This window comes from Carassius carassius, chromosome 1 (genome assembly GCF_963082965.1).
Source record: "Carassius carassius chromosome 1, fCarCar2.1, whole genome shotgun sequence".
NCBI classification, from domain to species: domain Eukaryota; kingdom Metazoa; phylum Chordata; class Actinopteri; order Cypriniformes; family Cyprinidae; genus Carassius; species Carassius carassius.
Genome location: NC_081755.1, coordinates 44,631,066 through 44,692,013, shown reverse-complemented (window position 1 = coordinate 44,692,013; position 60,948 = coordinate 44,631,066). Strand labels below are relative to the sequence as shown.

The 60,948-nt window shown below is 37.2% G+C and overlaps 3 protein-coding genes and 1 long non-coding RNA gene across 5 annotated transcripts in view; 2 read left to right on the top strand and 2 right to left on the bottom strand.

The window, feature by feature from the left end:
* The first annotated feature begins 5,472 nt into the window (after window positions 1-5,472).
* Window positions 5,473-8,961, top strand: LOC132152198 (nuclear factor interleukin-3-regulated protein-like). Its single transcript, XM_059560991.1, has 2 exons — window positions 5,473-5,770; window positions 6,633-8,961. The coding sequence occupies exon 2, from the start codon at window positions 6,749-6,751 to the stop codon at window positions 7,865-7,867; it is 1,119 nt and encodes a 372-aa protein (XP_059416974.1). The 5' UTR covers window positions 5,473-5,770; window positions 6,633-6,748; the 3' UTR covers window positions 7,868-8,961.
* A 2,438-nt stretch (window positions 8,962-11,399) lies between these two features.
* Window positions 11,400-20,011, top strand: LOC132152190 (uncharacterized). The gene is made up of 2 exons (XM_059560978.1): window positions 11,400-11,625; window positions 16,730-20,011. The coding sequence occupies exon 2, from the start codon at window positions 17,355-17,357 to the stop codon at window positions 18,924-18,926; it is 1,572 nt and encodes a 523-aa protein (XP_059416961.1). The 5' UTR covers window positions 11,400-11,625; window positions 16,730-17,354; the 3' UTR covers window positions 18,927-20,011.
* A 28,326-nt stretch (window positions 20,012-48,337) lies between these two features.
* LOC132125220 (uncharacterized) lies at window positions 48,338-49,915 on the bottom strand. Of its 2 annotated transcripts, none has more exons than XR_009426878.1 (2): window positions 49,259-49,915; window positions 48,338-48,968 (listed from the first exon to the last, which is right to left on the bottom strand). It is a non-coding gene; the product is annotated as an uncharacterized LOC132125220 (long non-coding RNA). The 2 variants fall into 2 exon arrangements; XR_009426881.1 differs by having other exon boundaries at window positions 49,263-49,915.
* An 838-nt stretch (window positions 49,916-50,753) lies between these two features.
* The window catches only part of LOC132152184 (ral guanine nucleotide dissociation stimulator-like 1), a 12,983-nt gene continuing 2,788 nt past the window's right edge, over window positions 50,754-60,948 (bottom strand). Inside the window, exons 2-17 of the mRNA XM_059560966.1 lie at window positions 58,351-58,625; window positions 57,545-57,589; window positions 57,116-57,285; window positions 56,882-57,024; window positions 56,597-56,803; window positions 56,339-56,442; window positions 56,075-56,162; window positions 55,233-55,304; window positions 55,049-55,135; window positions 54,510-54,542; window positions 54,005-54,126; window positions 53,603-53,695; window positions 53,457-53,510; window positions 52,157-52,448; window positions 51,186-51,300; window positions 50,754-51,028 (exon numbers count right to left, since the gene is read on the bottom strand). Of these exons, the coding sequence (XP_059416949.1) occupies window positions 50,883-51,028; window positions 51,186-51,300; window positions 52,157-52,448; window positions 53,457-53,510; window positions 53,603-53,695; window positions 54,005-54,126; window positions 54,510-54,542; window positions 55,049-55,135; window positions 55,233-55,304; window positions 56,075-56,162; window positions 56,339-56,442; window positions 56,597-56,803; window positions 56,882-57,024; window positions 57,116-57,285; window positions 57,545-57,589; window positions 58,351-58,625 (2,046 nt within the window). The 3' untranslated portion in view covers window positions 50,754-50,882. The remainder of the gene's footprint in view (window positions 51,029-51,185; window positions 51,301-52,156; window positions 52,449-53,456; window positions 53,511-53,602; window positions 53,696-54,004; window positions 54,127-54,509; window positions 54,543-55,048; window positions 55,136-55,232; window positions 55,305-56,074; window positions 56,163-56,338; window positions 56,443-56,596; window positions 56,804-56,881; window positions 57,025-57,115; window positions 57,286-57,544; window positions 57,590-58,350; window positions 58,626-60,948) is intronic.

The window sequence follows — 60,948 nt, the reverse complement described above, 5'->3', positions numbered from 1 at the left end:
TGCCAGTTTCTTTATAAAGTGACTTTAGGGGAAGTCGTGGCCTAGTGGTTAGAGTTTGACTCCTAACCCTAGGGTTGTGGGTTCGAATCTTGGGCCGGCAATAACATGACTTAGGTGTCCTTGAGCAAAGCACTGAACCCCCAACTGCTCCCTGGGCGCCTCAGCATAAATGGCTGCCCACTGCTCTGGGTGTGTGTTCAAAGTGTGTGTGTGTGTGTGTGTTCACTGCTCTGTGTGTGTGTGTGTGTGCACTTTGGATGGGTTAAATGCAGAGCATGAATTCTGAGTATGGGTCACCATAATTGACTGAATGTCACGTCACATCTACTTGCAAGCTCTGTGTCAACATGGATTGCTTTGACAATGTTTTCTGTATGTACGCAAAACATTTGTGTGTTTAGTACATTGTTGTCATTAAAAATGATGTATTCCACTTACATATGCACTCTTCAAAAACATGCAAGTATGCAATACATGACCAAATAAGCTACATTCTCTGGCAGAAACTCAGGTGTTGGAGCATTTTCTCTGCATGTCTTTAAATAGCATTCATATATACATTTCAGAATGCAGCATGGATAAAAAAAATTGAATAAATAAATAAATTGTATATTGCACGGTTATTTCTTCTTACATGATTGATTGAAGCTTTTTGGCTCATATCAAAGTTTATAAGTTGTTATTCATCTTAGATTTGACTGGTTCAAGGCCTAGAACTCTTTTAAAACCTTAGGACAAAATTAATGGATAAAATAGTTGTAGAACCAATGCTGCTGAAAATGCCAGCCATTCATCTCATATTCTTTTTGTTAAATTCACTTAAATTATCAAATTAATTTCTTAACATTAACATCTTAGTCTATTGGCACTTTATTTATTTTTCACAGTCTTTTGCCATACCAATTTGCATGCTTTCTTCCCCATTAAAAAAACAAAAACAAAAACTGAGAAACACAGTGTTACGATCTCTTCTGAGTCGCAACAAAATAAGGGAGTCACCACACACCACAGCTAATTTAATAAAATGATTTATTAATCCGTATAACAAAACACCATTAAGAATGAGTGTAAATGATAATCAGTGTGTCTGTAGATGGGTGCAAATGTATATGGAAATCAGTAGTCCAACCATCACCGAGGAGATGGATCAAAGGGCGGCGGTGGTCTCCCAAATCCCTCACATCTCATGAGTTCTCCAAGCCGACAAGAGTCCAACAAACAGCACAAACAGGACCAGCCCAAGATCTGCCCAAGCTCAGGCCTCACCACTTTTGCTCTCCTCTCTGTCCCAGTCTCTTATAGAGAGTCCTAATTACATTCAGGTGTACAACAATCACTCACTTCAGCCAATCACCTGCAACTCAGAGATAATGAGTTAATCTCTAAAACCGTCACACACAGAGAGGAGGGGTTTGCATTTAATCCTTGTATGAACTAGAAAACACATGCAAGGGATTAGATGAGAATGCTTTGTTGTGATTTTCACAGATTTAGACATTTTATACTCTGAGATAGAGTCACACTGATTATTGAAAATGTTCTGGTGTGGCATCTCATAGACAATACTCAATCAACACCAATAGGCATCCTTATTATTTTCATATAAACGTCTCAGGTTACTTATGTAACCATAGTTCCCTGAGTGGGGAACAAGACACTGCGTCCTCTAGGGGTGGCAAGCACCTTCAGTGTGACCGGTGTCTGAAGCATATATCTAAAAACAACAATAACATTGGCCGGCGACAGCCCATGACATCACTACTGGTGCGACTATAGTATAAATAGACGCCAAGAGAACACGTCATCCGCTTCTATGTCTGAAGGAGGATGCAGTGTCTCATTCCCCACTCAGGGAACCATGGATACATAAGTAACCTGAGACATTCCCTTTCAAGGGGACTTAAAACTGCGTCCTCTAGGGGTTGGTATGGGGAACAGTGTACCCACATCACCATGCTGAAGGGAGTGCATGCCAGAAAACCGTGGCGAGCACTAAGTACCAACTTTACCATAGCCATGGGAGTTGCCCCTGGGACTTTAGACAGCTGTCAGTGACATTATCCCCTATGGCCAATGGCCTTGGCTACATACCCCAAAAACATACCTGTTTAATCAGCACTAGATTGAAACGGGTAACCCAGCAGCCAAATAAGAGACAGTCCACTGGTGAAGCTGGACGCGGTCTCATGCTCTCTATCTCGATAGAGAGTGTGGGTCCCATATAACCAGACCCTATAGAATCTAAAGAAATACCGGGACTCAATAACGATTCATGCATATAGAGCATATTTTACACAGAAACACAAATCCCTCTTACATCAGGGAATGCAGTGTAATCCAGCCCACTCCACAGAGGGGTTTTTATTGATTCAACCTCTTAGGGTGAGAAATGAGTAGTTCGGACATTCCTGCATTGCCATATACAAGCCCTTTTCTTTATATATGAAGAGTTAATGTATAACCAGCCCGGAATGTTATGTGAAATGCAGTCGCTACATCTGGACCAGTTACTGCCTTGACCTGGATCAATGTGAATGCCTTGAGCGTTCAGCACACCTCTTTCACCACAGTGATAGCACTGTCCGTGTGTTTACCCGGTTTGTTTAAAGAGCAGACTGAAGTTAAGCAGCTAAGTGTGTCAATGTGTTAAAGCCTGAGCTGGCCTGGATTAACTCCGCGCACCTGCTACAGCTCAAACACACACTCACACACACACATAAACACAGAGGAATTTACAGCGCATCCAGTTTCTACTTAAACTGACTGTTCTTTTTAGAATTAAACATTTTCAAGAAAATCAATGAATGAACAAGCACTTTTGTAGAGCATTTGAAGGTCAAACCTTGATTGTGCCATAGAGAGCAGGCCCACGGTTAAATAGAAAAACGTAATAAGGTTAAAGGTTATAATACTGTAACTCATTTACTGGTGTTAATGTACGGTAGTGTAAGATAAGTAACCTTTCACCCAGTTTTTCTGCTTGAACTGGGCTGTTGTTAGTCGGACCAATGACAATCAGCCATAGCCACAGCAAAACAAAGTTCATCATAACATCTGAACCATCAATAGTACAAAATGTACGTTTTAGCGATGAGCATTAATACTGAAGTTTTTTTAGGAATTCAATCACGAGTGTACTGTATAATACTGCTTAGAAACTAACTTTGTAACTTACAAAATCTTACTTGCAATAAGTATAAAAATCTAAATAAATAAATAAAATAAATCTGTGTCTAATCCAATGAATAATATTTACACAATGAATCAATATAAAGTGTATATAAGTGTAAATATAAAGGTTTCAAAGCAGCTCTAAAGAGATTAATGATGTTAAATCTTAATATCTTTAAACCTTAAAGTCGGATTTAGCAGATTAGAGCAAGAGTTATAGTTTACTTTTACTAGTTTACAGTATTTTTCTTTACATCATTGTTGAGATATGCTATATAATCACCCTATCTGTCACCATATAAAGATTGCCATATATTTGTAAATCCAACTTTATATAGAGAGGTAGGTGATTATATAGATAAATGGAGCAGTTTTATGGTTTGTGTTTTTGCCATTTTTGTAGCTTGACACACCCAAAAACTATTCACTTTCATTTCCCTGGACATTCTGCTAAACATCTTCTTTTGTGTTAAAAATAAAAGTATAGAGGTTTGGAATGATATGAGGGTGAGAAAATGGCAGAATTACATTTTTTGGATTTAAATTCTTCATTTTTATTTTTAAGGATTTATAATTCATTTGTCACTAAAATTTGAGATTGTATTGTAAAATCCCATGTTACTCTCTGATAGCCAAAAGCTCATATGGGGTCGTTGTGTTTTAGTGATACCATGAGTTAAGTGCTAATCTGTTTCTTGTAATAATGCACAGTTTGGTTAAAAAAAATAAATAAATAAAAAAAAAAAACCCTATTGCATTTCCTATCTTAAGTCATCTCAAGCACAAAACTACTATAATAATCATGTAAAAATCTCTCATCTGCCTCATATAGTGTCACAGTTGCTGCAGCAGATGGCCCAGAGCTGATCTGATCACTCTAATGCAGTGTAAAAACACTCGTGTGGCTTTTGAAGATCAAGAGCAGGAGGTTACACACTGCTTAGAAGACAAGGCCATGTTATAATCAGTGGGATTGTTTGTTTGTTTTAACGAGAAGAACATTCTGCTGTTCCTCATGGCATGCAACACAAACATGCATGCTGTCAGTTTTGTTTTCTCTCCAGTTTCTCTGTGCTAGGAGAGCTGTTGTGTAAGCAAACACTGTCTGTCAGTGCAGATATTATGCAGGGTCAATGAGATTTGCACAAAAAAGAAAGAAATTTTTTTTTTTTGAAAGACAAAGCACAAAAAAGATTTAGGTGTATTGCAGATATTCTTGGCTACAGTAGCCAAGTGATAATTTGACCTACATTTATTCTTTAAAAGGCACAGTTCACCCAAAAATTTAATTCTCTCCACTTGTTCCAGACCTCCGTGTCACTGACTATTGTCAACTATTTGGTCATCAACATTCTTCAAAAGATCTTCTTTTGCATTCAACCGAAGAAATAAAATGTTTTTATTTTTGGGTACATATCTCTACAATGTAGAATTGTAGGTTGTCGTTTTAGGCATTAGTTGTCTAAAAATAAATAGGACTTTAGGAACTCAATTTGACTAATTTTACATAGGTAAACAGTCTACATGTAAAAAATCAATCAGATTATAATCTTCCCAGAATAAATACTTTGTGTAATCATCAATAAAAGAATGCATATTATGAAACAGACTCTTATTCAATAATGTCGTCGCCTTTCATTTAATATTTTAACATATAACTGTCTTTAGTTGATGATGCGCCTCTGTAATTATCCATTAATACACTTTTATGGATTGATTATAATGAATGAATGTATTCGGCCTACTGCAATAAGAAAAAATTACCAACGTTTTTTCTCTCATCATCACATACCTTTATAAATACCTTTGATTATTAAAATTTGTTATAGTAACATATAATCATGCTTTTTCTGCAATGGCTACATTTCGGTGTGCTTTACAAACCAGAAATAGATCAATCATTAGATGGCACCTGATAGGCCTATGTCACTGAATGTTTACGCATCACTGTTTTCCATTGCATAACGTTATGTTAAAGCAGTTCACGCAGTTCTTGTCCTTTTTTTTTTTTTTTTTTTTTAATCAAAGCAACATTATAATCTGAGTGTTTTAGAGCTTGTTGTAGCATTTACTTCAGTGGTATCTCGAAAAAAGGCAATGCTGGTCCCGCTTCACTAGTCTAAATATATTTCCTGAACATTTTTTGAGGACAACAGTCGGTTTTCAGGACACACGAGGAAAGAGGAGAGGGCGGGGGAGATTGAGCAATATTACTTAATGCTTTCGAAAAGATTATTCTAACGAAAACTGTAACGAGGGAGAGATTAGAGAGGAGAGAGGAGGGTCCTGCGTGCGTGCGTACGGAGGGGGCGGTCCGTTCATGCACTGACACACATGTGGTTCAGACGGGGTGATGGAGCGTCCTCGACTGAACCTCATGGAGCAAACACACAAATAGGAGCCGAGCGCGTTGGAGACGCAACAGACACGGAACGACTGAACGGAGCTAACAGTCCGTTTGACTTTAACCGGCGAAAAGCGAAATCGAACACCGTTTGATTTCTTTTGGGAAAGAACAAGATTGACCTCGGAACGAAAGTCACTGAAAACGATTTGAACTGAAGACTTTCTGAACAGAATTACGCGACGATTTATAATGGTAATATGCTTTTTATTTTTCTGTTAAAGTTTATCTTATATACCTGTGTCTATTTGTGCATGTATCCGACAGGTGCAAGTTGTATGACTTGTGCTGAACTATTTTTAATAGGCTTATGTACATTAAGACTTTGTTTCATTTGGACAAAATGTAGCCTAGATGTTGGAATATTATCCCTGTTAGAAAATCCCTTAGTTTTGGGACATGTATTAAAAGATGCATCACTGGTCCACATCTGACTTGGAACATTCAGACCAACTAAAAGCAAGTAGCCTACTATGTTCCAAAAAAGCTACCAACTTGAAAATAAAGAATACACTAATAAAAATTAAATTAGTATATATGTATTGTTCTTTATTTTTGTTTGAGGAAAGGTTCTTAACATGTAGCTTTCTGTGTCTTAGATAAAGCATTGTTTAAATCTGCACTGATGCAACAGAACACAGTGTGTTGAGTAAGGCGGCATTCCAGGATGAAAGTGACTCACTGGGACAGGAAGAAGATAAGACTCGCTCGCGCAGAAGCTGTTCCGCAAATAGGTCAGCACGGGAATTCTTAGAGAAGGCATTTCTAGTTTACATGAAGTAGCGGTTTACTGTTGTTAAAAACTAGTCTATGTGATGATATTCAAGTAATGTAGGTTTTATCTAACTCAGTGAGAACGTTCATTTGTTGATGTTCATTGTTGTTGACTTTGAGTAAGGTAGGTAAGCTATATAACTGTACACTCCTTAACCTGATATTATGCGGTGTAGCAAGAACGTACTGTGCTTTGCCACTGAGAGGTAATAAAGTTACATAACATCGTGTTGTAACTGAGCTTACGTAACTGACGGGATATCTTTGTTCTTTCTGCCACCAGGTGGAGCCACAGGTGCGTCAGTAACATCTGATATTGACCTGAAACCACATTCAAACACAACACAGACCAACCACAACTCCTAACATCACACCTAAGAAAAATACATCAACCTCAAGATGTATGAAGAGTCGTCTGAGGAGATGAGGGTGTTGAATGCGACTGCTCCCAGTAGCACAGTGTCTTTCACCGATGAGGCTGTGTCCATCCTGACTTCTAGTAGTTTGCTTGCACGCTCACTACTGGGTCGAACATCGGCACTTAAACGCAAAGACACCAGTTCATCCAACAGCTCTGTGAGACGTAAGCGGGAGTTTATTCCTCACGAGAAGAAGGATGATGGCTACTGGGACAAGCGCAAGAAAAACAATGAAGCCGCAAAGCGCTCTCGCGAAAAACGGCGAGTAAATGACATGGTCCTGGAAAACCGCGTGCTGGCGCTGCTCGAGGAGAACGCTAGGTTACGAGCCGAACTGCTAGCACTGAAATTTCGCTTCGGCCTCATTAAAGATCCCTCGAATGCTTCTATACTTCCGCTCACAACAGGAACCTGCATCCCACAACCTTCGGCGCCACATTACTACCTTCCACATGGGGATGGCCCTCCCCAAGCTGGTCCGATGTTGATAAATCAGTCCCAAAGTGGACCGCAATCTGGGCGAAGTATCAGAGAAGCCAACAGTATGTCAGAAGACTCAGGTTTCTCCACGCCTGGAGGCTCCAGTGTTGGAAGTCCAGTCTTCTTTGAAGACAGACTAAGCGAGCATGGAACGTTGTCTCCACATCAAACAGATGAGCTGGTTTACGAGTCCCATCACTCCCCAACTGATGTTTTAGCAATGGGACACGTCCCCATGCCATCCACCCGGATGGAGCCGGTGGACAGTATGAAGAGTCTTCCGCACAAGCTGAGGTTCAAGTCTCCAGGTGGCAGCGAATGTGACAATTCTGGAGACCAACAAAGTCCTGTGCTGCCCACTGTTAGCCCAAGAGTTCACAGCCTTTCAGGGACAACCGAAGGAGTGGGTTACTGGACACCGCAAGATGGAGAAGATGCCCGAAAAGTCATGCCACCACAGCAGCAGCAGTACAGGAATTACAGCCACAATGTGAAGCCAAACGAATCACAATACCAAGCCGAGAACAGCATGCTCAAGTCTCAGCTCAGCTCTCTCAGCGAGGAAGTGGCTCAGCTCAAAAAGCTCTTCTCCGAGCAGTTGCTCACCAAAACAAATTAAGACTTTGTAAAGAGTGCACGGGAACACTGCAAATATTCACAGTTGAACTCATGAACATCCTTAGAGTATGAATGGAAAGAACGCAGAATGTGCATCACTACCTCTTCACACTCAGTCATAACCAAACAGAACTTGCATATCCACCTTACTTTGCAATGTGGAAGTAAGCTATTGTCCGTGAACGTGCAAGATTTCCAATTCATTAGAAAAAATAGGAGTAAAGTGCAGTAAGCATTAAAACTATTTAAATTCACAATATTAACTAAAAATAAGAATTGCAATATCATGCAGCATAATGGACTGTTTTGGTTCGGCTAAAATAACTGGAAGCAAATGACACAGGAAGCCTTGCATGTTGAAGTTACTTATAGCTGTGCCCCCCACTCTTATGTTACAAATAAGGTGGATAATGATTTTTGTTTAAACCCTTCCTTTATCTTACATTCAGGAACATGAAAGAGCATTCCAGCGGCATCAGGACACGTTAGATACAACGCCTCTCCTCAATTCCTTCAGTTGCTCCTTTTGCCTCAAACACTGTGATCTTGCTCAAAAAACGCCCAAGGCTCCTGTTAAACAATGTCTGCACACACAGACCTGTCTGTCACTGTAAGTGTAAAACAAAGCATAACATCCTCCGTTGTAAAGTCATTCCTCTAGTACGTGCCAACACTACTTAAACACTTGTCAGTAAGTGAGAGGAGATGCACGGTGAGCCTGAAAGTCTTCACACTGTAATATTCCTCCTGTGGTTTGACAGATTTATGAATTAAGTATAAGAAATTGCTTCTTGCAACATATATCCTGATTAAAGCCGAACAGGAAGCACCAGGAAGGGTTATTTTGATTATCATGAACCAGTAGCAACTCAGCACTGAAAGACAGCATAATATTTTTATTTTATTTAATTTTTTCATACAGATCACTGCCGTTGTCCAGACGAGGATGTCTAAATTGAATTGAATATTTGAATTAGTAATTGAATACACTGTTACTTGCATTTTGATGGTGAAATGTTCTGTTGTCTTGTAAGTTCTTGTGTATTTGTACAGTACATATACATTATGTTTGTGTGAATAAATATTTGAACTTTGTTTGCCTTTTATTGTTCAACTAAAATTTAATTTGTGGAGCTTAATTTCTATCTATCATCCAATATACATTTTATAGCTAATAATAAAGTATGTTTAATTGTATCACGGGACAGGTAAAAGTGGTTTCACATGTTTTTTAAAACAAATTCTCTTGCATTAAAATGTGAGAACCATCTCTGAATTCCCAGAATCACTTAGGACCATGTTTTGACATGTACACTAGTGCAGTTCTCATGGACTATCACCTCTGCTTGGTATCAAGTTATAACAGAAATATTCAAAGCCCTGGGGCCAATGACATTTTAGATGTCTCAATATACCAACTCAGATTCTATGTTCATAAGGCAGCAGGTTTGCAATTAAAAACCACATGCAAAGTTTCTACTTCAGCGTTCTGGGTTGTTTTAAGATATATCTTGAAATATAGTTGAGTGTTTAAAAAAAAAGCTTTAAAAATAATTAAGCATGTACAACAATTACAGAAACGATATAGAAACAGTTTCATAAAAATAAATAAATGCTAGTAAATTTCACGGTTGCAGAGAAATTGCAAGTTGTACTGAATTAAACATCATATTTTGAAACAGAAAAAGCTGAAATTGAATTTTCCTGTAAAATGCACTCAAAATAATTTCGAAGTTGTGTAATAAAGAATCCATGGCTCCCATAAAAGTGTAATAAATCGAATTTTATAAGCCCATAACTGCTTAAATAATTTGTTTTTGTAAAACTAGCACAATCCACAAGAGGTCAGCAAGTCCTTTTGTATTTCCATTCAAAATGTACACACTCGTACAGCGTTACTAATACAAACCGAATTAAATGACACACAAAGATTAGCACAATAAAATCACCAGATTCAAGATCAAGTTTCACCTCGATATTTCCCTGTACTTCCTTTAGACTAAGAATAAACATCTGACACCAAATGAAGGTCACCTCAGTCCCCTGAGAACTGAGCTCCGCTGAGACCTTTCTGCTGGCGTAAGAGCATATAAATAGATGCAAGAGTCTATTTAAGGAGCTAATCTCTAAAACAAGGCACAAAGCTTTTCCTGAGCTTCAGTGTTTACGTAAAAGCTCTGTCAGGTCCACACATTCATGAATCCCGGGTAATTTCCCTCCCTGACATCCCTGCTCCACTGGTCCACTGACCCCTGACTGGCTGATCTTCATCACTCATGCATTCAGTTGCAGGCTGGGCCTGATGTAATGAGACGGTTGCCATGGAAACCTCTTCCAGATAATGCTGGGCATGGTGGGATGGGGGGGGGGGGGGTGTTGAAGGCGGGAAGTTGATGGGGGGAGGGGACAGTGGGCCACATCACCGTTCAAGGTCATCTTGACAATAATAATAATAAAAAACACATGAGGTGGCTTCAGATTGGTGGAACAATTCCAAAACATATTGCTAACACTTGGAAGCCCCTTTCTCTTACTAAGATCAGCAGAGGGATTCTCACAGAAGCTGTCAAGAAAGCCCCCAGGTCATATTAAAAAACACTTTGTTTTATTTAATAAATAAAAGTTTTAGGACCATCAAGAAAAAGCTTAATATCATATTCTGTATAATATCAAATTATTATTATTATCAGCTTAATGTTACAAAATATCTGTAAAGTACTATTTGCAGTATTGCAGGATTTTTTTTATTGTGTTGAATTTAAAAATAAAAACATATTGCTTTATTGATATATTATGTTTTTACAGTAATTTTAATTAAAGAAAATTAATAGAACATGAATTCCTATATACATTTTACTAAATATAGTAAAATACAGAATATCAATAGAATTTTTATCATTTATATCATAAATGCAAAAGTAAAATCTCAAGATGCATTACAGTAATAGGTAATAACCAGAGGTAAAGGTGCTTTATTGTCTGAAAATATGGACACAAAGTATTCCAATGCTCTTTTTAATGGATTTTATTTATTTATTCATTTATTTACCTTTGTTTGAAAAATTGAGTTGAGATATGACTCAGGCAGTACTGCACACATCATTTATCCTTAAATCTTGTCACTGGGATTCACTCAGACATTAAGCTAAATAAAAATGAACTGGCGAAAACTGGTTTAAATTGGGTCACAGCCTTCACAATGCAATTGTTTCTGCTTTTATTTATTTAGTAACCAAAAACTGGATGAGAAAACCACAATAATAATAATAATAGTAAATAAATAAATTGTGAAGGAGAGTTTATAGCTACATCCTAAAAGGTAAGTCACATAACCTCAATACCTACATGTTTTCACCATGTCAGCCGTGTTATGAATATGACCGTCCTACATCTGAGTAGGTCTGGCCGCCTGCCCGATCCCTCCCAGTTATTATGGCTTGCTGAATGGGGGGGGGGGGGGGGGGGGGGGGGGGGGGGGCTGGAGGTAGGTGGGGGCAAAAGAGAGAAACAAAACGTGACGAGGCACCCGGAGCGACCTGTTATGCAACCGCTGACCTACTAACATACATTTCTAAACAGAAGCAGCTAGCGGCAGGATACTGGAGCGCCTCGCCAACACAACACAAGAACCCATGCGTACTGGACGTGTGCGTGCGTCACTTCGCCTTTTATTCAAGCCACCGAGGCTGATACAAACAGACTAATAGAAGTCATCGGGCCACAGAAATATTTTGGATACAGGCACAAAAGCCACAAACGGTACGTATGTTCAATTTCTTTCTACTTTTGGGTGCACTCTCACACAAACACTGCATGCTCACAGCTGTACTGGTGATGCTCGAGCTCCTGGCGTGATCTTGCGGACATGTTACGCGGTTATTAAAGCGAGGTAACTGAAATGAATCCAAGTAGCTATGATATTTGAAATGCAACGGCTTCTGTTTACTCACAGATAAAGGTTTCATTTATTTTGTTGTTTTACGCATGCCCCATTACAGGCTCGGATGTTGCTCAATCTGCATGTTCGCAATGTTAAGGCGAGGCCGGGAACCCTCGCGACTGTAGACAGGACATTTGGCACTTGATGCCCGTAAAATATTTTCCATACACATTCATTCGCCATGCACAAACATGTTTTCTGTATGCATATCTGATTGTTTGTTTACATTTATTAATGAAATAGTATTGCGTCATTTTAACATTTGTGCATTAATATATGAATCGGGAGTTACAAAAAAGTTAAGTCGGGCGTAACACTTTTAAATATTTTTGATTAAAACCCTAACATATTAGCTACATTATATCGCTGGAAATGTTATGATATGTGGTTGCTGTTTAGCTGTTCGTGAAAACTTTAATTAAAACGTCATTGACAAACATTAAATTCAATTGGGTTACGAGGTTAATGCGGCGCTCTGGGAGTTAAAACCCTGGACACACTTCTCGCTGTCACGTGTAACCGTGCTCGGTAAAGGTTACCGCGGGTGTTTACGTTAAACTACTCAGAGCAGTTAACTCTTTCCTGGTATACAGACTGGAAATCAAATATAACTTTGTTGCATGTAAAATGCAATTGTCTTCATACAATGCTTACATAATAAAAGCTCGTTCACGTTATTGATATCCATCAATATTTTATCTTGGCACACGTTGTGGGAATTATCCAGTAAAAAAAAAATTCTGCCAGAAATCTGGCTGTTTTTAAGTTTGTTCCCCTAAATGCAAATAATTGTGAATGCAGTGATTAAATAGTTTCAGTATTTATAAGATACTGAACGAAACTGTTGCTACCTTAAGTAATGGCGACTATTTAATGCACTCTTACATTTTTTCATTTACAGTTAGGCTACTGAAACCAATTTTGGTGATCAGATGTGGAGATGCGCATGCGATTTGCGTATATAATGATTGTAGGAGTCAATGAACTTGCATTGTTATTCTTCTGAGCTTCCCAGCAGATGGTTGTAAACTGATTTATTGAGCTCCTCATCTTTGATTAGTGTTTACACAGTGTAATTTACAAGTGTAATCATTGTGTTTTTTTTTGTTGGTCCTTGTGTGACAGTGTAATGTGTTAAGAATAGTTAAATCACAAGATTTTGGATTACAAATTTTAGGTTAAAAAAAAGTGTATTCTTTAGTATACAAACATGAGTTCCACAGAAATAAGTCGAAATAAGTCATAGCATGCATGCATGATTTCACACTAAAATTTGTGAATGTGAGAATTGCTTGACAACTTGCCATTTTCTTTTGACATTGCGGTGTTATGAGTTACATAATGGTAAGAAATGAGAAGTTGCAAATAAATTACAAAATATGCGGGGTCTTTAAGGCATCAGGGGGCATCAGAGGAACTGCTTTGTGTGCCAGGGCAGAATGTAGGTCATAGACCTGAAGAGAAAACACCCTTCTGCCATAACAAAGAACAAAGATTCTGCTGGTTTACAACAAAATCTTGCAAATTGGGACCTGCTTCAGCAACAATGCAAAAAAACTAAACAAAAAACCTTAGTGCCAGCTGTTAAATTGTGGAAATGAATCTTTCAGATTGTTAATAGCAATTTTTTTAAGTGCAATGTATTTAAGTTTATTGTACACTTTAAGCAGTAAACATTCATTCAACTGGTGGATTTCTTAACATTGCTCATAGTGAAAGAGAAAGAAAGATAGGGAGGAGACGTGTTGTTAATGTCTCGATGTGGCTAACAGGGAGAGGCAAATTACCGTTTCGTTTTTTGTGGGGCAAGAGAGCACATGTGACTGGTGGAACACATGGACTTGGTCAAAGCATTTATTTTTTTCAACAGAGGATGATATGAGTGTGTTTATAGAAAGAGTTGGCCTGGAACTCCTCCTGTCTGTCCAAGGCCTGCCCTCCTCCTACTGGAGGAGATAAACCCAGGCGTGGAACCCGGGGGGTGGGGGGTCCTAAACCACGTGCCGAATATTACATTCTGCCCCAGGGTCAGTTACGTGGCCACAATGAAATCCAGCACCCCCGCCTTCTCCCATTATTTCCATTACTAAAACTGCTGTAAAGCGACACATAAAACATTTGAGCTGAATTATAGTTTCCAGGCCTCGCCCAAGTAAAGACTACAGTGGGACAGACATGCTATTTCTTCCCCGATGAAAGCTCACATGCACAAATATAACCCATATACTAGCTTATATATAGGCCAAATTTAATTGCGGTTTATAGTCTTATAACAGTTTTGAGCTAATTGCAGGTCATCCAGCGAGATCAGTTGTTAGGAATTATGTCTTTAATCCATGTGCCACATGATAATCAAAAGCAGTTTTGAATAACAGATATAGACTTGTCATGTCAGATTCTTTAGAATGGTTTGGCTGTTGGTGCCTCCATTCTTAAGATTTGATAATTAGTTGCATTGTTGCTAATGCGTGGAGATAAATGTATCTTTAATGATTCATGGGTGTGGTTGACAGGCTAAATAACTCATCCACTTACTGTTTTTATTAATAGTCTCTTTCCTTCCCTCCATTATAAAAGAAAGAGATTGAATGAAAGAGACACATGATTTACATCTATAATACTCAGAATTTTATTCTAGTCATTTTAGTTTTTAAAAATACTTCAAAAGTACAGATAACACAGTAAAGGTGTTCTGCTCATTTGAAGGTGATAATGATTGGCATTTGTTAATAATCTGAAATGATTCATTGAGAAAATGAGTCTGATTGATTCAGTTAATGAAACAGATGGTTTGATGGAAGAACTAAATCAGGCATTTTTCTCACAAGTTTGACAGTATACCCTAGAATAACACCAAGTACTATGCCAGTTTTTATAATTTTGTTTAAATTTGATTCAGTTTTCTCAAATAATTGGGAAATTGGTGCTGATCTTTGATGTGGCTTTTTTAGGGTGTTTTGGAAAGCGCAGTGTTTGTGTTGCTGGCATTCAGAAAAATGTCTGCAAAATCTTTTCCCTTCATTTTCTTTTTTTTACCCTTCTTCTTTCCGTTTATCCTCAATCTATCCGTCACCTCTCTATTTTTAGCAAACACTTTAATTCCCTTCCCCTTTCTGCCTCTATCTCTCGTGATACCTGTTTCACTCCTGACCTATATTTGAGCACAAGGGGAAAAAAAGTTTTCTTCTTGCTAGCTACCCTGTTTCTAGGTCAGTGGGTCATTCAGGGAGACTTTTATAGTTTTGTGCCTCACTTAATGTCTATTGGTTCATGAGACCCCCTGTTTAACTGTTTAACATTATTTACATTTAATAAAAATTGCTTTCCATTCATAGCATCAACTAATTAAGGGAAGAAAATTGCTGTTTTGGCCCTGTGCATTACCAGAATAAACCAGAAAGTGTTGATTGAAACCATCAGGAGAGGCTTAAGCTGTCTGTAGTTACGTAATGTTGCCTCAGATGTCTGGGATGAGAAGAACATAACCCATAAAAAGGGCAGCCAGATCATGGGATTACACTGCGTTCATCTGCCTAATTTATGATGCAGATGGCATACTTAATGCTACAGAGTCATGGTGCTGTTTTAGATACACAAGTATAGTCTTAACTAAGAGTCTCTTATACTGTTGCTTCTCCTAATAAATATAGCAATGCTTTTACTCTCAGTGTAAACTAAAGTTTGTGATAGTTCACTTTATATGTATCCTTTTATTGTTAGAGAACAAATGCTAGGAATGTTAGAGAGTTTTGTTAAGTTTGTAGAAAAAAAGGAAATCAGGCACCTTTAGATGAACAACATCGTAAGATTGAAATAGGGAGTTGGGGCTCAGTTTAGGTCATGATCGGATCTCAGCAATGTGGAACTGCCCACTGGCTGCCGAGTTAATCATCACTGGCGACTCTCTTTAGATGGCTGAAACAGTTACCACCCCTGGATCTGAACTCATGTTGATGGAATGTTCCCCTTCTCCCCTTTTTCCAGATATGCCTGACCTATATTGCTAAGCTCTCAATCCGCAGATCATAAAACCTGGCTTGCCTTTTGCCTGACCTCGGTTTATCTGCCATTATAGTAATTATTGTTATGAAGTTTTCTTGGCTTCTCCTTATTTTTCATCTAAAGGATGCTTGTTTCGAAAGTTCTCCTTGAAAACTTTTTAGTGAGTAGTTATTAAAAGAATTAAGTGTTAATGATTTTGAATTCAGTTCCTGGACCCCATTATTGGGGCACCAGAGCATTTGGACTGTGGAGCCAAGAGGAGATGTGTTGTAACATTTGAAGTTAATGTTTCAAAAGCAGAAACCTCTTGCACTGGTTTCCTCAGAGCAGATGATGTAATACAGGATAAGGTTTCAAAATGTTAAAACAAATCATGTGTTCATTGCTAATGTTTACCATATGTGTAGTCCTGTTTACTGAACAGTCTTGACTAAACTCTGTACAAAGGCTAATATTTAACTTGTGTCAGAATGAGGAAATTAATTTTAGGTAATATCTGTTTAGCTGTTGATTCTCAGTGGGGAAAAAAAAAAAAAAATTCACTGATAATCCTCACCTCTCTTTCTCTTTGCATCATGAGAGTCCAGTGAATAGCCAGAGAATAAAGGTCAAGGGTCGCAGACAGACAAATCAATAGCAGGGTAAGCAGGTCAGACGGCAGTTGCGGGGCAACAGAAAACATTCTGTGGTTGTCAGGGTTGAGTAAATGAAGCAAGAGGATATGACAAAGATACGACTGAACATTCCACTTCTAAATCTTCCGATTACCCAGCCACGCAGAGAAGCATGAAGAGTTTCATTAAAAGTAAAAAAGCACAACAAATTAAAAGATTTCTTTGAAGTAGCTAAAGGCAAACTGTGAATTGCTTTAGCTTTCAAGGATTAACAAATCTGTCTTTCTTTTCTCTTTTATGTTTCCAGCCTTTCATCAAACAGCCAGCTGGAGGCTTTGGGAGCAGCAGCACCCCTCCCCAAGAGGCTGACAAGCTGGGGCAGACTGAGTGACCTATATCCTCCAACACGCCCAAGGCACTGGGATCTCTGTCGGCTTGATAGAGCCGTTACATAAAGGAATAAAAGTGAAAACAAAGAAAAGGGGGTCAGAATCCTTCAAGCAAATTTGGTCACATTTCCTGTACTTTGGGACTTTATTGGCCCTCTTTCATTCCCCTGTTTGGCTTTGAAAGACATTGTGTGCAAGCCAGAAGAGTTGTTTTAGGTTTGTTAAATTCAGGAGATTTATTTAGAGGTGCACCTGTTCTTACTCTTCTTAGCCAAGCAGGAAACTCGATCATCAACGGATATTTGCTTGAGCTTCACATCAACAAAATCAATGAGGTTCAGTTTTCCAGGGACTAAAATACCTCATAAAGTCTTTGATTATCCAGCTACTTAGTTGAAGATTCTCCAGTCCACTATTCGTCGGGATAACCTACAGGAATTCCCATCACCACCTTTGCCCCTTTACCCCATCCCCGTTTCTTCATTTATTTCCATTTTACCAGTGGTGAAGCAGAGGTCTCAAACTGGCTCCCATTGAGGAACAATGGAAAGTGAGAGCTTAGAAATTTCAACAAATTCCAGTGCTGGCAAAACTTTAAAGAACACAGAGAGCTTTCTGGACTACAGTGATCTTCTCCATTCTCCTCAAAGCAACATTCGCCACAGCCGCCTTCTCAAACCAAAGCCCAACATGAGCTGTCGACGCAAGCGTGAGTTCATCCCAGATGACAATAAGGATGCATCTTACTGGGAAAAGCGACGCAAGAACAATGAGGCTGCCAAGCGTTCCCGGGAGAAACGGCGCTATAATGACATGATCCTCGAAAACAGAGTTATGGTGCTGAACGATGAAAATGTACGTCTGAAAACGGAGCTTTTACAACTTAAGCTCAGGTTTGGTATGATAAGTACAGCCTCCTATGTGGAAAAGAGTCAGCAGATTGGTGGAGCAGTCAATGGAAGTCCTGGGGGAAACTCCACGTCCTCCTCTACCACAAGCCGTTTCTACCCTAATGATTACTCAAGTGTTTCTCAGATGATGATGAACTCTGATTCTTCTGAAACAGACCAGTCTGTTCGAGGGGACAGGCATGTGAAAATGGCAAAGTACTCCCCACGAGGTTCTCTCTCCGATATGTCCGATGGCTCCTCTCGGGACAGCCCAGAGCCACTTTTGTATGACATCAAGCAGGAGGGGATGGGTCTAGACATGGACATTGTCAACAGCACTGCCACACATATCATGTTAAACATTCATTCTAGATTGCCTGCAGTACTTCACCAGCACACTTTTGAGCCAGGTTATTCAGCCAACCAACAGAAGCAACGATGCCAAGAGACCATTGCAAGTTCAGTCGCTCCACAACCTGCTCAAAGAAGTGTTATCCTATACCGTTCAAGCAGTGCCTCATATCCTGTGGAAACTCAGGAAATGATTCCTAAAGAACAGCAGAACCTCACACAGCCTATTGAGGGACCAACTGGAAGTCCCAAAAGCTTGGCAGAGGTGTCTAAACGGCTAGAGAGAAAGACTTTGGACTCTCCTCCTTATGAGCACCCAGATGGGGAAGCAGCCGACAGGCAAGCTTACATTGCTCAACAACAGACACCCAGGGTTGATGCTTCTGCCCCAGATCTTCTAATGAGACCAGAGAAAGGAGATGAAGCACAGATATACCACTGTTCTAATGGAAACTTAGAGAATGATGAGCCACCAATGCTGGCCTACGAAGGAGGCTTGAGACAAGAAGAGTACTACGAGAGTCACTCTGGAAAGGACACTTCCTCAAGTGACGGGGATCCCCGCAGCTCTGATAAAGAGGGCTCCACCGATGATGAGTCTCCCTCTTCTTCTTGCTCTGATACAGGGAGCAACCATCCTCACATATTCATGACCCAGATCTCCTTCTCACCAAGCCAATGCAAAGACGGCCAAGTGGAAATTAAAGGCACTGCCCTACCCCACAAATTGAGACTCAAACACAGAGCTCAGAGCGATGGGAGAGCATCGTCTCAAGACTCACCGACGACACCACCTGCTAACTCTCAGCCATTACCTCAGCATCCTTACCTGGACTTGTCTCAACCTGGCAGCCAGTCGAGTCCAGGGTTTTAAAAGCAGGACACCTCGGCTGGAAGCATCGAATGTGGGAAGAAGGAATCAAGTATGCGTAACGGCCGTAACAAGAGACATGACTGAACGGGAAACTGTGGGACTCACTTGGGTCTTGACACAAAGCCCCAAGAGACTTTTTATAAACCCATCTTGAGGTCCCATTTTGATCTTGTACCCTTCACCCCATTCCAAGTTCTAATGCCTAGAGATAAGAGAAGTGGACATCATCAGGACTGCTGCATTGTACCATAATGTATATATTTACCTTTTATTGGTTTGGTTTGTATGTTTGTTTGACCTCCTCTTAAGGTTACAGCAGCACTTTTATAACCGAATTAAATAGTACGTCATGCTATTGATCGCACTTACCCGTAGTTCCCATGCTGCTGCAAGATGTCAAAGTATGCCATTCAATTCAAAAGCAATATCTACCACATGTGAGGCATTGTAATGGATTCATATTTGTAAATAGGCTATTTCAAGTGCCCCATCCTAATTTTTGGCCACACCTTATCAACAGAACATTTGCAGGTGGCTGTGCACCATTTTTAAACATACTAAACACCAGAAGATTCAGGGAACTTTTCCCTTGACCAAAGAAACATGGCTTTGAGTTTATACCTCTCTCTGCTCCCTACCTCTGCTTTCCTAACTAGTGCTCCCCATCACTTTCCCAATGTTAAACAGCCTAGATACCACTCTTTCTTGATCAGGCACTTGGTTTGAATGTATAAAATGTGATATAAATATTATATATGAATATATTTTAAGAAAACAAAAAGATTACATGAAAAAAATAGCGAGTTCGGTGACTAATGAATTTGTCCTTGTCAAAAATACTGTACAATATCAGTGTGTTTGCTGTTTGATATGCCACTTAATATAAACTCCTTTTTTTACTTTAACAATTTGCAATTAAATATATTTTTTAGAAATTTTCCTTTTATAGAAAAAATTAGAAAATGCCCCAAATCCTTTACAGATGCATTAGTGGGTTGATGTAAGCTTCATGTCATAGATACTAAAATTTGTTTCCATTGCAGTTATAACTCATTGTCTGATCTTGAAACATTACATGGTGTTTAACATAATTTTTTTCATAATAATTTGTTTTTTTTATAATTTAACCTTTAACATATCCTAAAAGTACATATCTAGCTTCCCTTTTATGTAGCCTCCTCCATGTTTATAGTTTTTCTTATACACCAACTGAAGTAAAAACATTTTTGCTTCATAACCTGTTAAAGAGAGAACTGTCTATAGGCTTAATGCAGAATGACTTTCTCTTTATCTCTGGTTATGAATGTGAAAGGAATTTTGCTCTTATTAGCATGGGGTTTACAGGAAAGCTCCACCCTGCTTACATCAGTATAAATGGATAATTGCTAGCATAGTGTCCTTGACCGTTTGCCCTTGAGGCCCCTGGTTAAGTGATTCAGCTAGCTGATACTGCAATTTTTTCAGTCTTTAACCGGTTGGCTGACTCCTCGCTAGTTAACCGCTAACCTGCATACGTTTCCCTGCCAAAAATGAGGTTTGATTAAAGTTTTTTTTTTACATTGTACATTTGTACATTTTCCAGGTGTAGCTAAATTTTGTAGCTTATTTTTTCCAAAATAAGTCTACATGTCATGTTAACTTATGGCACTTGTGTATAAATGTAAAATCTTTTTCACTCACAACACTGTATTGTGCTTTTTAACTGAACTGTTTTGGGGGCCAAGTGTTGTCCTGTTTATCACTAGCTGCGTCTTCCAGTTTGCTGTGATTTCGCAATTGCTCACTATAATGTCACCTATTCCCTTTCGTCCTTTCAGTGTGTTTCAAATTGAGTGATGATTGATGTTTTTATTTTCTTATGGTTTTATCAAAATGAAAATGAAAAAAAAAAGCGAGCAAGGCTTGTTTCGGTGTTACTGAGTAGACCGTGGCACTGCTGTTCTGTTGCTCTGTTTTGAAATAGATGCATATTGTAAATGACATTAATATTCAGTGCTAGGGTTGGGTGCATTTCAAAAATTCAACAAAAAATAAAAAGTTGTTGCATTATTCATGTGTTCGTCCTTTTTTAATACTTCATCCACCTACGTAATTAGAAACTGCTGTTATGTAATTAGGTTTCGCATCATGCAATTACAGCCTTATTCAATCAAATTTATTGACATCAGATTACAGAATTGTGAATCTTTCAGTATTTTTAAAGAAGTTTTGACTGCTGTGTATAAAGAATTTCACTCAAGCTGAAAGAGATTAGTGAACAAAGGCAAGAGTAAACAGCCTATATCATCTGTTTTAATCTGGAGTAACATTGCGAAAGGGCAGAAGTGTTGAATAGCTTGCTCTGGCCTATCATGAGATACTGACACACTGACACTCATCAGTCTAGCTTTACCACAGGCTTACTTTACTTATGAAACACTGACCTAGTTACTCAGTGTGCTGCTTAAACAAGTAACATGCTATGCATTCGTTTTCAGTGAACTGATATGTACACGTTTCACATTGAAAGTCACTCCTAATGTAACATGATATGTGGTACACAATGTGCGTATTTGAGAATAGCATAAACATAAACACACAAACTATGTTGTCAAACAGGATACAATCTGTTTCTTTCTCTTTGTGATGGTATCTACCAGTAGAGAATACATATTAAACCCTTATTTCTATAGTCCCTTCATGTTCTCATTGTGGAGATATGCATGTATGGAACGTCCTGTCCTGCTGATGAGGACATGCACAAGTCAGCAGATCTTTCAGGTGTTTTTCGTTTTAATGCCACACAAGTAGGCCAAAACCAAATCCATGGTGAGTTTGAAGTCAAGACATCCCAAGAACAAAATATCCACATTTTTACGCAGATCTATTAAGAGTATGTTGAATACTGCAATAGCCTGAGGTACATGCAAGATAATTTTGGGTCAGCTGCACTTGCCCTTTAACACCAGTGCTGTATTGCACTATACATTATGTTTGTTAATCACTTACAATGGCTTGAAAACTTAAACGTTTGGTTTTATGTGACGCATCAAACAATGTTACTGAAAATTCTGTGTGTGTCTGTGTGCATGTGTGTGTGAGAAATATATAAATTTTCATCTAAATCTATCTATCCATCTATTTAAATATCAATCTTTTTATGTATCTATATCTATAGAACAATGAAAAAATCTTAGTGTTGAGTTCTGGTTTAGTTTAGCTGAATGAAACAAACATACAATGCCTGCAGTATCGTATCGAACAGGTCTCATCGACTTGTGTTCTTTGAATACATTGTCCTTGAATAAAACCAAAGCCCTTGTTCTGATTACATTACATTTCAACGAAGAGGATGTTACACAATTTGTTTGTGAGGACACAGAAGCAGCCAGACAGGTCCCAAGCACAGAGCTGACATAAGAGTCTATTCAAAAAGAGTCTGGCACAGAGGGAGAGAGAGAAAACACTGGGACAGAATGAGGGATTGGACTGAGGGGATTTAGATCTCTCCTGAGACACCAGACTGTCTGATCAGAAACACCCTGACCTGGTCAACACTACAAACTGACCACGCGACACAGCAGAACTAGAGCTCTCAGTCTATAACAGAGATTTAATGCGCATAAAATCGCCAACAAGAACGGCAAGACTATGAAACATTGTACTGGTGTCTTTATATAAAAGTTAAACAAAATATATTTGTCACAGAATTATATTTAGCCTATATGATGTAATATGGGTTATAAAGATTTAGTGATTTGACGAACCAACCCCTAAATTTTAGCTGGTTGTCAAAACACAAGCAAATTATTTTTTGCTTTATAAAAGCTTACATTACAGTGAATCATGTTGATAAATATGAATAGATATCACTGATAAATATTAACCCAATTTTTTGACCTATATTAATATAAAAACGGTAAATACTGGCAATGAAAGAAATGCGTGCCTCTAAAGTGTGCTGAGTGAAATAGGCCAATGCAACCAATGCCAGCAGCCTCACATGAACACTATTAATAATAACCTCTATTTTTTAAGCCAGTGTCATAACCTGTTTTGTGAGCTTTATAACGCCAGTGCAATGGCTGCTGCAGTGTCGGTGGAAAGGTGGGGCAGCGGTAGAGCTGATGATCCCCAAACAACAGCATGGATTCGGCTTCCCCTTTGTCCCCTTTTTGTGACTGGAGCACATGGAGGCTTGCATAAACAGGTCAGCTGAAAAGTAGGTCAGTGTGAAGGGAGGGAGGAATGAGAAAGAGAGATGGTGATAGACATGGAAGTGAAAGTATTGGGAGAAAAACAGAAAAGAGAGAGCAAGAGGCCTGTCCTGTAGAGGAAAGCTCAGGGAAAACAGGCTTCTCAGGTTACCTGGTTTATTCCGAACAGCCAAGAGCCCTGGGTCAACAGATCAGGCCATTGCTGCATGTGTTTGTGCCATCGCACAACGGAAATATTGTGCATTTGGGTTTTGGCCCACTGCAGGCTTTCCTTCACATGGACAGTCTGCAGAAACACCATCTGCCCTCTGCAATCACCAAAAGCCAACATTTAAATAAAACGATTTTTAAATTATTAATGCAGGCTGCATACTTATTCACACAGAAAGATTATATTAAAGTCGTGATATTTGCCAAGTATGGTAACCCATACTCAGAATTTGTGCTCTGCATTTAACCCACCCAAAGTGCACACACACAGAGCAGTGAACACACACACACACACTGTGAACACACACCCGGAGCAGTGGGCAGCCATTTATGCTGCGGCGCCCGGGGAGCAGTTGGGGGATTCGATGCCTTGCTCAAGTGCACCTAAGTTGTGGTATTGAAGGTGGAGAGAGAACTGTACATGCACTCCCCCCACCTACAATTCCTGCCGGCCCGGGACTCGAACTCACAACCTTTCGATTGCCAGTCCGACTCTCTAACCATTAGGCACCTTGTAACCAATGCAAGTCTCTCGGGATAAAAGCATCTGCAAAATGCATACATGTAAATGTATATGTAATCAAATGTTAGGCTTAAATGTTTGCAAATGGTTTGCATTTGGTTAACACTTATTCATGTGTGTAAATGCAAAGGTTTTCACACAATGCATGTTAACAACATTCTCCACTCTACAAAGAAATGTAATAAGTGTACTACTGTATAGTATTTTGACATACATACCGTGGTACACAGATAAACTGGAAATAATTACCAAATTGATGTTAATATTTATACTTACATTGATGCACATCCAAGATGTTTAACAGGCATATCAATGCAGCTGTTTAATTTTTAAAATTGTAAATAAAACAAAGACTATTGGAGCAGATTTTACACAAATTAATTTAACTTGACCATTTCACATTTAATTACATTTTATTTGCGGTTTCTTTATAATTATTTATGAAATTTATAAGCAACCTCTGAATGCATTTTTTTAAGTGCATCTGTAACGGAGGCCATGCAAGTGTCCAAAATTAAAATGGTAGTACTCCAGTACTTTATGTTCAGAGTCAGTATGTTTTCTAAACCCTTCAAAGTAACTAGGACAAAAAGCAGAAAACAAAGCGTTTCAGCTGCAGTGTGTCCTCCCCCCACACAGACAAACACTTATTTAATAAATAAGATAGTAAACTATTTTTTCTGAATCTAACCTGTGTTAAACTTCTAACCTTAATTCAACTTGTTAAACTTTTAACCTGACTTCTCTTTTGAGTCTAACATCATGACAAACACTCACCTAACTTCCTCGTCTAACAAAAATAACAAACTAAATTCTACTTCTTTTCGGAACAGGTCTTACTAACCTTCCGTTTTTAGCCTGCATTATGTCATGATATATATTGAGTAATCAACTGACTGTTAACCCTGTACAATGTTTTTTGATGATTTTGCATATGCCAGTAACAGAGGGTAAAGAAGGGAGGGGCTTGCTTTATAAATTGAACCAATCATATTGATAAAAGGTGACGTTATGTTAGTGATTTTAGTCATGCTGAGTTTATTTTGATGTGTCTGTGTTTGTCCTATAAAACCTGATGTATTCTTTTTCTGGAGAGAGATTCTCTGAGAATTGCTCGAGTACTCTCCCGGCCGAAAATAAAGAACTCAAAGGACATTTGCTGAAGTCTGTCTGTCATTTTCTGCTGCACAGCAGGTGAGATAGTTTAGATAAATAGGTATTTATCAAGTGTTTATTGGAGACGTTAGGGATCGTCGATTGGAGACGGCCCAGGGAGATCGTCGATTGGAGACGGCCCCGGTAGATTTAGGTCAGATGAGATAGGACTTAGTTAGATTTAAGAAAAATCTACGACACCTGACAGTTATACTACAAAACCATTACCAAAATCATATTTTACAATGCCTGTCACTAACTACCGGTGATCATTAATAATTTGTGTCTAATCATTAGTGGAGGATATGCCTTGAATGTGTGTCACAGAGACCAAAGGGTCAAGGTTCAGTTTTATCTGTTCACATTTAGAAGCATCTGTGCATTTTGAAGAAACAAAATTTTATTTATATCTCAATAATATAATATAACATAACATAACATACACACACACACACACACACACACACACACACACACATATATATTTTTTTCACTTATTTAAAAAAAAAAAAATATATTATACTGAAAATTAAAAAAGTAATGTCCATATTAATACATTATATGGTAAAGCAATAATAATGTTTTTCAATATTCTCAATAAATACATAGGCATTGCATGGTTACACATTTGTATATAAAAAATATATGTATGTGCATATACAAACCCGATTCCAAAAAAGTTGGGACACTGTACAGATTGGGAGTAAAAAAGGAATGGAATAATTTACAAATCTCATAAACTTATAATTTTATTCACAATAGAATATAGATAACATATTAAATGTTGAAAGTGAGACATTTTGAAATGTCATGACAAATATTGGCTCATTTTGGATTTCATGAGAGCTACACATTCCAAAAAAGTTGGGACAGGTAGCAATAAGAGGCCGGAAAAGTTAAATGTACATATAAGGAAGAGCTGGAGGACCAATCTGCAACTTATTAGGTCAACAGGCAACATGATTAGGTATAAAAAGAGCCTCTCAAAGGGACAATGTCTCTCAGAAGTCAAGATGGGCAGAGGATCTCCAATTCCCCCAATGCTGCGGCGAAAAATAGTGGAGCAATATCAGAAAGGAGTTTCTCAGAGAAAAACTGCAAAGAGTTTGAAGTTATCATCATCTACAGTGCATAATATCCAAAGATTCAGAGAATCTGGAATAATCTCTGTGCGTAAAGTTCAAGGCTGGAAAACCATACTGGATGCCCGTGATCTTCGGGCCCTTAGACAGCACTGCATCACATACAGGAACGCTACTGTAATGGAAATCACAACATGGGCTCAGGAATACTTACAGAAAACTTTGTCGGTGAACACAATCCATTGCGCCATTCGCCGTTGCTGGCTAAAAGAAGCCATATCTAAACATGATCCAGAAGCAGAGGCGTTTTCTCTGGGCCAAGGCTCATTTAAAATGAACTTTGGCAAAGTGGAAAACTGTTCTATGGTCAGACGAATCAAAATGTGAAGTTCTTTTTGGAAAACTGGGATGCCATGTCATCCGGACTAAAGAGGACAAGGACAACCCAAGATGACGTTGCCAGACCACAAACTGCTTCAATTACAACATCATAGCTGCGTAGAAGAAGGATCTCACTGTCAGTGTCTAAACACAATGCACATCGAAATAATCTGCCTCTCCCTGGAAACTGGGCTATAAATACTAAGAACAGTTTCTTCCATTATGCAAGTATAGGTACACTGATAAAAAAAGAGAATAGAAAAAATAAAGACGGCAATGTGGCTGAGAGAATGAGATTGAGAGAGGACAGGTTAAAATGAGAGAGCTTTATGTGTTTGGATGTAATTCAAAACAAAAGCATGGACTATATCTCTTCCTGCTCGATTTCCTTCCTGAAGCCAAAAACATTCCCCACCTTCTGATTTTCACCTTCATGTGTCTCTGCTGACCCATAATCCTCAGTGATGTGTGGACACGAACGCCACTCTGACATTTATCTAGGACTATGGATATATTCATTTAGAAGTTAGTTTTCGAGTGCAAGATCATTAATTTTAACCACTTCAGCTGTTATTTTGATTTTTTGAGAATTAGGCATATGCAATATTGGACCCACCGGTGGGTCCCCAGAGTTGATGTGGTTAACAAGTGTTTATTTAACAATTAAAAAAGCAATTCAAAGAACATTTGCATTGCTTTTATTAAGTTAAAAACTTAAGTCATTTAAAGTTGTGGCACTTTCTTATTGTGTTTCAACTTTAATGGGTTTCCTCTTTCATGTCAATCTTTAAAATTGCATAATGTAAATGTAAAGCATGTTGAGGGTGTACTTGAAAGTTACATTAAATATGGCTTAGCTAATGAATCAAACCCTTGCTGTTGTTCCCATTCAACACTTTTATGGTTCTAGCTCAGTTTATTTACTGTAGTAAGTCAACACGCATGAACTGTGAGCAGCTCAGTCAGACTGCACAACACACACAGAGTTTTCAGCAATGCAGTGTGTGATTGTCTGTGTTTATACAGTATACTGTATGCATGCTGTCTCATAAGGGAGCAGAGATCAGTTTTTCAATTGTCTAATTGGCTCTGTGCCCATGTGAGTCTGCGTTTATTGTAGAAATATCACTCCAGCTGTTGTTATTGTTGTCATTTTCCTATGTGTCTCCTGAATTTAGGTCAGATGGCCCATGTGAGGCAGGGGAAGCATGGATGCCGGCCAGAGATCTTAATGACTTGTGTTTATCTGTTCCTTTATAACTTGACACTCTGTTGTACAAGTCTGACTAACATAGTATTATTACAGATTTTTTGAGCGGCACATGCAGACTGACCAATAAACGGCAGCGTTCTGTTTGAATGAAGAAACGTACACGTTACACACGTTGCACACGTTGCACACAGAACAACAGCTGGTAAAGGAACATTCCTGTCATATCATGACTTTCTGAAATATCAACAGGTGCCACACAGCACAGAACGACAGGACATTTGTTTTATAAATCAAGTCACCTATATTTATATAGCACTTTATACAATTCAGATTGTATCAAAGCAGCTTTACAGTGTCTACAGGAAAATAATTTGTATTAAAAAAAAGCGTTACATTTTTTAAATTATATTAAGCATATTAAATTTTTGAATATTTCTTGTTTAACCAATGTCATGCTAATTTTGGGATAATACTGTGTTTGAGACGTTTATGATTGTATTAGAAAACTTCATGTTTGATTTTAAGGACATTTGTTCATTTTGACAATTTTTAAAACCGTTTGCATTTAAACTTACCGTAAATCTTTATATGGAATTGTGTGTGTGTGTGTGTGTGTGTATAGGTGATTCTGGTATATTTGATGTCCAAAGTCATTATTTTAATTTTTATCTGCTCTTTTGGTTATAATGTAATTGATGGTTCTATTTGTAATAATTTTAATTATTAGTTAATCATCGTCATGGAACACAAGATGTTACAGGCCATAAAAATACAATATTTTCTGTAAGAAGTGTCTACAGATAAAAATCATGATTTCTTCTTGTCCAAATGTATTTTTTTTCCATCATGTAATCAGTATATATTATGTTAATCTTCTTTTTGTAATATTTCATTTATTTTATTTAGTGTTTTGGACTTTTTGATCATTACACAGATATTTTACTTTTTTTTCAACAAAAATAAACCCTGCAAAGGTGATACATCTTTGCAGCAGACTCGCAAATATAGATCAGGAAACAGAAGTCATAAACTGTGTAGTTCTGAACTCATTTCTGAGTTTACAGACTTCACAAGAAGACAGTAAAGGACATTTATATCAATATCACAACTTTGTTTGTTTACATGAGTACACTAGAGCGAAGTTCACAGCTTTATAGCATCCTTATTTTATGCCGTGTAAACAGCAATGACACTCGAGCTGGTTTCCTGTGAAAAGCGTCATGGGATTGTCAGGTGTTTTGACCGGAAACTGTTCGGTGTCCACAACCTTCCTGTAACGGTCACTTTGAAGGACTCTTCAGAGAGATATGCAGCATGCCGTTCTATTCAAAATGGCTGTTAGAAAGATGCCCTCACTTAAAATTCCTGACTAGACTCTCCAAATTCCGCCTGGGTCGCAGCTTTTGTATACACAAGTGTTTGTGTGAGCGTGGCGTTAGATGTTTTGATGTCTACAGTCAGGCCCTTCAGCAGAATGTAGGTCAACTCCTCCCACCGCTCGCTGAACACAGAACCTCGAGTGAACTCACTCGTCATGGCAACGAGGGGGCAGCCAGTCACAGCGCAGCTCAAAAGAAAGGGGCGGGACCAGAACAGCAGCAGACGTGGGTATCCCGATTCGCTCTGCGTCCCGTCATCTTTTTCTGTCGTTCATCCCAGCTCTGCTTGTTTCCAGTGAACTGAAATCTTTTTTTCTGAGAATCCTAGAGGCTTTTCTGTGAAACACAACTAATGTTTGGCGCAGCCATGGCACTTGTTATCTTGTCATGAGGGTTGCTCGGCACAGTGTTTACACTGCGATAATTGCTTCTCGTACGCCAATATTTATTTCAAGCCAAAATATGTTGATGTTGTGAACAGTGTAGCTTGAATCGTTTTTTTTTTTACACTGAAAATGATTAAATCATCAAAAGGCTAAAATGTATTTCAGGATGCAAGATAATACATCAAAATAAACATTTTGGATTCATCAGGCAAAGGGACTTGAGTACATTTGCATTTATTTGAATGCTGATGAATATGCATTGTCCTTTTTAAACAGAATAAACAAATAAACGCATACTGGAGGCCAAATGTTTGGAATAAAGTTTGTGTTTGTTTTTAAATGAAGTCTCTTTTGCATTTATGTGATCAAAAATACAGTTTGTTTTACTGTTTTCTATTGTTATGCATTTTATTATCCAATTTATTCCTGTGATCAAAGCTGAATTTTCAGCATCATTCCTCCAGTCTTCAGTGTCACATGATCCTTCAGAAATCATCCTAATATGATGATTTGATCAGTCAATCATTATTATTATAATGGTTTTCATTCAACATAAATGTTATACAATATTTACTGCTCAATATTTTTGTGGAAACCATGATACATCTTTTTGATGAACAGGAAGTTCACTGAACAGCATCTATTTAAAAAAAATTATATATATATATATATATATATATATATACCTAAAACCTTTAAATGTTAGTAGATCACCATTCCATAAAACTATTAAGCAGCAAAAGTGGTTTTCAACATTGATCACAATAATAAATGTTTTTTGTGCAGCATATCAACGTATAACAATGATTTCTGATGGATCATGTGACACTGAAGACTGTAAAATGATGCTGAAAACTCAGGATTAACATCACAGGAATAAGTTATATATATAAGAAAAAAATATATTCAATTGTAATAATATTTGAGGAATATAATTTAATGCAGAAGGCACTTCTTTTTTAAGATTTAGATATTTTTTAAATGGTAAAAATCATTTAAAGTTGAAACTTTTTAATTATTCCAAACTTTTATATAGCACTAAAAGTGTGGGATGGGTCAGACTGAAGCTTAGTTAATAACTTGAATTGCAAAAGTAATGCACTTTCATTAAAGAAAAAATATCTGCTGTGTTTCTTGAAAGAGTGAAAGACAGAAAGAAATGCATGACACAGAAGGAGAGATGGGTGGAGGTTTTCCGGTGTTTTGGGTGGAATGTGAAAGCTGGCGTTTTAGGAGAGGCACAGCTGGTCATGTCTGACTGTCCTCGTTTCGTGAGTCACGTGTCTTTGTCGCACATGCCCCTCTCTTCTGAACTCTATCGAGATATTTTAAACATGCAGGAAGCATCAATGTGTGTTGAAACAATTTAGACCACAAAAAAAAAAACTAACAAAAAAAACACACACACATATGGGCCTGTACTGAAATTAAACACTGAAAGGTATGTACAGGAAAACCAAAAAAACATTTTTGACTAGCTGAAATGAATCTGGGTTTTATTATTATATTTTTTAAAGCAGATGCATTGCATATACATACAGCTCAGGTTTGACGACCCTTCCAGGGAAACCTACTGGCAAACGCTGCAAGTAATTTGGCCAAACGTGGACCTCTGGGTGGTTTGAGGTTTCTGAGCTATGCTTGTGTTCACCGCAGGACTGGCGATAGAGCATCTATCTCACGCTCTCTAAATTTCTCTTTCATCACTGCCTGCATTTTGCAGATTCCAACTCATATCCTGAAGAGATTTGGGAAAGAAGAGGGCAATGGAGCACATCGAGAAAAGATTTAAGGCTGAGTGGAACCTGACAGCTCTGTGATCTTGCAACATTTGTCCGGCTTGTGCAGCTCTTCATGAATAACTCTCCCTCGTACAAAAGTCCAGCTTTTGACTAATGTGCGAGTCAGACATGAATTTGCTGCAGGGTGATAAAAAAAACCTTGTGTTCAACATGGGGTAGAGGTAACAGACACTAATAGGGGTGAGTGACCAAATAAAAGTTTAAAAGGACAACAACAACAACAACAAACTCAAGACTAAGGAACAACCACTCAGCTGTCAATCAAACTAAAACAGGGCCAGTTACATGTAGCTTTAAAAGAGAATAACAATTTGATTGAAAAATTAGGGAGGCATATGCATATACAGTACACAACCGTTGAAAAGTCTGGGGTCAGGAAATTTTTTGTTCTTAAAGAAATTACTACTTTTATTCAGCAAGGATGCATGAAATTTATCGAAAGTGGCAGTAAAGCATTTATAATGACACAAAAACATTTTTTTATATTTCTTAGTAATGCTGTTCTTTTCAACTTTTCTATTCATTAAAAGAATCCAACGGGGGGGGGGGGGGGGGGGGCTTCACAACTGTTTTAACATAATAATAAAAAAGAATATTATCATGATTTATGAAGGATCATGTGACACTGAAGACTGGAGTAATGATGCTGAAAATTCAGCTCTGCATCACAGGAATCAATTACTTTTTAAAATATATTGCTATATAAAACGGATATATAAAAAGTTAATCTCACAATATTACTGTTTTCTTTAACAATATTACTGTTTTTAATGTATTATTGATTAAATAAATGCAGCCTTAAAAACGCACAAAAAAAAATTACAAAAATCTTACCAACCCCAAACTTTTGAACAGTAATGTATATTAGCATTAAATTGTATGCAACATTTTTTCATGTTTGGAAAAAATAATTTCCTTCCATTCAACGTTTGAAATTCCTGTTCTCCATGTTTAAATATTAAAACAAACAGAACAGCTGTTTACAGTAGAGATCATATACTTCTCATATTCTCTCCTGGCATGTATTACTTCTACAGCTGTCACTGAGGGTTAATGCTAGCGTTAAGACCTACATGATGAAATTTCATAAGGGTCAAAGGTCAATCACTGGAGAATGCTAACTTAGCATAAAAGGACTCCAACTTGAGGCAACACCTGCTTTTAAACAGAAAGCGATGAAAGGCTCGGGCAGCAGATTAAACAAGTGGAACTTCCTCTATAGGTGAAAGGGCAAATAACAAGCATTTATGCAGAGCCACGTGAGCCCGAGATGTTTTTCCTGTAAGAACGAGTTCCATTACATTTTCTAAGAACATCGCTCGGTCTAATTCATACATTCCTGAGTAGACCAATTCTTAGAACATTATTAGAGCTGCCCAAATCCTTCCATATCTGCATGTATTATCGGTTTCACAAAGACACTTTAAAAACACACTCTAGAATTTCACTTGATGTCTCTGGGATCCAAAACAGACTGCAACACCCAACACCACTTGTATAATTCAAGTTAACGTTGATGTGAAGCAACACAATCAATAACAATTCAACTTAAATCAACAGCTGCAACTATTAACTGAAATAAATATAAATATCAGAGGGAAACTTTTACTATATTCAAAAATGAAAAATGTTGCCTTGGCACCAAACCAAAAGTACAAAAACTAAACTAAAATATATTTAAAAATAAAACACATGCCAAAATATTATTCAGTCAAAATGACTTCCCTCTAAACTTGTATACGATAGATAGTGGCAATGTTGTAATGAAAACCAGGGGAAATATTCCTCAAAACTTTGAGAAAATATACAACAGCAAAATATGAAGTACCACAACAAAGAAAACGTGAACACAGCCAGGTATTGTGAATCGTACAAGCTGTCCACAGATGCTCTTATATTTCACATATTTCATTTCAAAGAATCGGGAAGCGTTTGGCACTGCGTGTTTGTTTACATGGCAGAGGGCCAAGGAACACGGTTTTCTCGCAGGTGGAATAGTTTTTCCTCTCACGTGTGCCTGCTGACCTGCTTTTCCTCTCAGGGCCGCACCCAGGCTTTGATTTGTTAATGATTCAACTCAAAGCCCTAACTAGATTTCACAAAAAAGACACTGGAAAAAGGGTGCAGAGAGGCACAGGTTAAACTGTTTCTGTAAGCCATAAACGCTCAGGTGAGGTCATGAGGAAATAAGCCAAGTGTGGCATTGTGCTAGCGAGGCACAGAAGAATGAGGGGAAATACACTAAACATTATCTCATCGTTTACCATAGTATGTCTGTCTCAGGTGAATCACATCTAGCACACATGTAAATACTTCACGTGTACACACGGCAAGATTGTGTTACATTAACTGTTGCTAACAAAGAACAAAACAATGCTGATGTCTAGATGTTAATCGAAGTGTAAACATGGCTTGGAACAAACTCTTGTAAACAAACATTCCCCAGTTGAAAAAAAAAAGAAAACTACCAAACAAGGATGAGGAAACATTACAAAACCAAAAATCCCTTCCCCCATATTTTAAGCATATTAAGCTAGTGCTTTTGCTTATGTATTCTCTTGTGAAAAAGAAGTGTGCTGAATTGTATTAAATATGCACTTGTCGGGTACTACAAATCTTATTTCTGTATAATGGTTCAAGAAAAATCTTCATTACATTTAAGGGGTCTTAAATTTAGGGACGAGACAGACAAGAATCACGATATGGCTTAATGTGACGATTAAACTTCAGAAGTGTTGGATTTCATTGAACAATGAACTATTGACTATTGCACATTTGAAAGTCAAAATGTGGCATCACAGCGTGGGTGTTTTTATATCAGCGTATCTCTGAAGGGAACAGAATGTCTTTAGAAAAGTTTTGATGAAATTTTTCATTAATCTTTAATCTCCTGATTAAAGTAGCGTTTATGAGCGCAGTGCTGCTTTGTGTACAGTTGTTATGGGGAAACACCTTTATTTCTGCTGTTTCAAAAGCGCCACCTGCTGGCAGAGAATGAATTATTTTTTTGAAAACCTGTATCTGAAATGTACAGTACATCTTTGTAAACTGAATTGTAAAAAGTAATTTTAGAGTTTAATAAATTAATAGAGACAGTCTCTTGCTGTACCCAACTCAAATGGTATCGATTTTATTTGTGCAGCTCTTAAAAGGTTTTAATTTGACTTTGATTTTCAATTTTCTTTTCTTTTTTTCTTTTTTTGATTGGAAATCCTGCAGATACCTTGTGAATACATGGAAACAATAGTTTCCCAAAAAGAAAACGGCCAGTGAAAATGCTGAGTGGCTAGCCACAAAAAGTTAATGTCAAGCCCTGCTTGCAGATAATGTAATATTACTTAAACTTTTTCTTAACACACTTAAGTACAGTTTTAAAAAGTGCACTTTGCAACAATGCATTTACTAACATACTGAAGCACATGTAAAGTGCTTGATTATCATTTTAACTGTAGTGAGTTCTACTGTAGTACATCTACATCTGAAGTTAACATTTTAAATGTACTTAAATCGCAACTTATTTAAATGCATCACATACACATTTCAAAAGAAATTTAAAGTATATTTTAGTCTACCATAAATACTTTATGGATTTGAAGTATATTCAAGAGTAAACTTCAACCACTTAAATGGTCAAAAAAGCACTTTAAAAGTCACATTTAATAAGAATTTTTAAATATAATACATTTAATTTAATCGTAAATAAAATGCAATTTAGAGTCCAATAACATTGCAGTGTGTGCTTAAGTATATTCTTTTAAACTATCTAATTTCCATTATAAGTACTATTTTTAAGTGCACTTTTTTTTTTTTTTTTTTTTTTACAAGGGATTCTTCAACGGTCCACAAAGTCAAACAACCTCGCAGTAAGAAACCCTGTAACCTCATTTCACTCCAGAGAGCAGACAGGGAGAGGGAAAGACTTTGAGCTTGAGGTTAAATTAATGGCTTCCGTCCGGCTCGCCCATCAGATGAAGGAGTCAGGTTTCAGGCCAGCCCTCATTTACAGATCGAACAACTTCCTCCGCCCTTAATACAAACACCTGAGGGAGGGACACGGCTTAGGCCAGCCCCATGTGACAGCGAGTTCACATGCACCAGGGGAGAAACGTGTTACTGTAACACCTTGTCCGAGGCCAGAGCGGTTATGTAAAGATCTGATGGCCTTAAATACAGCCAAGGGCACTGCAGGGAGGGGCAGAGGGAATAGAAGAGCAGATTGTGTCAGGATGGGGGTTGGGAAGCAGGAATACATCAACTGTTCTTGTGCAATGGGAAACTTGTGCGTGTGTATGTGTGGATATATGATTATCAAATGACATATCATTCATGGCTGTGGAATAAAAAAAATAAAAAAACATAAGGCTACAATAATGTTTAATGGACTTTCCATGCAGATAAATTAGGCAATTTTGAATTGATTTGTTTAAGTGTTGTTGCAGACTTCGTTTAGTTTTGCTTACAAGATACAATGAAAATGAGAAACTGCATTCAAACTCTGGTTACCTGCATACATGCACCATAATACTACATTACATTACTACATTAATTTATTAAACATTGATAGCTTTTTTTCTGGCATATGGAAAAAAAAAAAACCTTAATGCAGAGACCTAAATTAAATTAACGTCATAGACTAATGCTAGTAGACTAAACAATTATGCACAAAACTGAATAAATTGTTAAATGTCTCTATAACGGAGACATTATAATAGAGACAGGGCTGTTTCCAGCACTTTAAAGCTCCAAAATAATACAATTTATATATTATTTTAATGGGATGACCAAAATATACTGCGGTGAACAAACATTTATGTAAAATTAAAAAAGTACATCAAATCACCATTAGGCTATAACCTGTAAATAGCAGCAGAGGAGCACTTATTGGCTCATAAATTACTCATACTTTTTCCTTCATATTTTGAAATGATAAAATAACAATTATAAAATCACTATTATAAAACATCATATCTTCACGAAATCAGATTTTGTCAGTTTGGCTCAAGTGCTCTGAAAAACGTTTCTTCGATTTGCAATTAAATCACTCATAATCACTGAAGTTGTTGGTCAGTTCCAGACTATAGAAGAATAAAGGTACATTTAATAAGAATATATATATTTTCTAAATAAAAATTTGATTACTTGTTACTGTTGTTAATAAAATAAATTTTGTAAGCTTCCTAACTCAAGTTTAGTGCTTTACTGTCAAATGTAAACATGAAATAAACATGTAATAGTAACTGCACTTATTAATGCAAAACAATAGTAATTTTATCACATACTGTACATATATGTGTGCGTGTGATTTTGTATTTAATTTAATTATTTTAAGTATTTCTTTGTAATTTCAGAGGGATATGTCATTAAAAGAATGACATTTCTATGAGCATTTGTCAGTAATATCGTTAAAGAAACATATGTGAATGATTGCAATGCAGGATAATTTAAAGTGTGCCTCTAAATTTTCGGCTTGTGCTCCTAGTAAAAATAGTTAGTCTGGAGCCCTGCTGTATTTCCATACATCCGGTTATATCAAACAAATTTTCCATTTCCTTTAAATTTGTAATAATTGTATTCACAATATTTAATGTATGCGAGCTAACATGAACATAAGCAGTTGTATTTGAATTAATGTCAACTAAAATAATATTTATTCATCTTATTTCATATGATTATTAAAGATTAATACTACAACAAATGCATTGCTCATTGTTAGTTAATACATTAAAGCAACATGATCAAATATGACCTTATTATAAGGATTATATTGGAAACAACGCAACTAGACTTTAACAACATTTTCAAGAATTGTGCTCATTTTGATGAATGAAATGTCCCAAACAGTAAAAGTAGATTTTCTGAGTGTTAGACACATTAATCTCCACTGAGGATTAAAAGAAAGAAAGGAGATGGAAATCTGGAAAATGCTAAATAAAGGGGATATTTTTCCAATTGTTTTATGTCTGTCCAGACCGGCATGAGCGCCAGGAGATGTGACTCATTTGGTGGATGCAAATTAAAGAGACTGCATCATCCCACAAGGGATACTTCCATGTATTTTTGTTCTGTGTATGGAAACAATCACTGGGACCAAATTTAGCATTTTATTCCCGATCATGTGGTTAGCAGAGGAACGAGACCGTTTGGTTAGGTTACACAAATCTTCGCAGACAAGACAAGTAGCTGCATGTTTCGACCGTGACCTACATAATCAAACACAGCGTAAACTACACACCTTCAGCTAAAAATACAACACTTGAACATGATTGACGTCAAATGAATTATGAATGAATATGCATTGTGCACCCATTCAAATGCATCTACAAGTTGAAGGCAAATCAAGCAGGGATAACAGAGTTCGGATTAGTTTGAAATCAGATTGTTGATTCAAGAAGGTCAACTATATCCCTGCAGGTAACTCATGTTATCTGCCGAGAAACTAGGTTATGATGGCGAAAACATTGCTTAAGTTAATTGAAAAGCAGAGGAAGAGTAAGGTGTGCTGATGAAAAGAAGAGAGAGAGAGGGAGACAACGAAGAGCCACCACGTGAAGGGAGGGTGTGTGCTGTCTTCTAGAGTTGTGACGTTCGCGAACGAACCGATTCTTTTGAACGGCTCATAAACATGAACGATGGGAGCCGAGTCGCGGCTGGAGGGGAGCCGTTCTTTCTGTCGTTCTTTTTTCCTATGCGTTTCACACAGATGCACACAAATGAGCTCCTCCGCGAGACAGAACAGTTATAGGGGGAGGGGCGCACCCAGCGCAGGCCAACCCTTTATAGCGTGATGATATTAGTTATTAGTTGTGCACGCATCCTTCACGTGACTACTCCAGTGGAAAAAAAACCTGCATGCCTCTGTCATTGGGTAGGAGCGTTGAAAAAAAGCTGTTTTGCACAGACATTCATTGCAGCCCACTTTGTTATTGTTCATTGACTTGAAGTGGCTGATGTCCTATTTGCAAAGTTTACAGTAGTAGTAGTATGTAGACATTTCCATTTTATTTATTCTAATTTTATCTACTTTAAATATTTTTTTGTTTTCTATCAAAATGTTCTTGTGTGATAACAATGTTCTTGTGTGGAAGTGTTTGTAGTAAAAGCTGTTTTGCACACAAATTCATTGCAGCCGGCTTTCTTTTTGATGTTTATTCGCGAATAGGTATTGTATGAATAACATAAGTCAACGTAGCTTTACACACACACACTTTGTACTAAAGGTAAATCCAAAATAGTGATGTCACTGTCTAAGCAGAGGGATTTGTGCAACCCTATGGAATATAGTCCACACATGACAAATGAGGTAATAATCAATATTTCAGAATAATTCAAACTCAGATATTGGTGTGTGATATCTGAGTTTTAATTATTTGACTACAAATCTCACCTCATCATTCTTCCCAGTGATTATTTCCAGGATAAACTGAGATGCCTCCAAGCTGGCTTCTTAAAACTGACTAAATATTTAAAAGAGCCGTTCTTTTGAACGGCTCTTTGAAAGGAACGGATCGCGAAGATCCGGATCCCCTCAAAGAGCCATAAATCCCATCACTACTGTCTTCAGGCCATGTGCTGCTAGCCAACGTGATCTCATGAGAATACGTGTGTATTTTTACGTTAAATGTGGTTCTACCACACGTACATTTACTTACGTTTTCATGCACATAAAAACGTACAATTTAGACGTATTTATAGCAGTAAAACGTACAAATACTTACGTTTTAGCAGCTAAAAAATCGAACGTAAAGTGTGAATTTATATGAATTCCCATGTATTAATATTAAAATCGTGGCTTTAATGATTTAAATCTGTTGTATTTAATTGTCATATCAATACATGTTTTATTGAATTTATTGAAAGCAGTTTACTCATCTACTTAATAGGAAATAACATTTCTGTGCATGCTGCAAACCATAGATACACAAAAGCACAGCATAAAATTACAAATCACATTCATTTTATTTGTTTGCTGTACTCCATATCTTTAGAATCCAGATGTTTGCAAGGAACATATCCATATCAATCGATCTTCATCTTCATTCTCAGCAAGCAACAGCGTCCGTCACAGTCAAAGCCCGCGCTCGTTATGATTCGAATTTGAAAATAGCGCCAATGCGCCACAGGAACGTTACGACATGGTTTACGGCACTAATATCGAACTCTCATTGGTTCTCACATAATTCGTCACAGATTGCGACATGTCGTGTTTCAGTTGATAGACATTCGAAATCAGCTGTACTGCTACTGCGCCAGTGCGCCTTCACGGAGAGAAGACCGATTTATAATTTCACGGATTAATAAATTAAATTCTGCTCTGTACCCTATAAAAACTGTTACCTCCAGAGAGGACTGCGACTGGAACTCATTATCATTTGAACTACTTTTGGTACCACTTTTGATATTTTTTCGCAAAAAATAAATGATTAACATTATGTTTGTTTGTCTGTTATTTGTTTATTTATAACAGTAACGTTATGTAGTTTTAAGAAATGGTTATGGGTAGGTTTAGGGGTAGGTGTAAGATTAACGTTAGTGGCTCAAAATAACGTTTTAATGTTATATTTTTACTAAAATTGTGTTTTATTATGTTTTATTCTTTTAACATTCTGTATAAAATGGGTAGGTTTAGGTTCGGGTGAGGTATAGGGATCTTACATTTATCAAAAGAAATTATAAAAAGGGAAAATATACATAAATATTTAAAAAATTAATCCGATACGCATTGAAAAGCAGATTCATGAGCAAATTTCTATGGATAACTGACTGGTCAGAGAACACGTTCTATCTGTACGTATTTGAGGTTGTTTTTACGTAAATTTCGATACGTATCAAACCTGTAATTACGTCCAGATAATACGTAAATGACACTGTAAATACGTAAAGGCACATACGTATTGGACAGTTTTAATTTACGTCTAAATATGTACGTAAGTGTGTGTGAGCGAGAGCGGCCAGGGTAACCAATGACTCATCCTGAAGGAGCTCCTCCACACACACACACACACACACAAGCATGGAAAACACATTAAGCCATCATCCAAATAAGAGAATGGCGAGGATAGAAGTGGAAAGAAAAAAAAAAAAAGTTTTTTTTGTTGTCGTTGTTTTTTGGCAGGGTTCCCGTGGTGAAATTTGCATTTTAGGGACTAAATATCACGTAACTGGGGTCACTTAAACCTGCAGACATGAAAAACAACCGGCAGCAACAGTGGTTAAGTAGCCCAATTCCTCTTGGAAAAACAGTGTTTAATTGTATTCAATGTGCACTTGCAGTATAGGCTACTTTAAAAGTTTGTATATACTTTACGAAGTTTCATTTAAATATATATATATAATATATATTTAAATGAAACTTTGTAAAGTATATACGGTATATACACACACATACATACATACAAATAAATAAACATAAGGCCACTCAAGTGTACTTAAAGTTCAAGTCTACTTCTACGTGATTGTTTCTTAAGTACACTTTAAAAATAATTATGAAATTACATATAAAGATGAATTGGGTGGGTCAAAAAAAAAAATAGTAGGGCAAAAGCACTCTAGGTGCATTTTGGGGGGAAAAGTCATGGTTAAACATGGTAAATGTGATAAATGGTGCCGGAGATCTATAATAGTCAAGTTAGTCTAAATATTTAGTAAAATGTCCAATTCTATTAAAAATTACAATTAATGTCAGATTCATTGGGGAAAAGGTTATGTAGGTAATGTGAGAATTTACTGAACCAAAACAAACAATTTGCAACAATAATCTGTCATTTATCCTAATGAACACATTTCAAATTAAGGAATATTTCTCAACCTATATTTTCACTTTTGCACTTACAAATCATCATGTCAGAACCAGCAGCAACGGCTTGTGATATTGTGTTTATATTGAGGAACTTACACTTTCAACACAATATTGCCCAATAATTTTTTGTACGTTTTGCTCCATTAATGAAATTAATTCCAGACAAAGGCACGGCGTAAACGTGGCAGTGAGGAAGACTTAGTGGCGAGTTTCTGGAATAATTCAGTGACTTACAAAGAATGATTCAATGACTCATTCAATGACATTCGCCTGTTTAGTCTACAAATTTTTTTCTTTGCACATGCTTTTACATGTCCACATATGTTGTTATGTTAGGGTGAACATACATCCCCTTCAGCCCGGACATGTCCTGACCAGGATTTCTCAATTACCCAAAATGTTTTGCGAGAAGGCACTACAGAGAAAAGTAAAATCAATGCAAATAAATGGTTTTTTAAACGTCAATAGGAAAAGTAAGGCAAAACACATTTAGCCAGTTTAGAAATCCCTTACTATTAGGAAATCATAAGGCAGCTACAAATAAATTTGAATGATTCACTTTCTCTCATCTCTAATTCATAATGAATTCTGTACATCAACAAACTTTTTTTTTAATGATTTTATGTTGGCTTTCAAGTGGTACTTTTCAACAGTGAGAATGTGTTTAAGGGCAAGTAGCTGTGACGGAAGCTTTTCTTGCTGAATTCTTTCTTTACTACTTTTAAAAGCATCCTTTGTCTGAATTTCGCAATTTATCTGGTAAATCGCAGAGATTTTCATACTTCGCTTAATTTGAACATGCATCATGACGGGAAATTTTAAGCGAGCGTAGAGATCACTAGCTGGCCCTTGTTTCATCATTCCACAGATTTACAGGATTTTAGGAATGATAGAGGACATTTATCATCCTGTCTTTCAGACACTGAATAGTTGATTTGGTGGTGTGTCGTCATGTTGAAAGATGGGCCATCTTCTCATTTTCAACTTCCTTGCTGCAGGGTTTAGTTTTGTCTGTAATTTGTCCCATCCATCTTCCTCTCTGCTGACAAGTGCGTCAATTCCAGCTTATAAGAAATACTGAACTCTGAATACTGAATACTGATTTTTAGAGTTTATGTATGTATTTGGTTTTCATCAGAACTACAGTTGTTGATATGAGCTGAAAAGCTGATCTGATTGCAGCAACATTTGTATCACAGCCAATACATTTCTTCACAGGGGTCAGCAAACTGTGGTAAGCGGGCCACGGCACGTATACAACACTGACACACAAGCAAGAAGACAGAGAGAGAATATTATACAGTCGTGGCCAAAAGTTTTGAGAATTACATAAATATTGGAAATTGGAAAAGTTGCTGCTTAAGTTTTTAAAATAGCAATTTGCATATACTCCAGAATGTTATGAAGAGTGATCAGATGAATTGCATAGTCCTTCTTTGCCATGAAAATTAACTTAATCCCAAAAAAACCTTTCCACTGCATTTCATTGCTGTCATTAAAGGACCTACTGAGATCATTTCAGTAATCGTTTTGTTAACTCAGGTGAGAATGTTGACGAGCACAAGGCTGGAGATCATTATGTCAGGCTGATTGGGTTAGAATGGCAGACTTGACATGTTAAAAGGAGGGTGATGCTTGAAATCATTGTTCTTCCATTGTTAACCATGGTGACCTGCAAAGAAACACGTGCAGCCATCATGGCGTTGCATAAAAATGGCTTCACAGGCAAGGATAGTGTGGCTACTAAGATTGCACCTAAATCAACAATTTATAGGATCATCAAGAACTTCAAGAAAAGAGGTTCAATCCTTGTAAAGAAGGCTTCAGGGCATCCAAGAAAGTCCAGCAAGCGCCAGGATCGTCTCCTAAAGAGGATTCAGCTGCAGGATCGGAGTGCCACCAGTGCAGGGCTTGCTCAGGAATGGCATAAGGCAGGTGTGAGCGCATCTGCACGCACAGTGAGGCCAAGACTTTTGGAAGATGGCTTGGTGTCAAGAAGGGCAGCAAAGAAGCCACTTCTCTCCAAAAAAAACATCAGGGACAGATTGATCTTCTGTAGAAAGTATAGTGAATGGACTGCTGAGGACTGGGGCAAAGTCATATTCTCCGATGAAGCCCCTTTCCGATTGTTTGGGGCATCTGGAAAAAGGCTTGTCCGGAGAAGAAAAGGTGAGCGCTACCATCAGTCCTGTGTCATGCCAACAGTAAAGCATCCTGACACCATTCATGTGTGGGGTTGCTTCTCATCCAAGGGAGTGGGCTCACTCACAATTCTGCCCAAAAACACAGCCATGGATAAAGAGTGGTACCAAAACACCCTCCAACAGCAACTTCTTCCAACAATCCAACAACAGATGCATTTTCCAGCACAATGGAGCACCGTGCCATAAGGCAAAAGTGATAACTAAGTGGCTCGGGGACCAGAATGTTGAAATTTTGGGTCCATGGCCTGGAAACTCCCCAGATCTTAATCCCATTGAGAACTTGTGGTCAATCCTCAAGAGGAGGGTGGACAAACAAAAACCCACTAATTCTGACAAACTCCAAGAAGTGATTATGAAAGAATGGGTTGCTATCAGTCAGGATTTGGCCCAGAAGTTGATTGAGAGCATGCCCAGTCGAATTGCAGAGGTCCTGAAAAAGAAGGGCCAACACTGCAAATACTGACTCTTTGCATAAATGTCATGTAATTGTGGATAAAAGCCTTCGAAACGTATGAAGTGCTTGTAATTATATTTCAGTACATCACAGAAACAACTGAATGAACGATCTAAAATCAGTTTAGCAGCAAACTTTTTGAAAACTAATATGTAATTCTCAAAACTTTTGGCCACGACTGTACACCCGTACAAAGCTGTCACTGAAGCTAAAACGTACATCTTTGTACTTTATTTACCCCATACAGTATATATTAGCACCTTAACTCTACATATTAGTGCTTTAAAAGTACATATTAGTACCTAATGTGTACACAAAAGTGCCTTTTAAAATGGTATCAACCCAGTGACAGTTTAATATTTTGTGTGTACAGGTATGTTGATACTTGATCATTTTATTTAGTTTCAAATGTAGAAGAGTTACTTTGTAAATGAAGACATTGCTTACATTTATAAAAATACATTTTTGTATAAATTATAATTGAAAGAAATTGGTTCAGAGACCAATATGGAAAGTTAAAATAGAATAACCAAAATTCTTAAATAATATAGATCTATGCAAATGTTACACATGCGGATAGCATATGAGGAAGCATTAAATAAAAACATAAATTAACATACAATAGACACTAATGTACAATATGTGGTCAGTAAGATTTCCTTTAAAAAAAAAAAAAAAAAAAAAATATATATATATATATATATATATATATATTTCTATTCAGCAAGGATTCATTAAATTAATCAAATATGACAGTAAAGACAATGTTACAGAAGATTTCTATTTCAAATAAATGCTGTATTTCATACTTTTATCCAAAGTAAAGATGCATTATGGTTTATGCAACAACAACAAAGATTTTTTTTAACACTGATCCTTTTTCTTTTTTAGGCCTTCTGATACTGTCAGCATTAGTGCACATGTGTGTGTGGTACAAGGATGTGCTTGCATGGGAATTATATTCATGAGACTCATCCTGTGATTCAGCTCTTTCTCTTGAACACATTCTGGTTGACTCTCATTGCATCAGTTTTGTCTGTGTGTGAGTTCCTGTTAAATGATGCTGGACAAAAGAATGTGATGATAAATGTGGGTGTGTACACATAACAGCTCGAGTAAATGCGTGTCTGACTCTAGTGCGCTTGCACGTACACAACCTTTATTAACACATCCATGTGCTCGTGTCGGGTCGAGCTTCCTTGTGAGAAGGCAATGTGTCTCTCAAAATAGAAAGTATGCTGCAGGTAAGAAAAACAAACAAACAGATTACAGGAACAGTCATGACTCACTACGAGATTATTGACTTCCTATGAAACCGGTCGGTATGTAAACCACTTAGGTCAATGTGAAAACTTTTATCACCACGATAAAACTCATTTATCTTGTAATGTTTGTTTTTTTATATATGGCTGTTTTCTTAAGGTTGTAACCAGCCAATTCCAGTAAAGAGCTAACAAAATCAAATATGGATTACAATAGATTGAAATTATGTTTGTGTGCAAATGATAATTATGGAAAGGAAAGATCAGTTAAGCGATTCTGAATAGTCACAAATACCATGGACACAGGAGCAGATGTCCTTAATATTCATATTAAATTTAACCAGTGGGACTTTATGGCTTTTGAATTATTACTTTGGTCCTACAAAAATCCACAATGCACTACTGTTTAAAAGTCTGTGGTCAGTAATATTTAAAGAAATTAACTTACAACACAAGAATGCATTAAAAAAAAAAAAAAATGCTATTATGAACAGTAAATAAGCATACTGGGAAAATTAATGAAGGACCACACAACACTGAAGAACGGATTAATGACGTTTTACCATCACAGGAATAAAATTACATCTTAAAATAGATTGGAAAAAAAACATTTCACAAAATTACTGATTTTACTGTATCTTCCGATCAAATAAATGCAGCCTTTGTGAGCAGAAGAAACTTCTTTCAAAATTATTAAAATTGCAAACTTTTAAACTGTATGGGGATGTGGTTACATCCTCTGATTATTTACATGTTTTGTTAAACCTAAAGTTTAGATTGCAGTTATTGAAATGTAAGCCAGTCAAAATGATCTGTTTAGATTGTAACTTCCCATCTACACTGGCAGTGAACAATGTTGCACAATAAAACCAGAACATGGTAATCAAGGAAACACTAAAGCTCGATTTAATCATACTAGTTTTGTCACGTCGCTCACTTTCAGTGTAGACCGTAAAACTGTCAGGCCGCTGGGTCTGATTAATCATGGGGTGCTCCATATCCCCGTCCGCTCCCACTCGGGTCCCTCTGGGCCAGGCACGTTGCACTGACTCAGGAACTGCTCTTGTCTGGCGCAGGGCCTGGACTGAAAACCCCACAGACCTGCCAGAAAGTTAGTCAGTCTTTTCCATCCAGACACACTGAACATGAGGGAATGCAGAGCGGATCTCTCCCTTTATCTTGGACGGTTTGACATTTTTATTATATTTGAAAACCTTCACCTCTGCTATAAAAAGTTAATAACTCCACCAACATGAACCAACGGTACTGAGGAGAAGACATTATTTCAGTACCAAGCAGTAAATATCCACGTCCATGTTCTCAAAAGGCTGTGTTTTTTGCCATCTAGTGGCCAAATGTTTTTTTCAGTCTGCTTGCTTAGCCCAAAACTTCACTCATATAGAGGAAACCTGTCCTGGGGATCCCCAACCACTGCACTGATTTAACACACCTGATTCAACTCATCAGCTTATCAGTAGAGTCTGCAAGACTTGAACTGGGTGTGTTCAATGAAGGGACATACAAATGATGTATCGAGGGGGTCCTAGGGACTGCTTCGAGAAACACTGCTTTAGATATATACAAAGCAACAAATTTTTTTGTTATTTTTACCAATAAAACTGTACGACTTTTCTATTTCCTTTCCATTTCAAATAAATAAATACATGGAATTGAATGTTATTACTGATACTGACAGAGCCAGCACTTTGTCTCAAAGACATTCACTTGACGCCACCAACTGACGTAATGACGCAACTACAGAAAGAGTCACACCAAATATGAAAATGCATGACATTTCTAGTCAAAAGAGATACTTCAGAACCAAGTATAGCATATTTGTTTTGAATACGGAAATCTCTACTCACACTTCTGAAATTCCTTGATTTCAAAGCTTTTCGTAACAGTGAGAATCCTGCTGATGATTACATTTAGAATACTTCCTTTACTACTAATTATTATTATTATATTAGAAAACATAATACATTTTGAAATGCATTCAGTTTAAAAACATTTTGGTAGAATTGGGTTCAGGATTTGTCGAGACATTTAAATTTGGACACAACTAGAATGCTCTCTCTTTATTTTTGTTTTTTTGCATGCAGATCCGACATGTGCTTCCATCTCACTCACCTCCTGCACCTGTCAATCCTGCCCTGTTTTCATCCTCCTCCACTGACTTTACTTAACCTGACAGCATTAAAGCAAATAGTATATGTATAGCTGTTAAATCAGTCAGGCCTCTGTCAATTAGCCTCCTAAAGATCACGTGCTGAGCTGATCAATCAATTGTCATCAAACTCGATTGCTTTGAACGATATAAACGTTAATGATTCGCGTTCATTTTATTGTACATTAAAAGCAACGATTTATCATATATGTCACAATAATAAAATGAAAATTAATTTCTTTTAAATCTAAAAAAGGACCTGTGTAAACCAGCATCCCAGCATCAAAACATAACTAACCAGCATATGCTTTTTTTTTTTTAAAATATATATAAATTTGACATTTCATAACCATATTAATTACATATCTCATAATTCTAATTTACATAAATTACAGAATTTAGACTTTATGTCTCATTCGTTTATCATGATTTGATTATTACCAACAAGGCATGATTTTTTTTCTTAGGTGGTCGATATGGCTTTAAGCCCTCAGAGGAACCATTTTAAATTGAAAAAAGCAATAGGGCCTATTATTCTATACTTTTATAAAAAATAAAAATGTCACAGAAAAGTCGCTTTCATCTACTATAATATCCTAAAATATAGTGGCCATTGATATACAAAGATGCTTTTTGGATCTAGCTACCAGACAGAATTTGGGATGTGAATTAAGGATAAAAGTTAGTCTAGGAATGAGAAATGATGATATGGGTTATGATTTTATGTAAACGGGCCATAATTCAATAACAAGCAAAGAACAGCCGTGTCTGAATCAGTGAAAGCGTGTTGGACTGTCTAGGAACCCAGACACACAAATCCTTTACTTTTGTCTCAGTATTGTACATTAGTTAATCTTAGTTTCCGCTTATAGGCCAAAGCTTCCTATTTCCACAGAATCAGGATCAAAAGCCTTTCTATGAATCACGTTTAGTTCAGATTTCTTTACTGATATCTCCATGCTGTGGTCCGGTCTTCAAAATGCAAAACTGGATACAAAACTGCTTTAAGATTAGCTAATCATGGTTCAATATAAGACTGTTTAGGTGCCTAGCACATTGTGCAATTGTGACTTTGGACACGTCTTGTTATAGTGGCAGAGACTGTTTAGCATAATCAGCCATGGAAAGCATTTTCTAATAGCTCCTTTCAGTGATCGCCTCTTTTTACATCACAGCAAATCCACATAAATCTGTGCACAACCATCTCAACTCAGCGTGTAGATTGTGTTTATTGCAGTATGCGGATGAGAGACTGTTTCATTTCTGTGTTTTACATCGAGAGATGACAGAAAATCAAAAGATACTGATGCAATGTTTTTCAAACACAAATGCACAAATCCTTCAGTGAAATGTTGCAGGGTTCAGAATACACTCAGTGCAAAATAAAAATAAATAAAATAAAATAATAAAAAAATGATAATAAAATAAAATAAATGATAAATGCAAAATATTAAACAAGTACGATTTCATATTGAACATAGCATTATATCTAAAACTTTCAACATTAACTAATATAAATAAATATTGTTTTACTAACATATCTACATTAAAATGTATTTGACCGATAATATAATTTATCTTCTTAATTATACTCTGCAAGAGCTTGTATAAGTCCGTAAAAGCACAGACTAATCGGAGTCAAGTTGCTTGAATTTGATGCTGATGAAGGACGATATAAAACATGGTATAAAAATGTCCACTGAATGTTCAGTAATGCTGCCACACTACCTCAAAAAATAGATTCATCAAATGACATCTAGATGAAATCACACATGACAGTGGATGTGAAAGTGTGCCTCTGGAATGCCACTGCACCTGTGGAAGCGGCTGGTCTTCACTCACACACACACACACACACACACACACACACACACACACACACACACACACACACACACACACACACACACACACACACACACACACACACACACACACACACACACACACACACACACACACACACACACACACACACACACACACACACACACACACACACACACACACACACACACACACACACACACACACACACACACACACACACACACACACACACACACACACACACACACACACACACACACACACACACACACACACACACACACACACACACACACACACACACACACACACACACACACACACAATCATCATGCTGTAACCAGGAACACTGTGAACTGATAATGTGTTATCCACAGGCAGTCATTATAGACACTGACCTACTGTATATAAAAGATTCATCCCAGGCCTCTAGGTGTATGATTGTGTTTCTATTCAAAGTTAGCACATTATTGTACAATGTATCTGGTTATGACAGTCAGAGAATGAGAGCTGAAGGTCACTGAGAAACTTTGCTTCATCCCATTATCACTGCACTGAATGTGAGGAATTCAAGAAGGTGCAGTCTTTGTTATCTGTCTCTTGTCACTTTTTCACAATTTCAAGCGCCTGGGTTATGAGTTCATGAAACTGAACCCGTGATATTTGTCTTTCCACTGAAGAGCCCTACAGTCAACATCATTGATGCCGTTTAATTACTTCATGTTCCTGGTTTTATCATGCATGGTTCATTAGTGTGTGTTATTCCAAGGAGAAAAACTGTTTATCAAAGTGTTATAATGTCACCAAGCCCTGATATTTCAACCTTTCACAATCCAATTTAAATGCATGCTTATAGTCATACTTAATCCAAAAATAAAAATGTGCTAAATGTTTCTCGTCCTCAAGCCATTGAAGATGTAGATGAGTATGTTTCTTCATCAGAACAAAGTCATAGTAGCTTTCAAATGTCAAATGTAGCTTTACATCACTTCAGTGAATGGGTGCCGTCAGAACGAGAGCCCAAACAGCCCAAAGCTGATAAAAACATCACAATAATTCATACCACTCAAGTCCATCAATTAACATCTTGAAAAGTTAAAAAGCTTTGTGTTTGTAATAAAACAAATCCATCAACACATTTTAACTTTAAACAGTCACTTCTGGCAAAGATACGAGTCAATAAATAACAATTATTCCAGGTAATAATGTTCCATCGCCTGTAGTCCTCTCATAATATGTCTGAATCAGGAGAGAAATATGAATCAGGAGAGAAATATGCACAGTTCAAGCTAATTTGTTTAGAAATGTTTAGAAACTGCTTTTAAACAGTGCTTGAACTGTGCATATTTCTCTCCTGATTCAGATGAGATTACTTTTCCAGTGCAAAATTATGGATAGAGGACTTGCATTTTAGCCAGAAGCAACAGTTCAAAATCTGAAGGTTAAAAAAGAAAATTATCTGATGGACTGGAGAGGCGTGGATTATTGTGATGTTTTTATCAGCTGTTTGGACTCTCATTCTGACGGCACCCATTCACTGCAGAGGATCCATTGGTGAACAAGTGATGTAATGCTCAGTTTTTCCAATTGTTCTGATGAAGAGGCAACTCATTTACTTATTTGATGAGCTGAGGGTGAGTAAATGTACATGTTTGGCTGAAATATTCCTTTGAAGCATATTAACTATGTATCCTGTTTCACCCAGAAATTAATCGCATAACCAAAGAAAAATAGCTTGTCATCATCAAATTCCAAGGTGAAATGTGGGCCAGAATTTGTTTCCCCCCTTTTGTTTCTAGAAATGACATGTTTTCAATCTCATACATCTCCATTTGTGTCTGAATGACATGTCTTGACAGTTTTTAATAACTGTTGCAGTAAATATGAGTCCCGCAGAATTAAAGCTGAATCTGCTGTTATTTTGTGGCTCGTCCTGATGACAGTGAAACAGAGCGCATGAGTTGCTTCCGCTGGCCTTTTGGGCATCGACGTAGAACAAAGTCATAGTTGGCTGATGTAGACATGGCATAATATACGTTGGCCTTTTTTGGAATATGCAACTCTATGACAAAAATATGCAAAATAATTATAAGCATCATTTTTGATAAACAACATAAGATTAACCTTACATTCATAGATTTAATTTAAAATATGGGTTTCTGAAATTCCTCTAATTTAATAAATGACACATTTTATTGGTTTAAATGAGTTTTCAGTACCTCTGTCTTGGGCCAGAACTTGTACAAGGGTGAAGTCCTGCTCACTAACATCCTCCAGGTTGTGTTTTTGCAGAGCTCTCTGGATCACCTGGGCCGTCTTATCCTGACTGGTCAACTGTGCAAGAAATCATGGGGCAAAAAAACAGCATAAAAGACAGTTGAGAAAGAACAGAAAGCATCCAGTTTTTGACAAATATTTACAGAAATTCAGAAGTGAAAGAGATATCCCACAATCTTGCGTAGCTGATGTTCAACAGAGGAGGATATGAATATTTACTCAAAGAATAGGTTTTGAATAATGATCTTCACTGAATCGTGTGAATAGTTAGATTTATATTTAACAAACAATGATGAGGATGATGATGTAGAAGCAAATAAAGAGGGAATATCTCATTTTAAAACACTTACAAAACCAGGTCACAGTGTTTGAAACATATAAATCTTTTATACTTCGATCCATATCAATATGTTACTGGCCAGTTCTTGCATTAATTTGATCATTTTTATTATATATTTACATTTAATACAAAAAATTATAATTATACAATTATATATCAAACTAGTCAGATATCAGAGATGCAGGAATTATTCATTATTACTTTTAATAATATAACATCATTATTATTAATTCATTCCATTATTAGTTTCATTAATTGTGTATGTATATACATGTACTATTAAAATTATATGTCAAACCAAAATGATGCTAGAGATGCAAGAATACATGATCATTATTATTGTCATAATTATTATTTGCAAAATTTGTGTATATATATATATATATATATATATATATATATATATATATATATATATATATATATATATATATATATATATATATATATATATATATATATATATATATATATATAGATGCTGTACAATATGTATTATTACATGTATTGTACAATATCTATAGTTAGTTAGCACTTATTAAATGAGAAACGCTGTCCCTGTCTCTTACTCACCAGGATGCTCTTGTACATGTTTCCATTGTTGCAGAACTCCACGCTGACCCTGATGATGCACGAGTCGTCCACCTGTCTGTTGTAGAAGGGCAGGGAGGTCATGGAGACGGAGCGCTTGTGGGCCGAGACCAGGTGAGGGTCAGCTGACGCTGGAGAGGAGGAGGAGGAGGAGGAAGATGGATTCAGGTTGAGGTCCTGCTGAGAGCTGGAGGATGAACTGGACATGGTGGAGGAATCAGGAGAGGAAGACGAGGGAAACGCCTCCGTGTTCGGACCACAGCTGGACAGAGACTGGAGAGGAGACAACATTTAACAAAGCACCATCAGCAGGCACCATCACATTCATTTTCAAGTGTGAAGCACCAGTTCAGTACTGCTACAAATAGATTTGGATGATTAGATATAGATAAAAACAATACCAGGTGACTTAACTTTGTGAGGGGTTAATGTAGAGTTGAACTGTCATTATAATAACTGAATGATAAAATAACATCAATTTTGTTCTGAGCTTAAATTATTTGATTATGCAAGAAGAATGAAAGCATATGGATCTAGCTACATAGAAAATAGAGGATGCTGCTGAATGTATTGAAGGTTATGGGTTCAATCTTGTTAAAATGTAGCCTCAATGCATACAGCATGAATGTAATGTCGCGAAAGAGCATTACACATTTTATTAAAACTTAACAACAGCTTCAAACGATGGAAGCAATTAGGACAAAAAATGTCAAGAATTTGAGACATATAAGCGCTGACGTCCGTCTGTCCCTGAATACGGTGCAGAGAGCATGACTCCTGACACAAAGCACGCTTTTTAATGCTGTGCTTGAGTCATGGCAGCGCCGTAAACATGAGCGGGGGGATATTAAAAACAAGGACAGAAGCTTCAGTAATGATGTCAGAGTCCTTAGAAGTGAACAGTGATAATATCTCGATGACCTTTAACAACATACAATAGCTCTTATGCTCACCAAGGCATTTGCTTGATCAAAAACACAGTAAAAACTGTAATATTGTGGAACATTAGCACAATTGAAAAGAGCTCTATTTGAATATATTTAAAATGTAATTTATTCCTGTGATCAAAGCTGAATATCCAGCATCATTACTCCTTTCTTCAGTGTTGCATGATCCTTCAGAAATCATTCTGATATGCTGATTTTTCTGCTCAAGAAACGTTCATCCATATCTAAATATGAAAAGAGGTGTATTTATATAGTCCGTTTTTATACGAATAAAAAAGTGAACGTACCGATGATATTAAAGACGCTGATTGAGCAGCAGATATTTCCTCAATTTGGACACACTGATCTGATCTGCGCTCTTTCTGGACCCCTCGTTCCCTGAAATGAGCCTGCAACAGATTTCTCTTCTGTTATGTTTATAAAAGCTTGCAGCTGACAGGACAGTTGCAGAAAACGTGGTTTAATCTGAAGTTGTACTCACGATGAGAGCTTTTTGGCCAGAGTTCGGTGACTCCAACCGCTGTTGGATGGAGAAGTGTCATGAGACGTCTCCAGCTGTCTGGAAGATTCATAACTGAGGACAGGGAGACATAAGCACAATTAAAATCTAGGAAAAGGAGTAATGTCATGCCAGATCTTGGAGGGGATCTCTTCAAAGTTATACAATTATTTTTGTAAAACTTCAGGTTGTAAAATACTTCAACTTCAGATTTCCATTCTTTTTGATTCATTTACTTATCTTCTTAACTTTTTTATATTTGAAATATATTATATTTGTATTTGTTTTTTTCTGTTATATAGGATTACACTTAATTCTGTTGTTTTTCACTTGTTTTTGTTTATATTTATATTACGAATTATATCATATTTATTGTAGTCTCACCTCTCCTGATCCGACAGCAGTTTCTGACTCTGTAGCCAGGCAGCGATCTGAGGATGATGGGGTAAAACATACTGGGAACACAAGGCCTGCAGCTGACGGATCTGCTTTAAAATCTCATATTCCTGCAAAACAGTGGGAGCAATTCCCATGAAACGAAGAGGCAAAGCAGCAACACAGAGCAGAAGATTAAAGAGGAATACAAGGAACAAAGCCCTGACTGTTACGTAACACACCCTGCACAAATAATCAGTCATGAGATTAATATCAGTGTGCGCCTTCAGAAAAAGAGAGTGCTCTGTAAACATTAGGCTCTCTCTACAGCGCCGACGTCAAACCGCCGCTTTACAGAGGACTTCATTTTTGTTCAGAGGACTTCATTTTTGTTCAGAAGGGGCTGTTTAAGATCACACCAAATCTATAGCAACAACAACATCTGGACAAAAACGGCTCGCTTTGGGTACATTTAATTAGACAGTCAAGAAGATAAACAAAGAGAAGTACTCACCCGTCTCCTCTTTTCAAAATTAATGAGGCCACCCTGTTAGTATTAACAGAAATAAATCAAAATGACAATTCTGCATGTGCATCCAAATAAAAAAAAATGTACATTTTCAAAAAAAAACTAATATATATATATAAATTTAAATAAATGTAAAATAAATAAATAAATTTATGCATTTAGCAGACGCTTTTATCCAAAGCGACTGATAGTGCATAGTGCATTCAGGCTATCAATTTTTACCTATCATGTGTTCCCGGGGAATCGAACCCCCAACCTTGCCTACCAATTGAGCTACAAGAACACTACACACACACACACACACAGAAGTTTTTAAGTGGCTGCAAGGTAGCTACTGTGGTGCTGATTTTAGTGCCCAATTATGTGCCTGCTATAGTGTTTGGGGTGTTTTTAGGGCAATCTGTGCTAGTGTATAGTTACTAGGAAGTTGCTAGGTGTTTGCTAAGCAATGCAAATGTAATATGTTGCATGAGGATCAATAATAAGTCATTTCTAAGCAAACATGCTTCTGAGTCCAGCCTCACCTCCACAGTGTCCGGCAGGGCAGTGTCCAGCATGGTCAGTACTGTAAGGTATGTCCCCAGATAAGGAACCGTCCCTCCAGCTGAGCTCTGTCAGAAATCACTCTGCTGTTAATCACCTGAACAGCATCACTCAAAATCACTGATTATTCAACAGAAAAAGAGTGCCGTCTGTCATCATCTTTACCATCTGTTTCGCTAGAGGGCATCTCTTGGATGTTTTTGTGGTAGTGTTATCCATCTCAGTTTGACTCCCATCCTAAAATATGTGAGAAATAGCATGTAGTCAAGCTAAGAGATGACTCTCTAATAATTACAGAAATACATAGCATAAAAAAACACTAGTGTGTGTAAAACAGTCTAAACTGAGGCCTTTGTTTTTTGGTCAATCATTATAAGAACGATGCTTTCATGTGAGCTCTGAGATCAGGTCATTGAACTCTGAGATTAATCTCAGCACACTCTGGTCGAACAGACAAACATCACCTGTGTCTCAGTCCATAATATCATAAGTGGATTAAGAGAGAAAAGAACTCCAAATGTGAGATCACTTGAAATTTCAAAAGAACACTAAATTAAATTCACATGTAGCTTGAACTGATTTCAAAACCCTGTTAAAAACAGCAAAGTCTATTCAAGGCATATTGATTATCATGATCTTTTCATCAAGTAGCACAATGTCCCAGTGCTGTTATTGTTAACAAAATCTATTCGATTTTATTAGTTTATATTAAAAACTTGGAAATGTTGCCTTGTGAACCAATTAAAGTAATAGGTTTAAGCTGAAGTACTCAAATTATTAAACTAAAATTTAAATAACTAATATATATATATATATATATATATAACACTAATGAGACTGACAAATGCGCATTACAAAATTACTAATAATTTAATTAAAATAAAAACTAAAAATGTAAAAATGAAAGCTAATTCAAAATTGTTTAAAATATTAATAAAAATATTACTAAAACCTATGATAGTATATAAATAATACTGAAATAACACTGATGTGTTCATGTAGCTTACATCCTCAAAGATTTCTCGGCTGGTCAGCACACAGTTCTCCTCATCTGGGAACGTTTCACACAGGCTCTTAAAGACAGACATGGCCTCTCTGGAGAGACAGAATCAGAGGTTTACAACAAAATATGGCTTAACCATAATGTTTTCCACTAGTGGCTCAGGTTTTCCAATATTTTTTTCATAATTCTGTAACATATAATAGCGACTCCCCAACACTATATGAGACTATAGTGACTATAAAAGCCCGTAACATTTGAGTATCTGTACCTGCTGACAGCAGCCCATGTCTTCCTTAGTCTATAGATGGGGTTGGACTGAAGGGCAGACAAAATGGCTTTAAGAGAAGAGAAGTTCTTCAGCTCTCTGCACACCTGCGTGAAAGGAAAAGTCATTCTATAACACAATTTTTCACATGGTCTTTGAAAGAGTCTTTAAAGAAAAAGACTAAATAATCTGACAGGGATAGCACTAGAGTGACTTTGAAACACTGAAGATCATTTAAACCTGTCTCTAAACAGAGCGAACCTGTGCAATCCGAACCCATTTCTCAATGACCCTGGCTCTTTGTGTGACCGACGTCGAGGAACGAAGCAGAGAAGTGATGACCCAGTTGGTGACTGCATTGAACTGGGCGATGGTGGCCCAAATAGTGGGCGAGAGGTTCTCCTTCTTGTCCCGTTGAGACCACACACAGCCCAGACACTGGAAAGGGACCACCTTCATAAACAGTTCCTACAACATCAGAAACACCAGCATTACAGGTGAACATGAGGAGTCGCACAGAAGCAAACAATCAAAACTTGCACTCACAGCGTCCATCCGCGTGAGCTGTTCAGCGACATCCGTAACGGAGAGACCCATGAAATCCACCAGGTTATCTGACTCATAGTCTCTCACTCCTTTATTCAAGGCTGATTCTTCTATTTGCTCAACTGGACCACCTGCCACAACATCTGGATGCACAAAAGACAGATGAATCATGGTTACACTGATTCAAAGGGCTAAATGTTGATCTACACAAACAATAGATTACCCAACAATGACCTTCAGCCTGGAAGTTCTTGAGGAGCACTTCATAGTGCTTGGCCAGGGGGAAGAGAGCAGGGTGTCCTCTCAGCTGTAAGCACATGAGACGCAGGGACGAGTGCATGGGCGCATCCCTAAAATCATCACTGTACTCCTCCAACCACATCTGGAGCACAGTCCACAAAGAGCTGCGAGGAAACCAGGAAAGAAGCAAATATTGAAGCTGTATTACAGAAACCGTTTTATAGAAACTGCACAAATTCACAGCACGACAGACCCACAGTGTTTTATAGAATTATATATATGCATTTAAAATATACTGTATAACCTATATGACGTATGTGTATAATACACAATTCAGCTTTGTAAATCAGCAATGACTGTTTAGTATACTGCACATTAAAGGTTAAATGTGACAAAAATCATATTATCAGAGTATATTTATACCTGTTAGGGTAATTGGTGCTGTCAAGCTCAGAGGCAAGGTTGTCCCTATTAGGAAAAAATGAAAAAGTACAGTACTTTACAAATACTATTTATTTATAAACATTACCTTATAAACATTGTTTCATTATTTAAAGACATCTTGTTATAAACCGTCTCGATAAAACGGTGTAAAAAGAGACAGTAGCTATCAAACCTTTATATTTTACATGTTCAAGATTGACATTGATGCAGAGCTCCGTAAAACCTTTATTTATTAGTTACCTGCATTGTTTTCCAGTAAAAATATCTAAAAGACGCAAATGAAATAAATGCAGAAAGTGTGATAAATAAAAATAGTGCAATAAATAAAAGAGTTGCGCAACAAATAAATACATAAATACACAAATAAAGTACAAAAAAATGAATATAGTGCAATAAATAAATACAAAGTAGTACAATAGATAATTTTAATTAGGTTTATATAGTATTGGTTTAACATTTTTTAAACTTTAAAAGTGATACGAGTTGTGTTTTCAGACAAGTCTGTCATATTCTGTCATTTGTCTGGCTGATTTAAGGAAGAGGCTTTTACAAACCAAGCGTTAAATCTAATAATTAATATATTCAGGTCTTCTTCGACCTCATAAAGAAGTTTATAAAGCCATGAACCTTCAGAGATGACCAATGGAAACAGAGTTCAAGGAAGTGGTCAGTGATGAAGTATCTTAATAATGTAGGGAAAAAACAGCACTCACAAACTAAAGATAAGCAAATGCAGCTGGCCATCACAAACCCACATTTGCATGTGCACACATCTAAACACACACCTCTGGAGGAGCATCTCGATGAGTTTGTTGGAGCTGGTGAAGGTGCGATACGTGGACAGCAGTATCCTGCCGTAGTCTTGCTCCTGACAGCAGGGGTCCAGAAGGTGAGAGACCAGTTTGTCCAGTGTTGCCGCTTTTAACCTGCGTACTTTACATGTTCGGTACTGAACGAAAGCCTCTGTGGGACCGTCCGACTGCTGGACCGGCTCTCTGCGCAGGGTGATCCCAAACACCGCCCCGTCTTCATGCTCCTCACCCCATTCCTGAACAGGCTCCTTCACCACAGATACAAAAAACATTACTAAAAATAATACTGTAGAGATGAAAAACATTACTACTACCACTACCAATACTGTAGAAATAATAGGCTTCTGTACAGTAGTTCACCAAACAAATTTATGTTACAATGTAGAAATCAGTTGCGCTGCTAAACATTTTTGTACATTTATACATTTCTTTCTGCTTTAAAAGACTAATAAAAGCCACAAAATAACAGCATTTATTTAGAAATATTTTTGCAACATTATACATGTCTTTACCATCCATACCAACACCTTTTAATCCATTTAATGCATTCTTGCAGGATAAAAAAATATCCATAAATAAATAAATAAATAAATCTTACCGACCCTAAACTTTAATGTATTCTTAAATTTGTAAACATTTTAAAATGTTCATATTACATACATTTGAGTTAAGCAAGAGAGCTTAATGCAAACTATAGCATAGCACCTAAATAGACGAGCTATATTCTAAATCAAATACTATCAACCAAACACACTACCCATAATGCACTATTTGTATAACAACACTGGGGACCAGCCTGTCAGCTAAAAACAGCATGGATTTGCAAACCACAGACATGAGGACAAAGAGTCATTCTGACGAGCAGCTGATGTGACTGTAACATTAGGACAAGTCCACACACACACATGCTGCTGAGTGTGGGTTATATGCTCACCGTAAACTACTATTATGAGCTGCTGTGACACTCAAAACTATCAATTATCACCCATCATTACAGAGTTAAAAGGATAAACAAGATGAGAGCTGAAGATGTGACAACACAGGCGAGCAAAACAAGAGACTACTGTTCAAATCCAAAGTGCTTAAAATAAGAAAAAGGAATAATTGCAGTCGCTAGTTTGTTTTGGGTGGCCAGCAAAGTTTAATACTCTTGTTTTTAAGGCTGTGGCTATTTGAAACAGCATGTCTGCCTCGTGACTACAGCTATTGTCACTCACAATCTGAATATAACATGAGTTTTTCCTTATGAATAAACCAAATGAAATGTCTTTTGATTTATAGCACTGAACAAACACTACAGCTAATGAGAAGCTGTCCACAGCTCAAGAGGAACAGCACTTCTGTTCAAAGGACATGCACCTGGGACCTTGTGTTTTCAGCCTGCGATGCTAAACATATCATTATATATAAAAAAAAAAACATACCATTAAAGCTGCATAATATGATAAGCACAATGATTTTGTCTCTCAAAACCTTTTAAAACCATTTATATTTTGTCTTTTTTCAAAAACATTCCTATTCTCAGTGCTCTTTCAGCTCTATATCTCCTCTAAACCACACGTTACTGTAGACACATTCATAACATTTTTCACTCGATCACACGAGGTCATGGTCATCTGCCATCAGATAGCAAGACACTAGAGAAACTGGCTTTTATTCAAGGACCAGCAAAAGAATAACGTCAGCTCTCTGATGCTCAACAAACAGTCCAGGCCATGTGTGTTGTCAGTAAAGCACAGAACTGGCACAATAATTTTTCCCCTCAACAAAATAAGCTGTTCAACAAAAGCTGAACTGGAAGTGCTGCTGACTAGGTCATTTACTTTGGCTTAACGTCTGTTGCCCACATTCACCAGGCCAAATCTCACAGCAGGCAAAATAGAGGCACGGGACACACAACACTGGGCACAAACTGCTGGCTGCTGTTGATTAGTTAGAATGAAAACAGGTTTTATGTCAAATGTTTAAAAAAAAATGTTATATTGCAATGCGTCTTAAAAATACACAGTATAGTCTATACGCAGTGTTGGGGAGTAACTAGTTACATGTAACGGCGTTACGTAATTTAATTACAAAATTATTGTAACTGTAATTAGTTACAGTTACTACGAAAAAATGAGTAATTAAATTACAGTTACTTATGAAATTTTTAACGATTACAAAGGGGATTACATTTGAATGTTTACACGCATCCACATACAGATTTAACTGATTTATTTCCCAAATTGCACTGACTATTCTGAGACATACCGCCCTAATAATTTCCGGGATGCGGAAATACAGTCTGGTTCGTAGAATCCAGTCATAAAAATGAAATGCCTAACGCGGACGGAATATGCCACATTTTGGATGACTAAATCAAAAGTAGGTCAGTACACTTGAATCAAAACATGACATGGACTAGTGTCTGTGAATATTAAGCCACAAAAATGCAATATATGACTTGCACATTCTGCGTGTCTGTGGAAATCAGGCGCGGACTGGACACCGGGAGAACCGGGACAATTCCCGGTGGCCTGGCAGCCGATTTTGCCCCACTATTTAATATCATTATTGTATAATTGCCTGCCG

What these genes read in the sequence shown, in the direction of transcription:
- LOC132152198 (XM_059560991.1), top strand. Translation starts at nt 6,749, where the DNA reads ATGTATGAAGAGTCGTCTGAGGAGATGAGGGTGTTGAATGCGACTGCT.
- LOC132152190 (XM_059560978.1), top strand. Translation starts at nt 17,355, where the DNA reads ATGGAAAGTGAGAGCTTAGAAATTTCAACAAATTCCAGTGCTGGCAAA.